This window comes from Phaseolus vulgaris, chromosome 4 (genome assembly GCF_000499845.2).
Source record: "Phaseolus vulgaris cultivar G19833 chromosome 4, P. vulgaris v2.0, whole genome shotgun sequence".
NCBI lineage: Eukaryota > Viridiplantae > Streptophyta > Magnoliopsida > Fabales > Fabaceae > Phaseolus > Phaseolus vulgaris.
The window spans coordinates 13,880,578-13,944,966 of NC_023756.2; the positions used below are offsets into that span (position 1 = coordinate 13,880,578).

A 64,389-nucleotide genomic window follows, 5' to 3' on the forward strand; every position below is an offset into this window, starting at 1 on the left:
ATCATTCAACTATAAAAGAAAGTCTAATAATCTATCATTATTTAATTTATTTGAGAACAATCAAATATTCCCTAAACTATTAACATACAATGACTAAAATAAAAAATTTCTAACCTTTTTTTTTGCCGGAAGAACAGGAGAAACTTGCAGCCCCACAGGTACTAGTCTTGGACTAAAAGAATTCAACCTATTTACTCACCCACCACACACATATTAATACACATATTAGCTACGTAGACATTCAACAAAACAGTTTCATATATAAAGCCTATGAATAAATATAAGACTTCTAAACAAATCCATCTCAACACATAGAAGAAATTAAGTTATCTTGGGCAGTTCTTGTTTAATTTTCAGCTTCATGCAGATGGTAGTGCTAAACAAATCCCATTTTTCAAAAGGATTGATAACAAAGAGGATATCCAATTAAAATCCTAAGTCCAATAAGTAGAAAGGAAACTCATAAAAAATTAGGTTATCCCAAGTCATAAGACGTTCTAATCTTATGACTTTTAATACTCAGTCATTCAATATTATATGTAACAATCCTATAGGTCTGGAACTAGATCAAAAAGTGTGTGCAAGATTATAAGACCAATTTCATACAAATGGATATCTTATTAATGTGTTCAAGATGCATAAATTTAAGAGTGATGGAGACTTTTGTGAATAAATTAATGAATTGATTTGCATTTTATACCACACAGCAGAGAATACTCTATTCAAAAAAACAAAAACTAACACTATTATGTTATAAGGATTCTGTACATAGATTAAAAAAAACTATCAACTAATATAAAACTAACATTATTATCTTATAAGGAACAACTGTGTTATCAGTTTATAGTTGAGAAGTTATAAATTAAGTATTTACGCAATCTGAGAAGATTAAAAAGAATTGCTAAGTTTTGAATTTCTGAAATGGTAATAAAAATGTGAAGGAGGACCATTCTATGGGAAAATCAAATGTTGAAACTCCACATTGGAATATAATTGTTAAATTTGAGACAAGGGAAAACATCATACTCTACTGCAATGACCTAAAATCTATAAGGATGAGCAAGCACAAAAAATAAAAAACAGAGTAAGAATAGAGCACGAAATGAGACAAGGAGAAGCATACTACTCTATTGTCGTCGTGCGTTGCTGTCGCAGAATCGCTGCTGTCGCGCGTTGCGCTGCCGTCGCGCGTTGCTGTCGCACGCTGCTGTTGCGGGATGCGCTGCCGTCGCGCGCTGCTGTCGCGGGATGCGCTGCCGTCGCGCGCTGCTGTCGCGAGTGAGTCGCCGTCGGAGAGCGTCGCCGTCGTGGATGCGTCGCCGCCACCGGTTGGAGAGTGTGTTGTGGAGATTGAAAGATGAGAAGAAAAAGCTACAGAGAAAAAGATAGATTAATTTTACCCTAGATTAATTTTACCCTGCAACCAATTTGCTCAAGTTAAAAAAATTTAAAAAAATAATTAATTTTACCTCCTGCACCCAATTTGCTCAAATTAAAAAAATAATTAATTTTATAAAATTTAATTACTCTAAAATTAGTAACTAAATTTAAATAGTAGTGACTAAAAATTTAAGTATCTAATTATGTGATGATTAGAAACTAAAAAATTAGTTTTTAATTTTTTATTTTTATAAACAAAAAAATTAGTTTCTAAAATAGATCAAAAGTGACTTAAAAATTGGTTTCTAATTACATCTTAACAAAGAGACTAAAAAAATGGTCTCTAATTTTATTTTATTTTTTTATTTATTATTAGCTACCAAAAATGTAGTATCTAATTTTATTATATTTTTTATTAATAATAGATACCATTTTAGTAACTAATAACTTTTAGTTTATAAAATGGTATCTAAATTAGTTACTATAGAAACTATTTTTTTTTGTTTCTAAATTAGTTGCCATTTAATCATTTTCTTGTAGTGATCCCAAAGGGAAGACTTAGCCACTTATATTGACTATTACAAGCATGAAAAGCTAGAAAAAAGATCCAGGGTGTTTCTCCTTAACGACTGTCTCATTTAGGGTTTTCTATCTCTCATTATCCTCACTCTTCTTAGGTTTTGCATCACGCCTTCTATTTAACCTAATTTGATGTAGTTTAAGTGATATCTCGCTCCAATGAAATATTGCTTGCTTAAGCGAGTCTCACGAGAAAAAGCCCAACTTCACTAGAGTGAATTCGCTTAAGAGAGCCTTAGGCAAGTTCCTCTAGAGTGGTCTTGTTTGGGCGAGATTTCAATGTTCCAACTTTTTCTTTTCATCTTGTCTTTGTCCATTCTCCTTTAGCCCTTTTATCTTCATCTTCCCATATGTTCCTGAAATTAGCATAAACGTGAGAATAAATCGTTCTTATTCATCTTATAATCCAAAATGTGTTAAAAGGTTCAAAATTCCTAAATTAGAGGTGGAATTATAACTCTATTAGCATTTAAAGTCCATAAATGCCTATCTTTTTGCATAGAATATTATTGAATTATGATACTTATCAACTTCCCCCAACCTAGAATATTACTTGTCCTCAAGCAAAGTAAATGAATACAAATAAATCATATTTGGGTTAAAATTTTCTCTCATATGTAAGCTTTTCTCTCAATTTCCATTGAATTCTAACAAATTACAGTTGCTTTTTATTTCACCTCATATCACAATCACATTAGAACATGAATATTAAGGTCTTCTTCAGGGTTATAATGAGGCTAGGCTTCCAAAAAAATATTGGTTTTTTAGATAACAAAAGGCACACTTAAAAGAAAAAGAACATACCTATAATCCAATTGCATTACATATGTGTTATCTAATGACCAATTTCTTTGACTTCAAATTTTTTCCCCATTTTCTTTTCTTATTTATGATTTCAACATAAAAAGGATTATTTTCTTTTCTATCAATCAAAATGGAAATAGATTATTCCTATTTCCAACCAAACGAATTATTTAAACTTAAAATAGTGAAAACAACTAAAACAAACCATCCCCTTTTCTTTATATAAATTACATCTATATTCTCCTTCCTTAAATATGCCAATAGGTAGGAAAGTATATCAGTTAAGGTCCAGGGTGCAATAAAAATAATTCTTGGCTTAAAAAGGCTATCACAAAGATATAATCAATTTAAACAAATGTTGGCTTTGAGTTTCTAATTAATAAAAATGCCTTAATAATTTTAATGCTCTTTTATGGTGTAACATAAAATAAAAAATCAAGCAACCATAACTTTCAATTCATTAGCAAAACTCTCGAACTATTTAAGATTCACACACAGTTACTTGGCTTAATTAGTCAAAATTCCTTATTGCTTATCATTCTCTGTTCCAACTACTCATCTTGTTTAATTTTCATGTATCACAATCTCAACTAAATTTGAATATGAATTCAACACATTTTTTTTCAATCGTGTTTATATCATTTCACTATTTTAATCTTAAACGCAAAGTTTGATTAATAATTTCCCCACGATTCAAATTAATATTCTAGTTCTCATAATAACATTTAAGAACAAAATACAACTAAAAAAACTCAACAAATAAAACAAAAAATATAAGCAAATTAAATAACTAAAAAAATAAGCAAATTAAACAAACTGAAAAAATAAAATAACTAGAAAGATAAAACCATGTTTATTCTACGATATGCGTAATCATCTCTTCTTAGCAACTCATCTAACTCTGTGTTGAAATCCTCATCTATAGTTGTAGATGGTCTTGCTTCATCTATTGGACATGCCCTCACAGAAAAATAATACATGACCTAAGTCATGCAACATAAGCTCCAAACCGATCTGGAGGCATATAGGGGTTGGGTTGGCCTTGAAGAAAGTTGTGATAAGCTACTTGATGCAAATACATCATTCCTATATGAGTAGCACTCTGCTGCATTTGCACATGCTCTCATATGGCTATTTCTTCTAATTGCATCTGTTACCATGTGGCTCTTTGTTCTAACTGCATCCGATCCATGGTGGTCCAAAGACTTGTCATTCCCTCTAACATCAGACCCTCCATAGAAGATGATGATGATGAGCTAGGTTGGTGGATTGGTGACTAATGGAATGGAGCATCACCAACTTGTGGAGGTTGTTCTTTTGTATTAGTGCAATTGTGCAGAATAAATTTTTGATCAATAATCGGTCTGATTTTTACTGTTGGGTTCACCTCAACCCCATGAGCTGCACATAGAGTAGTTATTAACATAGGGAACCTTAAGGAACCTTTGGCCTTCTGTTTATTTTGATTTACCTCTAATTTAACAAACTTATAAATATCATAAAAGATAATTTTGGCTACATCAATAGAATAATCTTCTTTTAAAAGAAAATAGAGAAGATGACATCTGGTAGCCACCTCTTCATCATTGAAATCATAGGTTTTGGGCCTCAGTTGGTGATAAGTCCAATCATCATTACCTATTAATTGCAATGGGTTCCCCAAGAAAGCACTATTGGATACCCTATCAAAACACACCCATTTTCCTCTAACTCTAGACCTCATTCCCTAAGTCCATTGGCCTCTAGTCCAAGCGTTAACATAAAATTCACAAACCACTTGTGGATCATATTTACTCAATGGTTCTGCTAGTCCCATCCACTTTTTTTTTTCTCTACAACCCATTTAAAAATACATCATATTCTTTAGGTTGCAATTTCACTTTTTTTTCATTAATGAATATTCAATTCTTAATTTCTTCATATCTTCGTTGCTTTTCCTTATCACTGAACTGATTTCTTGCTGAAGGTTCAGGAGAATTTGAGTTAATCCTAACTCTCTTTACTTTTATAGTTTGTGTCGCAATGCTCTTTGTACAACCCATTCTTTTTCGCAAGACTATAGCTATAAAAGTCTTCAAACATATCAATTTGTCACAAATAATAACAATTAGAAAACAAAATTAAATTCAACTCTAATAGTGTTGCATCAAATAGTATAGAAATGCCAAGGAATTGCTCCAAAATTTTAAAACTAATTCACATGATTTGTAAGAGAACTTTTTATGTAATCCAAGTTCTTGATTTTGGAGTTGAATGGAGTAAGGCAGTGAAAGGATTTGAGGAGAGGAGCATCAAATGGTAATGAAGGTGCTAGGGTTTAGTGGTTTAAAGTGCAATGAAGGGGAAGGAGGTTTGGCCAACCTTCCAAGTTTCACTAGTCCAAAAGAGACTCTCTAGCAAAGAGAGATTTGGGAGAGAATGAACTTCATTTCAGAATACTTCACTCAATTAATTACAAATTTGAATACAAGAGGTTCATGTGAGGTATTTATAGATCAAAAGGGTGAGGGTAGCTTACTCCTTAAGCTACCATAACCCTAGTTAAGCGATTTTAACTATGGTGAGGTTTGGTGGCTTAAGGAGGGGCATGTATGTTCTCTTAAGATGCTCTATAGACCTTTGCTTGTGTGACAGGTGAAGGTTTCTAGAGTGCCTTTGATTCATCTACAAAATACTCTTGAAAGAAAATGAAAATATGAGTCTTATACATGGGTATTCTACTATTTAAACAAATAATTCTTCTGTCTTTATTCTTGTGTATGGTGGCTTAGATGGTCCTCCATCAGGCTCCCTCCCTTGAAAAGGATCTGTCCTTAGATCCAATTGATGGTGCCACCTTATGTGCATAAAAGACACTATCTATGTTCCTCCTGGCTCATGAATCTACCTGAAAAGAACAGGAAACAAAATAAGCATATAGTAGAGAAAACTATAAAAGATGTGGAGCCATAAGATATAATATTTGGCCTGAGGAAGAGTGGTGGAGATAGGGGTAGGAGAAATACAAAAAGAACTTAAAGGAAAAGCACAAGGAAATGTCAATGAAGTAATAAGACACAAAGGTTTTAAAGGTATAGACGAAGAAACATGGGGATTGTGTTCCTGTGTGTCTAAGAATTTTTCCTTTTCTATTTTCTTTTTGAATTGGATAGTATTCTTGCGAACCTCCGCAGGATTAAGGGGATACAAAGTATATTTATGGTTATTTTGGTGAAACGTAATTTTATTAGCATAATCGTCATGTCAAGTATTAGTGTCAAACTGCCAAGGGCGGCCAAGAATAACGTGTCTGATGTCCATAAGAATAACATCACATAAAATCTTATCAACATATTTTCCGATTTGAATGGGCACAAGGACTTAGGTGTTGACAACTATACCATTATTTTGATTACTCCAATCCAAGAGGTATGGAGAAGGATGGAGTTGAGTGGGTAAAGAAAGTTTATTAACCAACCTAGTACTACAAGATTTACAACAAGAACCACTATCAACTATCAAAGAACAGATATGGCCGAGAATTTGACAGCGAGTATGAAAAAGGTTTTCTCGTTACGAGTTGGTGAGTTCTAAAGGTTGGATATCGAGTAGACGTTGTACAATGAAGAGTTCCCCTGCGTAAGGATGACATTCCTCATTTATCATTCACCAAGCAATATATAATTAAAATTTACATTGAAATTTAGATAGTCAATACAAATTCTAAAACCCCCAAACTACCAAAATATGCAATCAAAAATAATAAGCAATAATTTTAAATAGAAATTAAAGCACAAAGTAGGGGCAAGAAAACTTACATGGCAAAGATTGAGCAAGAATATTTGAATTTGGAAGAGAAAAACTTGAGATTTAGCATTGGATAGAGAGAAAAAAATCTCACTTTAGGGTTTTAGAAACTACAAAGGGAATTTGAAATTAAAAAAATGGCCCCTTTTCGCGTTTTTAAAAACTCTAAAAATGAAACTCGCTTGAGCATGTAATTCTCGCTTAGGCAAGGCTGATGTGGCACGTGTATAAGTGACATGGATTTTATGCACAAAATATTCTTAATTTTATGCAATAACATGGATTTTATCAAATAGTATCAAAACTAAAAATAAAAAACAAATCAACAATAAATAAATAAAAAATTATATTGTGTTACCTTCTAGAAAGCGCTTTGTTTAACATCATATAGTTTGACACTTGTTTTAATCAAGGTGGATGAGTCCTTTATTGTAACAATTTCCTGGTTATAACTTTAATTCTTCTAGAGTATGGACTTTCAAGTTCAATAGTTCCATCAATTATGATTTCTTTGACAACCCACAAACTTGACCATTTTGTCTTCAACCTTCTAGGTAGGAATTTTATTTTAAACATAATTGGCTTACCAGGTTTAAATTCATCCTCGCTATAATTGTATCCTAATGAATCTTGTCTTCCTCCTTTATACATGATGTAGATAGCTCATTAGTAGTGAGTTGCTTTTCCACAGATTCGGGTACAAGCTTATTTTTCTTTTCAATTGCTTGTGGAGTACAATGATGTATAACATTTCTAAAATATTTGAAAGGTCCAATTGCTCTTTAGTTTCAGGAAAGGCTTCCTTTGCTATATTTTTTCTTAAACAATCTTTCCCTGTATTAGAATGTTTCAAACCTTCAAAGACATTAAAAGTTACCTCATCATCTTGAGCTCTCACTTTAATCTTTCCCTCATTAACATCAATAATGACCCTATCATTTTTCATGAAAGATCTGCAAAGTATCAAGGGAACCTCTGATAAGTTTCATATTCAAGTAATATTTCATATTAAAATGCAGGAACTTATGGGTATATAAAATAATTTGACCCCGAATTTATGAATTTAAACATTTTTTTACATATTTTGTGATTATAGTATGAATAGGAACAATTTATTCCCAAATTTTGTGTTAATTTCAGGATTCTAGGGGAAAATGGAGATGAAAGGGCTAAAGGAGAATAGACAAGATGAAAAGAGAAGGTTGGAACGTTCAAAACTCACCCAAAAACTCACATAAGTTAGAAGAACTCTAGAGGAACTCGCCCAAGCAAGCCCGATCTCGCCCAGGCGAGACCAGTCCAGAGAAGTTGGGTAAGTGGCAATTAATCTCATCTATTAGAATGTTGGATTTAATCTCATTCGTTAGAGTTTACAATTAAGCTCATCCCTTAGATTGTTGTACTTAATCTCATCTATTAGATTGTGGCAGTTAATGTCATCCATTAGAATGTGGCAGTTTATCTAATTTGTTAGATTGTTCAAGTTAATCTCATTCAGTAGATTGTGGTAGTTAATCTCATGTGTTAGATAGTGACACTTAATCTCATCCGTTAGAATAGAATATTTAATCTTATCTTCTAGATGGGGCAGTTAATCTCATCCATTAATATGTGGCAGTTTATCTAATTTGTTAGATTGTGGGGGTTAATCTCATTCGTTAGACTGTGGTAGTTAATATCATGCGTTAAATAGTAACAGTAAATCTCATTTGTTAGATTGTGGTAATTAATCTCATCCATGAAATTGTTGTAGTTACTCATCTTTAGGATTGTGGCAGTTAATCTCATCCATTAGATTGTTAGATTTAATCTCATATGTTAGATTGTGGCAATTAATCCCATCCATTAGATTGTACTAGTTAGTCTCATCCATTAGATAATGACAATTAATCTCATTTGTTAGATTGTGGCAGTTAATCTCATTCGTTAGGTTGTGGCAGTTAATCTCATATGTTAGATTTGTGCAGTTAATCTAATATGTTATGTTGTGGAAATTAATCTCATCCGTTAGATTATAGTAGTTAATCTCATTCATTAGATAATGTCAGTTAATCTTATCTGTTAGAATGTGGCAGTTAATCTCATCCCTTAGGTTGTAGTAGTTAGTCATATCCATTAGATTGTAGTAGTTAATCACATTTGTTAGATACTAATAACTAATCTCATTTGTTAGATATTGATAGTTAATCTAATCCGTTAGAATGTTGATCTCCTCTGTTAGATTATTAGAGTGAATCTCATCCGTTAGATTGTAGCAACGAATCTCATTTATTAGATTGTTGTAGTTAATCTTTTTCGGTAGATATTGGCAAAGTTGACTAATGCTGAGAAGATGGTTGTTGCAACCCTAGCTTGCATCCTCATTTGTAAATCTTCTTCTTTATTGTTTTGATTTGAATCTATTCTATGGATGACAAAAAAAATTGCAGAAGATTGAAGAATTGTAGAAATTTGGAAGTGATGAAAATTATGACGGTGAATCTAAGTGTGGTTAAGCCAACACTTAGCTTCTAGAGTGAGGTTGGGCCAACACTACTAAGAGGAGTCTACAAAATTGTCTAGCAAGAAAACAACTCTAGAGAGAACTTTGTATTAGAAATAAAGGGCTAAACAAGAGGGGGTGAGTTGTTTTTGAAAGATTTTTGCAAATATTGAAGGTAGAGTGAAAAGCTATGTAGAATCAATCAATTGAAAATTTTGTTCAACCAATAAAAAATTGTTTTAACTTGATGAAAATCAACCAGTTGTTTTCATGAAACAACCGGTTGTATATACCAGCAGAATTGCAAAAACAATGTTAAAACAGTTTATGGGTATATAGATAGAGAGAATCACACAAGATGTTTATACTGCTTCACTCTTAACCAAGAGTTACATCCAGTCCTCAGCTAGCCACTGATAATCCACTAAGTAATCAACCCTATATTACGAAACACACACCAAGAGTGATGATCTTGAACCCTTCAAGAACACACACCACTCTATGGAAAACAACACAATTTCCAGAAAAACCTTCTGAAACTAACTAACACAAGAACACACAGAAATACAATGTTCAAGGAAAAAGGGAATAGAATACACCAAGGTTAATCAAAGATTAAATTTCAGAAGTACAAAACCAATCTTATTCCACACACTTGAGATGATCCAAAGCTTTTGAAATCTTGAAAACTATTTTTGATAAACTTACTTTCTTAGTTAATGTAAAAGAGCGTAAAACAACCTTTATATGACCTCAATCAAGTGGTCAAAGTAGTTAAATCAAAAAACAAAAGTTGTTGGAATCATTTAAAACAAATTAAAACCTCTTAACAAAATTTTGTTAAGATTTTCACTAAAACAACCAGTTGATTTATTAAAACAACCGGTTGATTTTGTTTGACAACAAAGCCAAAACAAAACTAAACTTTTCCAAATCATTTTAAAAATCATTAAGTGCCAAACAACAAGTTGATTCGACATTTCAATGGGTTGAATTTTCACAACCTTTTAGAAAACCCATCTTTTCAAAAAGATAAAGATTCAAATGAACTTGGATCATCTTAAGGAGTGAATTAACAAGTTAAAAACTATAGGACACCACACACACACCCAACAACAAGGTCTTCAAGATTTTCTCATGGATTTGGAGATATCAAAGCATCTTGTTCAACACTTTGAACAAGTAAAAGTGTAAATTGGACAACAGTTCATTACTCAAATCAAAGTTAAAAATCATGTACATAAGACCCCTTTTTATAGGAGAAAGTCTCTCAAAATCTCTCAAATGAGTGTGTGACAAGTGTCACCACCTTATTGGTGCAAATCTTCTTCATTGGGAGAGTGACAAGTGGCATGCCTTTATTGGAATAAAATCCTCTCCATTGAGGACAAGAAACTATGTTTAGAGCATCCACTCTCAAGATACAACTGATTTAATATTCTTTCTCCTTTTGTTTTCACAAAACAAATATAAACAAATAAAGATGGTACCCTTACTTTTTGGGTCTAGATGAGTTACTACCTTTCCTTAGGCAACCATTTGGTTAAACTCCTTGGAATAAGATAAGTTTTTAGCTTGCAAGACCTAAAAGTATGACCACTCTTTATGCAGTAAAAACATGATATGGAAATCATATTTTTAGAACTGTTAAACTAGACATACTTTTTTTAGCTGGTACAAATAAACTAGATAACTTCTTGACATTATTTTTCTTTCCAGGTTTATATCCTAATCCACTTTTACCAAACACAACATTTTGTGATTCTAAAACAGTTTCTAGATTAGTTCTTCCCATGGTAAACTTAGACAAGGTTTTCAAAAGATATTTTATCTTATCCTCCGTAACTTTGCAATTTTTACAGTTCTTTTTCATTTTACTAGATTCAACACATTTACAGGTTGCATGCAAACAAATCAATTCAAGATTAACAAGCTTAGTTTGAAAATCATGCAAATATTTTTCTAATGATTTTACTTTTGATTCAAGAAAGTTATTTGCACTTTTTAACTTGTTTCCTATAACAGAAAGCCTATTTGCCTCCTTGTGTGTTTCATGGAAAGCAAGTAGGAGATGATCATAATTCCCCTTATCAGTAGAGCAAATACTTATTGAATCACCATTGGATGCTCCATATGCCATGAAACAAAGGTTGGCTTCTTCACTTTCTGCAAAGGTATCATTGGATGAAAACATGTCATTATCTTCCTAAGATATGTATGCTTTCTTGCCCTTGCCTTTGTCTGCCTTTCTACCTTGTGACTTATCCTTGTTCTGATAGCTTGGACAATCCATTTTAATATGCCTTAACTTACCACAAAAAAAGCATGTGTAATTAGCAGAACTAGAATCCTTAGGTTTAAAATTTGATTGAAATACATCATCTTTGATTAAAATTTGTCATGGTTTTTCTTCTTCGAAAACCTGCAAAATTTCTTTTTGAGTAGAGTTAAGGTCTCATCTTGATCTGAGTCCTCATCATCTTCAATGGAGACCTTCTTTTGTGTACTAGCTTTGAGAGCTATACTCTTGATTTTCTTTTATGAATTGTCCTGATCATTCAGTCAGTTAAGTTCTATCTCATGTTCTCTCAGTTTTCCAGACAAAGCTGCCATAGGAAGTTTTGACAAATCTTTGGATTCTGAGACTGCTGTAACTTTTGGTTGCCAGCTTCTATCCAAACATTTCAGAACCTTTATATTCAATTCTTCTTTGTCAAAGACTTTTCCCATGCCTGTCATGTGATTCAATATGTGTGTGAACCTTTTCTACACATCAATAATATTTTCCCCTTGCTGCATGAACAATTCATATTCATGAATGAGCGTGTGTTTCCTTGCCCTTTTTAAGTCCCCAGTTCCTTCATGAGTAACCTCAAGAATGTCCCACATCTCCTTAGTCGAGCTGCACTGAGACACTCTGAAAAACTCATCAAGATTCAAAGCAAATGTAATAATTTTTTTAGCTACAAAATCATATTGAGCTTTTTTACTTTCAGCTTCAGACCACCCAAACCATGTTTCCTTAATAGTTTCATCTTTAACAACATGCATAGGAAATAAAGGACCATTCACCACAACTCTTGATACCAATTATTGAAATAAGGGGAAGCTAAGTTCAAGAGGGGTGAATTGTACTTAGAAGATTTTTGCAAATATTTAGTTTACAAAAAATCAAAGAGAATTCTAACAGATTGTTCTGAAAACCAACAGATTAATTTTGTATTCGAAATACACTGATACAAGAAATGAATCTGTTTTATTTAAAAACAATTGAGTAATATTTTCAATACACACATTTTAGAACAAAATCTTATAAAAACAGTTGAAATGATTTAAATCTATTTTAAAGGAAATAAATATCAAGATTAATTTCAACAGGTTATTTTTTAAATTAACAAATTCTTTTTATGATCAAGAAATACTGAAAATAAATTTATACTGATTATATGGTAGGTACAAATTCCAGGAGAATCAATTAGTGCTTTAAGAAAACAATTGATAATATTAGAATCAATGAAATCTTATTAAACTATTTTTTGTTTCAATTAATATTGTTAATCACCAAGTAATACAAATTGCAACAAAATATATCAATATTCAATGTAACAACCACTATCAATTATCACAATAGTTTCAGTTATTACAGAGAATCAATACAAATATGTAGAGAACAGAAAGAACAAATTATTTTTTTAAAACAACAAATTGATTGTATTAGTGCAAATTATTATGCAGACATTTTATAAAGCAGAAATAAAGAACACATAAAAGACACCAAGAATTTTATATTAGTTCACTCATAACAAAGCTATATCGAATTTCACCTCACACCAAGGTGAATTCCACTAAAACAATACAATTTCTTTACAAGAAGTTACAAATTTATTTTTGAACAGTATAAGAACATAAACCCCTTACTGTAACACCCTATCACAATTGAGAAACGTACCAAGAAACTCTATCTTGACCATAATCTAGTATATAAATACAGTATAAAAAGGAACAAATTAACCTGGAAAGTGAATCAAGAAAGACAAATGGATTCCTCAAATTCACAACAACAGTGAATATATTTGACCATAATCTAGATTATGAAATTTTTGCTCGAATAAACCTTAGAGATATTTCAAAAGTTATTTCTCATAAAAACTTGAATCACAAAGGCTCTCTCAGATGTAAAAGTTGTTAAATGTATAAGTTACCTTTTTTTGAAACAATGCATACCCTTTTATAGAGATTTAACAAAAATGGAATTCTTAGAAAAATGTGCATTTAAGTAAAATCAATATGTTGAAAACTCGAAGCAATCAATTGATTTCAATTAAAGAAAAATAATATCCATGAAAACTTATTTTTCTCAAATGGAAAGAACTGAAACTGAAAACATTACTTATGTATTTTCAATCAACTAATTTAAAAGATAATAGATTGAAAAACTGTACCTTTCCAGATATCAATTTAAAAACAAGTTGAATTTTTTTTTAACCAATTAATAATATTTGTTCTTGGATTCATTATCATTGCTAAAGGCATAAGATAAATCAAGACACAAAAAACAAAAATTAAACTACCTAGACACTTAAAGAAGAAAGTCTTCAATATGGCTCCATCAAACATCAAAGTTAGAAGATGTCCAACAAAGATTTCATGGAAAATCCAAGTAATTTTGAGTTGGTTTTGAACATAGGCAATTTTCGTGCAAAGAATCATCAAATTTTGACCAGAGGATTTTTTTTGCAGTAATGATTGGAAACAAGCACAAATGGGTAAAAAATGATGTTGTAAAGGTTTGGTGGAAAATCCAAGTCATTTTGAGCTGGTTTTTCACTTAGGCAATTTTCATGCAAAGAATCATGAAGTTTTGACCTGAAGGATTTTTAGCCCTATTGATGGAAAAAAACCAAAAATGGATAAAAATGATTTTGGAAAGGTTTGGTGGAAAAACAAAGTCATCTTTAGTTGGTTTTGACTGGTTTGCCACTTAGACAATTTTAATGGTTTTGGTGACTAGTCGGGTTTAGTGAGAGGAGTCATGAAATTTTGACCTTAAGCTTTTTTAGTCCTCTTCCCGGGGATTATGTTTAGAAGGTTTGGTTGGAAAGACAAGTGATATCATGAGTTGGTTTGCAAATTAGGTAACTTTCATGCGATAAATCATGAGATTTTGACTAGAAGGGTTTTTTAGCCATATTGATAGGAAACAACCACAAATTTTAAGTTGGTTTTGCATTTAGGTAATTTTCATGCAAAGAAACATGAAAGTTTGACCAAAAGGATTTTGAGCCTCATTAATGGGAAACAATCACAAATGCGTAAAAACTTAGTTTAGGAAGGTTTGGTGAAAAAGAAAGTCATCTTGAGTTGGTTTTGGTTGGTTTGTCATTAAGCCAATTTTAGTGGTTTTGGTTACTAGTCAAGCTTAGTGCAAGGAGTCATAAAATTTCGAGCTCAAGGTTTTAGTCCTCTTCAGGGAAAATATGTTTGAAAGGTTTGGTGGGAAAACAAAGTAATCGTAAGTTTGTTTGCAACTCATGTAATTTTAGTGCGAAAAATCATGAAATTTTGACCAAAAGACATTTTAGCCATTTATAGGAAACAACCACAAATGGGTAAAAAATAATGTTGGAAAGGTTTGGTGGAAACCAAGTCATTTTAAGTTGGTTTTGCACTTAGGTATTTTCCGGGCAAAAAATCATGAATTTTTTACCATAAAAGGTTTTTTCCCGTAATTGTAGAAAACAACCACAAATGGGTAAAAGATGTTGTTGGTAAAGTTTAGTGTCAAGTCATTTTGATTTGGTTTTGCACTTAGGCAATTTTTGTGGAAAGAATCATGAAATTCTAACCGATAGGATTTTTTGCCTTGTTGATGGGAAACAACCACAAATGGATATATAATGATTTTGGGAAGGTTTGGTGAAAAAACAAAATCATCTTGAGTTGGTTTTGCACTTACAGAATTTTCGTGCAAAAAATCATGAAATTTTGACCGGAAAGATTTTGAGCCCTATTGGTGGGAAACAAGCAAAAATGAAAAAAAAAATGAATTTGAGAAGGTTTGATGGAAAAACAAAGTCATCTTGAATTGGTTTTGGTGGGTTTGCCATTTATCCAATTTTAATGGTTGTGGTGACTAAACGAGTTTAGTGCAAGAAGTTATCAAAGTTCGACCTCAAGATTATTTAGCCCTTTTCTTGGGAAATATGTTTGGAAGGTTTGGTGGGAAATCTTTGCGACTTAGGTAGTTTTATTTTGCAAAAAATCATGAAATTTTGACTTGAAGACTTTGTTGGGAAGGTTTGGTGGAAAAACCAAGATACTTTGAGTTTGTTTTGCACTTAGGCAAATTTTATGCAAAGAATCATTAAATTTTGATCAGAAGGATTTTGAGCTTTATTGATGGGAAACAACCATAAATGAATAAAAAATAATTTTGGGATGGTTTGGTGAAAAAACATTTCACCTTGAGTTAGTTTTGGTTGGTTTGCCACTTATCCAATTTGAGTGATTTTGGTAACTAGTCAAGTTTAGTGTGAAGAGTCATGAAATTTCGACCTTAAGCTTTTTTAGCCCTCTTCATAGGAAATATATTTGGAATTTTTGGTGGGAAACCCAAGTAATCATGAGTTGGTTTGAAACTTAGGTAATTTTTGTGCGAAAAATTATGAAATTTTGATTAGAAGGCTTTTTAGCCGTATTGATAGGAAACAACCACAAATGGGTAAAAGTTGATGTTGGGAAGAATTGGTGAAAAACCAAGTCATTTTGAGTTGGTTTTGCATTTGGGCAATTTCCGTGCAACGAATACTGAAATTTTGATCCCTATTGGTGAAAAACAGACACAAATGGATAAAAAATAATGGTAATGGTGAAGATCCCATATTTGATTTGCCACTTATCCAATTTTAATGGTTTTGGTGACCTCCCTTCAACCAAGCTATTACACTTAATGAAGGTGGAACACCAAATAACCTAATAACAAAAAAAATATCTATAAATATATTCAAACAACCTCATTGAGAAAAGACTAAGAAAAATAAAGTAAAAATATACAAGCAAAATACATCATGCAAATAAAACTTTTCTATACTTTGATTTTTGAAGTTTTTTCTACTCTTAGAATTATTTTATTTTTTTGCCCTTGAAGAAGTAATAATTATTTTAAAGTTAAAATGGTTGTTTTGCTACTACTTTTCCCAACATAAGTGTCTTTCTATGTGGGAAAGAGTACAAAAGATAATAATGAAGAAACTTAAAAACAAAACAATATACTAACAAAACTTAACTCTACCCTCCATCCCCCTCTCTCTCCACACATATATATAGCAATAGAATTTTGTAAAATCATAAGAAAAATAATACTTTGACAACCATGAGAGTTGTATATAATTCTTGATGGAATTGATTTATATATAAATATATAATAAGAATAAATTTGTAATTAAATGATATGGAAAAATATTAAATATTAAAATAATAGTATTGAAGATTGTATAAAAAAGTAGGATTGTGAATATATCATTACCCTAATCATAATTCATCAAAAAAACATACAACTAATAAGTGCTTAAATATTTTGTGTACTTTAATTTAATTTAATCTAATCTAATATAATAAATCTGAAAATAAAAATTTAAAATGAATGAATTTGTAGTAATTAGTATTACAAAGTGGACTTTAAGCCTAACTCAACCCCATAAAACCGGCTCATAGGGTTGAGGTTTGCACCCACTTATATACAATGAAAGACTCTAATCTGTAGTCGATGTGGGATCTCCAACACACTCCCTCACGCCGAGACTGCCAACTCGTGCGTGGGACTATATATTATGGGTTGTCCGATAGCGGCCCGATAGCGGGTGGCACGATAGGCCCAACAAATACTCACTAGGATAGGCTCGAAATGACTCTGATACCATATTACGAAGTGGACTTGATTAATTTGAGCGTGAGGGGCAGGATCCTCAAGGTTTTGCTGACGCAAAATGTTGACTAAAGTAAACGAGATAGTTATTTTATTGAAGACTTAACTTAATCAAACTAATTTTTTGTAAATAACTTTATCTTAAATCTAACACACTAACCATTTACAATTTATTTTTCTAACTCAAATATTCATGCGTTAATCTTCAAAATTTAAGTATCATATTTCATTAGTGATTAGATTACTTATCATGATTAATTTATATAATTTTATATTTTTTAGGATGCTACACAAGTTATTAATCAAACATTGACTAAATTTAATGTTTATTTTATTTTTATTTTATCGTGTTCTTTTTTTTATTATCCTATTTTATTTACCATATTATGACTATTAAACAAGATTTCAAAGAATAAAAATACGGAAAAATGTTGACTAAAAATGAAATAGGGTTTGTAGAAATTATATAGTTAAAACTTATTAATAGTGTCAATATATGTTAAAAACACTTTAAATATGTATGTTTAATGACATCCAAAGTTTTTAACAAATGTTAACTTTATTTAAAATTTAACAAAAAGATAAATTGAAAAAGATGGAAATAAATTTGTGAATAAAGATGAATGAACAAAATTAAATTAAGGAACAAATATGCCTAACAACAAATATGAATACCCAAATATTAGGTACCTTTATTATTTGGTATAGACTAGTTGAATAAATAATATTTCGTTGTTTTTCTTACATTTTCTTAGGCATATTAATATTAAAATTAAAATGAACTTCGTACATATTCATAAATAAAAAATGCAAAAGATAAATTTTATGAAATTATTATTGCTAAATGCTACTGGGTATAAGTTGATTAAGTAATTAGACCTTCATTTACACAAACATATTAATTAATATTAAAATTAACAGAACTTCATACCACAACCGAATAAATAAAAATTAAATTTATGAGTTTATTATTATTATACTTATTTATAAAAATTAATAATATGACATTTTTTAACCATTTTTCTTATACAATTTTTGCTATTTATTCTTGTAAAAACGACTAACTTTATTGATTTAATAACATGTAAGAAATTATTCATAATAAATTTCATTGCGTAATTATAAATAAATATCTATACCTATATATAAAGGGGATTCCCTTCTTAACTGCTCTTAATTTTTTTTCCTATTTTATCCTTATATTAATATTTAATTTTATTATTGTATTATGGTCTTTGTGTCATTTCTTATTCTCCTCTTAACTGCTCTTAATTTTGTTCCCTATTTTATCCTTATATTAATATTTAATTTTATTATTGTATTATGGTCATTGTGTCATTTCTTATTCTCCTCTTAACTGCTCTTAATTTGTTTTTCCATTTTATCTTTACTTAATAATTTATTGTATTAATTTATTTTGTTTGTTATTATTTAACTGGAGAGTAGAGAGAGTGGAGAAATTGATTAGTTACTTTTCTGTTTTAAATATCTTCTTCTCTATTAAATAAAAAATTAAATATATTTATAATATTTTGTGTACCACTTTAGCAGGAGAGTGAAGATGATTTGGTACGTTACTTTTTCTGATTTAAACTTATATTCTCCACTACACATGACTCACGTATCCTACTTCCCACTTTCTCTTTCCTATATAGGTACCTACTTCTCACTTTCTCTCTCCACTACACATAACACATTTTTTTTACCATACTTCTCACTTTCTTTTCTCTTTCCTTTTCACTTTCATGGAAAATCATACTTTCATTTCTTTGATTAATCTTGCACTTTTCATTGATTGTTTGTGAGTTTTTGGGATTTTTTTTGCAGTGGCTTTGGATCGGTGATTGAGAAAATCTCGACAAACTATGGTGTTCTAGGAGCATCTCTTCAAGGTTTATTTGTTTTTCAGAAACTATGCAGGTTTTGTTGTATAATGATTATGAAGGTTTTGTTGTGTCTAATGAGGGTCTAGCCTATACTCAAGACTGAAAAAGATATTGATGTAAGTTCTTTAGAAGAAGAATTTGTCGAAGACCTGCTTGAGCAACATAAATGAGATTGAGTTTGCAAATCAATGACATATGATCTTAACAACCTACTTTTGCGTTGTTCCCTTTTTGTTTTCTTCCTTTTCTTCTTCTTTGGGCAATTCATTATCTACCATGAATTTGAATTATATGCATATATATTACGGAATGTAGATGTACAATACATTTCATTTATTTCTTCTGGGGAGAAGAATACTGTGCAACAATTTTGAGAGAAAGTTGGTTGCGAAAGAATCCTATTTCAATGGGTATAAAAAAAGTGCAACAAATCTAATACATATACCTCAAATTTTTATATCTTAATTATAAAGCATTAAAGTTAAATACATATTAATTATTGTTTTTATGATCATTTAATATCTGTTGTGATTTTCTTCTGCCTATCATAATTATGTGGTGTTGTGATTGTCTTTGTAATTTGATAACATAGAACCTATATTTTCTCAATATTGCACTACATTATAATTCAAACCTTTTTAACTTTTTTGCTTTGCTTTATATTAAATTATAAAAAAAGTTGGAAAGTGATAACTTCTCATACTCTAATTTCACATCCGCAATCATAGAATAATGTTTTTTCATTATTACTCTAATTCAAATTTGAACAGCAAAATTAGTATGTAAAATGTTTCAATTTTTTATTTTATGCATTATCTTATTTTGGTTTATATTTTTATTTATGAAGATCTGGTTTTTTTTATGTTGTGGAACATAATTTAATGAGAGGTCTTTTAAAATTATTATGTAAACCATAATAAACATAATTTTACTAAATTTAATGAGTTTTAATAATATTCAATCAATATGCATTTAAAAAAAAGTTTTTATGACATAATTTTCACAATCTATGTTAAAACAAAATGACTATATATATATGATCGTCTATATATTTGATTTAAAAGATTAAATATTACTATAATCACTAAAATAATATAAAATATAAATATATATTAAAAAAAAATAAAAAATCGGATACACGCGCGACCCGCTAGTATTAATAAAATAAATTGCTTTTACAACTCGTTTTTTATATATCTATTTCTAATTCTAATAATTATTTTTTATTTTGATAATTTTATAATAATTAATATTTTAGTTACAAACGTAATAAAAGAAAATAACAAAGTGTACTAGTTATTATTAAATAGTTAATTAATTGTGTTGGATAAATGCACACGCTCAATGACAACAACGACTTTTTTGTGTAAACGAGTGGGTCTCACTGTCTCGGGAAGAAGAAAAAGAGGAAAACACAGGTTCAGAAATGAAAGACAGAGGTTGAACTTACCTAGGCAGAATCGAAAATTTCGAAAGAGATTAGAATTTGAGGCTCGAGTTGGATGAGTTGAATCAGCGGAAATGGGCGCGAGTCGGAAACTCCAGGGCGAGATTGATCGTGTTCTGAAGAAGGTTCAGGAAGGCATCGAAGTCTTCGATAGCATCTGGAACAAGGTTCTTCTCTTATTCATCTTCTTCAATTTCGAGTTTATTCTGTTTCCGAATGACACGTGGCGGTTGGTGAGTTAGGTCTACGACACGGAGAATGCGAACCAGAAGGAGAAGTTCGAGGCTGACCTGAAGAAGGAGATTAAGAAGCTGCAGAGGTACAGGGACCAGATTAAGACATGGATTCAGTCCAGCGAAATCAAAGATAAAAAGGTGAAAATTCTTTCTCTTCTTTTAATCTTCTGTTGCTTATTATAGTTTTTTTTTTCCTTCCCTTCAAACAGGTCCTTACTTTCCACTCAAGCATTTATTTGGAAGAATGAGGTTAATAAGGATTGAATCCTTAATTATGAGTCAATAATAGCTCTAAAACTGTATTATGAATTAAATCTGCCAAATTCTTATGTTTTTGATGGGTTGTTTGCAAATTTTATGTATAAAGTTGTAACTGTTTGACCGTGTAAGTGTAAGAAGAAGACATAGAAGCCATCAAATAAGTTTGATCAAATAAAGATAGACTAATAAATATAGGTGAAGGAAGGCCGAGAAAAAGAACTCTAGGGGGATCCACCAGCGTACAAAGTCCTTTCAGAGAATGGATTCCATTTCAAAGGGTGCATAACTGCATTGATAAACTCACACTAAACTGTCAAATTGGGATCCAATTTGTTATTTTCTTTAGGAGACATTAGGAAGGAATTGGAATGTAATAATTTTTATTTAGTACAGAAGAAAAAAAAGGTTCTCTATTCATTCAAACTCTCTACCAATGAGATAGAGATAGAAAAGAGGAAGAATTGAGGAATTCACATAGTACTTTTGATTGAAAAATTGATATGATTTATTTTGTGCTTTTCGCTCAATGAAGAAATGGGTCAACCACTATAGGATCAAACCTTGTGGGAATTAAATTTTAGATTAAAACGTCCTTTATGATGAATTGGTTTTTAATTGAATTTGAAAATGTGGGTGGACCCATCTAGTATCTAAATGTTTTTCCTGTTGTGTCATACAAGGTGTGAATTGTTGAGGGATTTGGTAGGTCGTGTTAGAATTTGTACACACATGATCCTTATCTTTTGTTATTAAAGAAGCCTACCTCCAAAAAGAAAACGTGATGCTATGGGAATGCACATTTCATTCTAATTCTCAAACACTATATCAATGTTTTTCTCTTGATCTTAATCAATATTGTGTCTGTTGATGCCTGTTTCTTTGAGTCTGCCTCAAATGCTTCTCCAACACCTATTGACATTCCAGTGAGAGACCATCTTCGAAGAGTAATGATATAGTAGAAACTAAGCCTGATTCTTCCTCGACATTATTTCCCATATCGGATCTGGTCCCCTCCTTTGAAAATAATTGACCTATTTCTATTAAAAAATGTTGAAAGAAAAAGATTGAATGTATTTACAAATGTGATTACAATATACATTTATAGACTATTTACAACCTAATTATGGAAAGAAATAATAGGTAATTAAAGCTATACAAGTCAAATCAAATCACCAAAAGATATCAATTCTGTCCTAATAAATAATAAACAAAATCTGCTCTAATTATGAAATAATTATCTCCTAATTACGCAACAAAAAAAGTATACGTTCTACTTGCTACCCTTCCCTCCGCTATACTAACCTCGATTATCATCGACTTTCCACTTATATTATACTTGATTGTCATGATTAATGAAATTCAAAGTAGTGGTACTTGAGAGTTGGTTCCTTTTCTTGCTCAGAAATCAATTATTTGGTGTTGGTTGTTGTAAACTCTTAAAATAGGTCCTGATTGTAATATTAAACACTATAGAGCTTGCTTGATTGCCAAAGGATACACAAAAATCTCTGGAGAAGATTGTATATCCTTGATATTTTCGCTCTTGGTTTCAAAATGAAATCTATTCAACTTCTCTTCTCCATTGTAGCTATTCGTCATTGGACTTTGTTTCATCAATGCATTACTTGTTGTTTTCACAAGTCCCTATATGCTGTTGTTAAAATCATGTGTGAACTAGCATAATTATGGGATCTTGTGTGTACAAGGGATGTTGAAAGGAGATGTTGATGGCAGATTGAGAGAGGCATGGATTGTTGCGAGATCAAGAGGTTGAACGTCAAATCATGGGATCATGCGCCTTGTCGATCCTTTTCGCTTTTTGTAACTAGGGTTCGACGATCCATTTGTTGGCTAAAAAACGAGACCTAACATGAACAAAAAACAAAACCCAACACTTGTATGAACCTTTTGTTTTGCTAGGGTTCCCAACCATGGCGCAAATTAGAAACGAAGGAGACTATAGATGATGCACGCACCTCTTAGTGTTGATGTTGACATTGTTGTCGAATAACCATCACTATTGTTGCCAAAAGCTATCAAAGCAGTCATGCAGCTCCAGTGATGCTAGCTTCACCGTTGTCAGCATCCTAACACTCATGACCATCATTGTTGGTGTTGCCTTCACAGTTGCCGATGCTTGCTCGCTCAATGTTATGCTTTGTCTTTGCTTCTTCTGTTATTGTTGGAGAATGTTCTTTGTTCTTTCTGGAGAGTTCTCCATTCTGTTTAGAATTTGAAGGAGAAAAAAATGGCGTTAATTGAAGATATTACAAAGTTGCTGCACTATCAATACCACTCTTTGGATGAAACATCTTGTCCTCAAGGTGATATTGGAAGCAAAGTTTAGTCCACTTCTCCCATGTTGTGTTCTCAGCAAAAAAAACCATAACCATTGATCCAAAACCATTTGAATAGGTGGGGTTGTGGAAGTGTCCAATTTGGAATCAAGAATAGACAGGGGTTTCACGAGTGGGTGACGGTCCAAAGTTGTAAGTGAGCCTGAGTGGTTGCTTGGGGATCATGAAGCAATTTGAGCATAGAACAATGGGAAACAAGATGATGTGAGAAGTCTTAGGTAGCTAAGGTTGATGTAAGCAATTGCACCAATTTTCTATAGAATAGAAAAAGGATTGTAAAAGTGCTTGGACAACTTATGATAGTAAGCGTTGGTAATTGAAGATTAATGAAAAGATCTCATTTTAAGATAAACCCAATCCCTCGTTGTTGTGAGTTGATTTTAAGATTGTACATTTTATGGGTTGCACTTTGTTTATGAGTTTTTGTTTTAAGTAAAATATGGTGAGAAATTCAAAGAAGATTCCCACTGGACACGAACTTAACCAAGTGGTTAAGTAAGCGTGAAGGTTCACTTCTAGAGGACAAAGAGAAACAATTGTATGGTGAAGATGATGATGAGGTGCGAAATTAAGACAAGGAGCAAGATAAAGAAAAACAATGTAAAAGCTGAAATTAAAGAGTAGAGAAAGACATAAAATGGAATGGAAAGTGGTGCAAAGAAGAATGAAAAGGATGAAGGGATGAATAAAGCTTATGGAGTAAGGCAATGAATCATGCCACTTGGAATGGTGGAAGACTCCAAGATGAGTTGTGAAGCCGCCACTTGAAGTGCATGAACATTCAAGATAAGACAAAAAAAGGAGAGCACTCAAGTCTCGCTAAACACTCCTGCAGAGTTTATTTTCTATTTCCAAATTCAATGTGTTAATACATGGGGCAAGACATCCTTTATATAGGAAGGAGTGACTTGGAGAGCAAGATGAGAGAGAGGTAGAAAGGGAAGGGATGAGGGCAGCTCCAAGGGTTGACTATAGTCAATGCCACCCCTAGGCCTAGTTTCTAGAAACTAGGTTTAAAAACCCTAATCCTAGGTGCATTGTCATGAAAAGTGGGCTTTGGCACAAACCCAAATTATACCCTACTCTAGCTTATTCTTCTATTTGGAGCCCCAGTGTGATCCCAATTTATTTATATAAACTTGTCTTGTGAAAAGACTAGAAGGAAGAACATATGATATTTTGTTTTATATTTGGTTCTTCTTCTACTGAGGCTCTCTCGAGGTTTGGTGGGACCTGGTCTTGTATGCTGAGATGACTGACCTAATTGTGAAGTATTTGTTGTATCCTTAGTCATCTGCTTGTCGAGATGGTTTGTATCACTTGTAGAAGAGTGAACACCTCAACACTAGCATCTACGAAACACTTCATTGCTTATTGAGCCTTTTGTAAATGTTTGACAAGAAGTGAATTGAAAAATAAAGAATTACTTTATTGATATCAATTATACAAATTACATCCTCATAATCTTTATCTGTAATAACCAAAACCTTTTAAAAAAGGAAATAAAAATATGCCTTAATAAATAGGAAGATTTTGAAGATTCTTTTTCCGAATTACTATGGAGATATTGAGAATATGTTTTATTCTAATAATTTGTTGTATACAACGCTCCCTCTCAAGTTGGTAATTGACTATCAATCATTCCTAACTTTCTTATAAGATCATGGAATTGGCTATGAGGAAGCCCTTTAGTGAGAATGTGTGAGAATGTCTGCTCTATGAAATCCTATAGGAACATGAGTTGTAAGCACTAGGCCTCTGTCAAGGTTATCTTTGATAAAGTGCTTGTCAATTTCAATTTGTTTGGTCCTATCATGTTAGACTGGATTATGGGCAATGCTTATGGCTAACTTGTTATCACATCACAATTGCATAGGGATGTCAACCTTAATTTTGAGGTCATCAAGTATGGTTTTCATCTAGAATTCTTCACACACACCTTGAGCTATTAGGAAATGAGTTTTAAACCTAAGTTAACCCTGCAAAACTAGCTTGTAGGGGGAGGATGCCCTCATTCATATATTATAAGTTATCTTATCTTTAGACGTGGGATTCCTCTTCACGCTGAGGCTTTTATATCTTGAGCATTGAACTAAATATTTGTGGGTGGTCTAACGAGAGCCCAATAACGAATGCGTAATAGCTCCAAAGAACTTGACTGTAAGGTGAGGAATGCTTTCATTTATATACTAAAAATTGGTTTTATCTCTAGTTGATGTGAAATATCAAACATGAACAAATTTAGCTTCTACACTAGAACGAGATATTTTATCCTAATTTTTTATTATCCATGTCACTAGACTTTATCCAAGAAAATTACAGTGTCTAGATGTAGATTTTCTATCAATAACGAAACCCACATAGTTTGTATCAGTATATATCTTCAGGGTCAAAGTGTCTCCTTTCCTGAATAATTACTCTTTTCCTAGGCTTGACTTTAAGTACTAAAGAATTTTGTCAATTGCTTGCATGCGTTTTTCTCTATGATCATGCATAAATTGACTTATCAGACTAGTTGTATAAGCAATGTCTAGTCTCGTTTGTGATAAAGAAATAATTTTTCTTACAAATCTTTAATATTGTTTTTTTTTCTAAGGAGAACTCTCTTCAATGCCAATTCTATTATTCTATTCAATAGGGATTATGAGGTTCTACATCCTAGCTTACTTGTTTCGACCCAGTTCATATTTTCTTTGAGACGAAAATCTCTTTTTTTGAATAAGTAACCTCTTTCTATTCCAAGGAAATACTTAAGTTTTTCCAAGTCTTTCATTTCAAATTGGGCAGCCAATTTCTCTACTTTATCATCTGTTGCAATAATAATGTCATCCACATAGACTAACAATAGTATAAGTTTACATGTAATGAAGTGTTTTATGAATAAAGTATTTTCTCCTTGACTTTGCTTATATCCTGAGGAAACTATTGCTTTAGTAAATCTCCGAAACCATGCTCTTGGTGATTCTTTAAAACTATATAAGACATTCTTTAGGAGGAATACCTTATTCTTTCCGTCATGATTTTTCAAATCCGTGAGAAATCTCCATGTACACTTCTTCTAAATCTCCATGAAGAAAGACATTTTTCACATTCATATATATATATATATATAGATAGATATATGTATTAAAATAAAGGAAAAAGAAAAATAGGATAAACCCCTTGTGTAAAAATGCACACATAGGGTTGTTTATTTATAGATGAAAATAATAAGAGAAATTATGGGCTAAGTCCATTACATTAAACACTCCCCCTCAAGTTGATGCATATAAATCGTATGTAACAAGCTTGTGACAAATATAATCAATTTTGGGTCCCAAGTGAAGATTTAGTGAAAATATCCGTTAATTGATCATTTGAATTAACAAACTTAGTTTTTATGTCTCCAGACACAATCTTTTCTCGAAAGAAATGACAATCAATCTCAATATGTTTGGTCATTTCGTGAAAGACGACATTTGAGCTAGTATGAAGAGCAACTCGATTATCACATGAGTGTCATTTGAGTGACCTCTCCAAATTGCAATTCTTTGAGTAATTGTTTTAAGCTAAGTAAGCTCACGAGATCTTGCCAACACCTCCACCCCTCTTACTTCGAAAGTTGAACCTGATCTTCTCATTGCCATTCGTAAAGGTATACATTTTACCCATAATCCCTTTCCACATTATACTAATTTGAGCATAGACTATCTCAACCTTTTTATACCTGTCTTTTGTCTATTTCTTCTGTATCTATTCCAAAATTTGTAGGTAATACCTTAGCCCATCCTGGTTGACTCAGGCCATGCTTGATGAAATGAGTGCGCTTCAGAATAATGGAACTTGAGAACTCGTTCCTTTATAGTTTGGAAAATCTGTTGTTGGTTGCAGGTGAATTTTTGCTATCAAAGTTGATCTTGATAGTACTATTGATCGTCTCAAAGCTCGTCTTGTGGTTAAGGGTTATACCCAAATTTTTGGTTTACTATGGTGATACTTTTTCTTGACCTTTATCAATTGGATGTCAAAAATGTCTTTCTTAGAGGGGATTTGCAAGAAGAAATTTATACAGAGCAACCTCTCAGTTTTGTTGCTCAGGGGAGTCTTTTGGATCAGTATGTCGTCTCCGCAAATTTTTATATAGCTTCAAGTCATCAAGGGTTTGGTTTGAAAAATTTAGCAATGTTGTCGAACAGTTTGGTATGACTAGTAGTGAAGCAAATCATTCTGTTTTTTACTGTCAATCGAGTGTTGGGTGTATGCATCTTATAGTATATGTTGATGACATTGTTCTTATAGGCACTAATCACCATGACATATCATAGTTAAAACAACACCTTTGTCAATACTTTCAAACCAAAGATCTTGTAAAACTCAAATATTTCTTAGGGATTGAAGTAGCACAATCCAATACTGGTATTCTTATCTCAAAGAAAATATGCAATTGGATATTTTGGAGGAAATTGAGTTGATGAATTCGAAATTTGTTGATACACCCATGGATTCCAATGTCAAATTTCTACCAAATCAGGGAGAGCCTCTCTTAGATCCTGGAAAGTTGAACTGTCTGACTGTTATTCATACTGATATTTTCTTTTGCAGTCAATATGGTATCTAGAGCACAAGTTTGGGGTTCAATTTTCTCTGGTGAACCCACCCACTGTTCACCGGTGTTTTCCAGCCGCCACCCCACCACGTCCTCGCTGTCGGAGCCTTGCCGAAAGCTCTAATCCCATATTAAGAATTGAACTTTGAGCCTAACTTAACCTTACAAAAATAATTCATAAGATGAGGTTTACATCCAATTATATACTATGAATTGACCCTATCTTTCTAGTCAATGTGAGATCTCGAACAATATGTATGTATATATATATATATATATATATATATATAAGGAGAAAAGTATAATATAAGGAAAAGTTATATTATGTGACACTCAACTCTTAGGCTAGGTACATACACCCAAAAAGCAGTTTTATGAAAGTTGTATGATACAATAACAACCAAAATTTTTACAGAACAGCAATGAAAGCTAAGAAACTACACGAAGTCTTATCCTATGTCTTGATGTTGTGTTTCTAGTTAATATGTAGAAGATTGGTTTTTATTCTTTGATTGAATGGCAAGTAATGGATAATCAAAGCGCATTTTAGTATGGAACAGTTAAGTCATGTTTGCTACTATGCTATGTTTTGTCTATTCATCGGTTCTATATTGCACTTTTTCTTTCTGGTTGTGCTTAGATGGTGGTATTGCTAGTTTGACTTGTTTGATCGTGTGTGGTATGAAATGTTCTTGTAGTAAATTTTGGATTTTTAACTTGATTTTGAATTTGACATTTGTTTTTCTTTTAACTTGATGTGTGATAGGTTAGTGCCTCGTATGAGCAAGCTCTAGTGGATTCACGCAAGCTTATTGAGCGTGAAATGGAAAGATTCAAGATCTGTGAGAAGGAGACAAAGACAAAAGCATTCTCTAAAGAAGGCTTAGGTCAACAGCCCAAAACTGTGAGTTTTTAGCTTGGGGAAATATTCTTTTTTATTTTATAGCATTTTGGACCTCTGTAATTGTATTTATGACAAAGTTTTTCATTCTCAATCCTTCGTGATAGGATCCTAGAGGGAAGGCTAAATCAGAGACAAGGGATTGGTTGAACAATGTGGTACGAAATTGATTGAAATGAATAACTATCATTTTTACTATTTTTCGTGAATTTGATTTGAAACGTAACTCAACCCAAAAGTTAGCTCCTGGTGTCATTCAGGTGAGAATAAGCCAAGCCTTCATTAAACACACACACACATCTCGTGCCTGGAACAGGGCATATAGAGTGTGGAGATTGTTTTAAAAAAGGGAAAATCATACTGTCAATTTGATTGTGTGGTAATCCATGGGGCCAAGTTTATTTTTTGGATACTGGAAGATGTATCAATTTAAAATCTACTGTGGGATCTGATACTATTTTGGGGCTAACTGAATTCCAAAACCTATCCCTTTAGATGAGTATTGCCCAAGCCTCTTTATAAATTGTATGGTGGCCATATTTGTAGTTGATATGGGATCTTAACAGTTATGATCGAAGTTTGGATATTACTCATTACTTTAATAGCTTGTATGCTTAATGTAACTTCATAGTACTAGGAAAATGATTAGTCATGTTTTCTTTCTCCCTAATGGTTCTTGCAAGTAGCCACATGGAAAATAGTGCAGGTTCACTGTTGACTGTTCAGATACCTATTCACTGATGAAATTTCACTTTTGAATTTGGTTCTCAACATTTTCTTTCCATAATTATGTTTATACAAGTCTTCTGTCTACTTCACATCATATGATTAACATTGGAGTTCTCTGTTTATACAAATTTATTGCCTTCTTACTTCATGATTAACATTGGAGTGTCTCTGTGTACTGCCGAATATCTAGAAGACGCTATACTTATTTGGAACTTTGAATAGCTTACTTATATTTCTTCCTCTGGAAAATATTACTTTAAATATTTGAGTAGGTTGCGGAATTAGAATCTCACATCGATAACTTTGAAGCTGAGCTTGAAGGACTTTCAGTAAAAAAAGGAAAGAGCAAGCCACCCAGATTGGTATGTGTAGTAAAGGAAATACAATTTATGGGATCGATGATTTATCTATATCAGTATCCCTGCTGCAGTTAGTATTTCCTTGTACAGCTTTAATTACATAATTAGGAGATTTAATTACATTTGATAATTAGGAGGATTAATAGGATGACAACATATTTTATATTTATTGTGTACAGGGATAGATTATATCCATCATTAATTAGGATTTTATATTATTAAGTCTTTGTATTGTATTTAAGAGCAATTGCTCTTCTACAAATAATATCAGAAACAATTTTCCTGACAATCTAAGTCATGACTATTAAAATGTTTCTGTGTTGTTGGTCAGATACATCTAGAAACATCAATTACTCGGCACAAGGCTCACGTAAAGAAATGTGAGTTTATCTTGAGGCTACTAGATAATGATGAACTAAGTCCAGAGCAGGTGAATGATGTCAAAGATTTCTTGGATGACTATATAGAGCGTAATCAGGTTTGTCTTGCATAGCTTAAACACTTTTTATTCTGTTTTTAAACACTAGAATTGAGGAAATTAATTTATGTATCCTTTATATAGTCCTTGATGAGAGTCTTGAGTTAGTTAGTGTGAGAAAATAACTCCTTTTACTAAATAGTTAGTTAGTGTGGGTGTGTAACTTTTATCAGACTGTTAGTTAGTTATAGTTATCATTATTTGTTGCATTTTGTAAGAGTAGTTTGTTACATTGGTCACTGTGAGGTCTTATTCAATCCTTCAAAGCCAGATTTAATGTAAGGTTTGTATGTTATTTATATACTCTATTTTAGCCATATCTCTAAACAATATGGTATATTCAACAAGTTGTAACTGGCCTAGTCAGTTAGATGAACTTCTGGAGTCTATATATAACTTTTGTCAATAGAAGTTCATGACTTATACAAACTTAGAATAATAAACGCAAAGTTTCTTTTCTTTTTTGTTTTCAATGGATACCATGCGAAATTTATGAATTGGTATTAAGTTTTTGGCTTCCCTATTTTTCTTTTTTTATAGGAGGACTTTGAAGAATTTAATGATGTTGATGAGTTATATAGTTCATTACCCCTAGATAAGGTGGACTCACCGGAAGATATTGTAACAATTCCCCCTGGTCTTGCTAAGGTATTTGTTTAACGATTATGGCTATGTTGCAAATACTTGAGAGGTGCACAACCGCACACATTAACACATATTGATGCATCTGTAGTTGAATGTTTTCCAGCTTCTATTTAGATACCTTTTTCTTCCTTTCTTTATTTCAAAGTTGTCATAAACTACAAATTGAAGAATTGCTTCTTGAAAATAAGTTAATGTTATGCACATTAGATTGAGATTTTTCCGCAACTAGTACGGATCTAGGAATTAATTCCCTCAATAAACCCTTTGCACACATTATTTCCCCCAACTAGAACTAAACTTTTCATGGTGAGAATTCGACTCCCAGGAAAGCGAATTCTGACCTATGTTTCTCACTTCCACAATAAAAATGTTCCCAAAATTTGGTTTCCGGGGAGGGTCGAATTCTAGGGGTCTTTACAAATGGTCGGATAATAGAAAATGACGGCGTCCACTTTAATTGTCCGTCTCCTAAATTTTTTTCGCATCCCTCATAGTTGTATCTTTTCCCATTTAAAGTAGAATGTTTTTGGTGCTTTAGGACTACAAGATCAAACATTGTTGATGAGGTTGTACTATCGCCAACCTCAACTAACCACACAAGGGAAAATTAGGTATGATGTTGTTCAGATAATAACTGATGAAAATGTTTCTGAATTGTTAACTTAGAAGTCTCAATTTTAATTTCCATTTTCTCAACGCATTGACTGCATCCAACTCTACAACAAATCTAGAACCATTCAATTTAACTAAAGCAATAATCTACTATGAAGGACTATTCCAACGGGCCACCATAGTAGAAAGTTCAAATGGTTATGGTCTAATCTACACATGTGTCAACCCTAAAAGAATGTCAATCCCACATAACTACTCTTTTAATAAACTATTTTACAACATATCGAAAATACTACAATATGGAGACCAAAAACAGGTTATAGAAATAAACTATTGTTGTCCAGCTAGAGTTGTCAATAAAACACAACACAATACAAATACAAAGTAATGTTGACGTCCAACAAATGATTAATTGTTGGAAAAGCACTCAACTTCTTAACCCAAGTGTGCAACGTGAAGATTCATCTACAAAAATGGAACAATTTGTCCAAACTAAAAATTTACACAATGCAACACCTTAAGAATTGGCTCAGGACTTACAAAATAGTACCTACATCAACCATCTAGGCAAATCAACATCCACACTTTTCTAAACTAGTAGTGCTTTCATTGTTGTCATATTTATGTTATATAAATCTCATGTATTGTCTTTCATCCACCTTTAACTAATAAATAAATTGTATTTTAATTAGTTGCTAACACATATTTCATTTCACTTTATGTTTTCTTATATATATTTATAACTAAATATTATTACATAATATTTGTTATTATACTTTATAATATATATTTATATATAACTCATTCTTTATTTATATCATACTTTATAATTTACTTTTCATTTTAAATTTTAAAATCATAATTTATGAACTTATTTTTTTATTAAACCGAATGATACACTTATTCACTTAATTTTTTTTATCATTACATACCTATAAACAATGAATAACTCATCTTTTGTTTATAACTTTTTAAACCATACAATTAATATTTTTTTTATAAAATACGCCAACAATTTTATTTAAATTTTGCTATAATTTATTTTGATATCCTTTAAAAAAATACCAAGATTTAATTCTGGTACCAATATTATAATTTACTATAATTTTTTCATCGAATTTGAAGTTTATTATAAAAATATAGTTACAAATTTATTATAATTATTCTTCGCAATTTATTATACAAATACAAAAACAAAAAATATTTATTTATTTTTCCCATAATATTTAGTTACTTTAAAATACTTATAAAATATTTAATTTCATTCTCGTTGTATTGGTATTATACTTTATAAATTTTAATATTTTAAATTTTCCAATTTTATATTTCCTTCTATTTCAATTTTGACACCCACTGACTGACCTTCCGCTCGTGTTCATTGTGGGATAAAAAATACCCCCAGAATTCGGTTTCTTGGGAACCAAATCCTGGGAAGATTTTTGTTGCAGAAATGAGAAACAGGTGCGAATTCGCTTTCTTAGGAGCCAAACTCTCACCATTCATTTTTTTTTTGATCAGCAGCCAAATTCTCACCATGATCTACTTGGGGAAATAATGTGTGAATCTATTGAGGGAATTAATTCCCAAATCCGTACCAGTTGCAGAAAAATCTCCATTAGATTTGTGTTACTGGATTGGGACACTCTTTTCTTAATGCGCTAGGACACTTTTTATGGAAAAAACTGTGATGGTAGCATTGAGCTTCAAAACAGAAAATAGTGATGGATTCTAATGATGTCATTTTAGTGGACTTGAGTTGGAACATTGATGTTATATGTGGGGACAAAAAAGGAGAGCTCCAAGTCACTCCTATCCCTTCCCTTAACATGAGAGTTGTTTTAGTACGTCCAAAAGTCCCTTATATCCAAAGTGAACCTTGGATATACCCTACTTGCTTGACCCACCGAGACATCTTCCTTTATGTTTATATATTATAATTTTTCTATATATGGATCTCCTAATTTATTTACTATTTTGGCAGGTGGCACCTGTGCTTAGCTTGAAGCCTTTGGCAACATCAGCTTCAGCATCACAAACATCTGTGTGTATTCTGCTATTCTTGCTTCTATGAGCTGAAAAAAATTGAGTCATTATTATTGAATTATAGGGATCTTTTTTTCAGAAATATTCAGTGAGAATATTTTTGCAGTTTATAAAAAACATGTTCCTGTTAGAGACACAAGGCTCACTTTGCCTTTCTAATTGTTTTTTAGTTATGGTTTTCAATGATATATAAACAATATTGGATAGGTTTGATGAGTTTTGGTTAAAACCCATGTTTATGGGAATTTTTATTTTTAATTGTCAAATGTTGTAACTTATTATAGTTGAATCAGTTTATGAGATGTCTTCACAAATTGATTAGTAGATTTAAAAGTCACGCAAGAAATGAAGAAAGTACTCAAATAGTTGTTCTAGCCCATGTTAACAATATTTATGTTACACAATGTTTACATTTTTTATAATGATATTTTTCTAATGGAACCTTTTAAGAATAGTACATGATGGTCAATCATGATTGTATTTGCACCAAGTGCTTGTGGCTGAACTACCAGTTAACAAAGAAAAACCTATAGCTTATGGGCAACTCCATTAATTGTTGGTTTGTCCTTATATGGGCAACTCCGATTTCTAATCATCAAATGCTTCTTTCCAGGAGCAAGCCGATGATACAGCTTCTCAGGATAGCAATTCTGATGTTGGTGCAAGAACTCCACCTCCTAAAAGTAGTACAGTTAGTTCTACTGCTACAACACCAGCAGGGAGTTTTGCTACTCCTGTTTCTATAAATGTTCCAGTGCCTAACTTGTCAAGTCCACCAGCCATTTCTTCAGTGACACCTGGTTCAAATTCTGTTCGGAGTTCCTTGGAAATTAGTAGTGCCGTCACTGCTTCACCTTTTGTAAATCAGTCTAGCACTATGAAAGAGGAAGAGATTAATAGTTTCCCTGGCCGAAGACCATCTCCATCACTTTCAGATGTTGCACTCATAAGGAATATCAGCAGAAACAGTCTATCAAATCAAACAACAAATAGCATACCTCTTGTTTCTGGAAACATGGTTTCCAGCAATGGGCCTCTTGGTTCAGTTTCTTCAGCTTCTGAAATAACCAAGAGAAACATATTGGTTGCTGATGATAGACTCGGAAGCAATGGGATGGTGTCGGCTCTTGTATCCCCTTTAAGTAATAGAATGATTATGCCTCAGGTTGCAAGGGCTAGTGATGGAACTTCCTCAGTTGACTCTAGTAATGCCGGCGAAGGTGCAACTGTGTCTGGGAGAGTTTTCTCCCCTTCTGCTATTCCTGGCATGCAATGGAGACCTGGAAGTCCCTTCCAGAATCAGAATGATGTGGTACACTATTGCTCTTGAATTTTCTTTTGCTATTCCAACTGTCATATTGCCTTTTGCTTATTTGTTGTACTCAAAGTGTGAGCTGTTAGTTACTTTTCTTCTCGAATTATAAGTACATCATTCATTAATGATCTAACTTGGAATTTTGCTTGTATTGCTATATTGGTTGAGCTTGCAACTTGTATATAGTTCCAAACTGAAGATAGATGTCTAACGTTATTAATAGACAATAAAAAACTAACCTACCCTAGCATGCAACCTTACCCTTGCATATCAAAAGAGACTGTTTCTGGATTTGAATCCATGACCAACCGGTCACATAGGCTTAACTTTACTGTTGTGCCAGGCTTGCCTTCAATGTTATTAATAGGCAATATCGGATAAAATAATAATGTGCAATTAGATTGTTATACTACTGGTTGTTGTTCATTTAGTTACTTAGAGGTACAGGACATCAAATCATCTAGCTAAATATTTAAGCTGTGTATGCATTTGATATCTAAAATCCATTATTTTATTAGACCGAGTCATACACATAGTTACTTAAATTTCATGCCACCCTCAGTTTTATCGTATCTTATTTCTTGTACTTATTATCTGATACAAACTGGATCAGAAGAGATGAAAAGAAAGAATGATGGAACACTTAATAAAAAAAAAGAATGATCAAATCCCCAGGTAATTTGGGAGCAGTAGCAGCATGCAACTTCACCCTTCTGTCCCTTCCCTTAGTATTTATACTCTTCCCACTTCTATTCTTTAACTAACATAACAGTGTTTCAGTTATTCTGGTACAAAGCCCAAGGTTTTGATCCTAACATAGTCCCATCTCTTTATAGAGGATCTCCTGTCACTATCATATAAGTACAATCATGTTTTATGATAAATTTTCACCTAGTAGACAAGACAAGCTAAACCATTTATACGTAAAATGTGTTTGTAGCAAATCCAATGATATGTACGGAGATCTCTGGAAGACTAGAACAAGTATATACTCTTCCAAATGAATTATGTATTCAATAATTGTTTGGCTGATAATTTCATTAATCATATAGTTGTACGGAGTTCATCACAGGTGATGATTGTAGTTTGAACTTGATTTTTTCATAAGTTTTATGATGAATACCTTTAACTAAGATTTTTCATACCTTCTCTTGTCTTTCCTTTTTCTCTTGGCACATTTCTTGAGGATTTCTTGTTCTCTTGCTTTTCTCTTTTCTATCTTATTGAATGATTTAATTATCAAAGATTAGAAAAATCTTTTATGCTTGTTTTAGTGACTTTGGTGATCTTCCATTCATTTGAGGTCAGCTGCTAATTTACATGTGAAAGTATTTTGTGGATGAGTATGTATATAGGCCTATTCACATGAAAAATGTTACTTGGGTGCACATACAGACCCATGCTAGGGAGATGGTAGTTTTTAGCATCAGTTTTGAGTCTTGTACGACTACAAATAGATCACGTAATATAGCTAAGTTTTTTTCTTGTTCACGTAAGAAGTTATATATCTTTAGTTACATAGAAGTGCATTGTTCTGGCAGGCAAAGTTGGAGTAGAATCATAACATAACATACTTAATAGTACATGTAATAATGATCTCGGACTAAGGATTTTATGGGATGGGATGGGACTTATATTTTTTTTATTCCTTTGAAGGGACTTATTTATTTTATACTTCAGGGTCATGTTCGTGCAAGAACTGAAATAGTTCCTGATCAAAGGGAAAGATATTTACAGAAGTTCCAGCAAGTGCAACAACAAGGCCAAAGTGCCCTTCTTAATATGCCATCTTTTCCAGGAGGGAATCCCAAGCAGTTTTCTTCTCAGCAGCAAAATCCTCTCTTCCAGCAGGTATCATTTTTCTGCATTTTTTTTCTCTTTTTTACACTGAATTTAAATAATGAAGATTCATTAAGGGCCAAAATATTGATGATTCATTGTGTAGTTAGAAAATTAAAGATTTTATCTACACTTTAACACCTGACTTCAAAGGTAGATTTGCTGAGCCTTTTGCATTTGCTGGAATCCTTGAGTTATCTAACCTAAATATGCAAGTCCGTGCATTTCTTCTGATATATTCGTCATTGTTTTTGCTTGGGCTCTATACTGTATGCATACACTTGGTTGCAAATACATTTGGGAGTTGAATCTATTGCTTTTGTTTTTTCAGGAATCATAAAGAAATTTAGGAGAAAACAGTAGTCCCATTATTTTCTTTCAATTAGTTTAATTATACAACTCATTCTGATTGAATTGAAGCATTTATGAAAACAGTTTAAATTGCTAAGACCTCTTATACATGCTTTAACAATTGTTAAATTAGAGGAAATAGAGCGATATTGAGTTGAAATCGTGTGTTTCTGAGACAATAGGAATTCTTTATTTATGTTGAGAAAACAAAATAAATATGTACAGTGGAGATTTGATATTCTATAATAATAAATATGATGAGAATAAATAAAAACTTTCCTAATAATACATATATACTCAACTTGCTACAAATATGATTGATCCTTGGTCCTCTTAGAGACTTGGTGAAAATGTTGGCGAACTGCTCACTAAAGTTGACAAATCTAGTGGTGATGTCTCGTGACTTCCACTTTTCTCTTATGAAATGACAATCTACCTCTATGTTAGAATGAGTCATCTTAGATAGAATTTATTGAGAAGTTGTGTGCTCTGTTGTACCTAGTTTCTAGATATGATCGTTCTTATTCTCTTCTCTTCCCTCTCGTTGTATCTGTTAGATATAATTAGCTATTATTAGTTATTATGAGATATTATAGATATTGTTAAATATTTCTATTTATGTAATGGGCCCAACCCATATGTTTCTTTTCTTATATAAACATAACCCTATGCGTTCAATATACACAAGGGATTTACCCTATTCTTTCCTTTTAATATGGTATCTAAAGCATAGGGCTAGGGTTCAATTTTTATTGGTGAACCCACTGTTCACTAGAATTTTTTAGCCATCTTCTCACCAGAGTCGCCACTGCCTCGTTGGAGTCAACACCGAACTTTCGTCGGCCATTGGACTCTTGCCGAAGTCGTCGCCTGACTCTTGTCAGAGCCGTCGCCGGACTCTTGCCAGACTCGCTGCAAAAGCTGCCACCGGAGCCTTCATCATTGTTGCTGCCGCTAATTGACCGGTGTTTGGATTTTTCCTTATCATCTATGGCATCTTTCGTTCCCTCTTCCGCTTTCGCTGCCACTGTGGCTTCTTCCGTTGTCATTATGTTGGATCCGTCTATTTATACTAATTATGTCAATATTCATCTCTCCATTGACAAATTTGATGGAATCAATTATGAAACTTGGACCTCAGATTTTAAATTATGGCTTAAGAGTCAAGGTTATGTTCATCATCTTACCCATCCCAATGTTGCTGAAAATGAGGTTTCTCGTTGGTTGAAAATTGATGCACAATTATGCATTCTTATCAAATTTACCATTTGCTCGTCTTTAAAACAATTTTTTCGTACGTATGAGATATTTTCAAAAGTTTGGGAACAAGCAAAATTATTATGCACCAATGATACTTAAAGTCTTTATGGTGTGTGTCAAAATCTCCTCATAGTTGTTGCTCCCAAACGTCTTGATGGTACAATGGCGGAATAGACATCTTGTTGAAACAACTCGTACTATTTTAATTCATGGTGATGTAACTCTGCGTTTTTGAGCTGATGTTGTTCTTAGTGCATGTTATCTCATTAATTGCATGTCATCTTCAGTTTTAGATGACAAAATTCCTCATTCTATTTTATTTCCACATGACCCTCTCCACTCCTTACCTCCCAAAGTTTTTTGGGTCCACATGCTTTGTTCATATTTTAGTCCTGGTCTTGATAAAGTATCTCTTAGGTCACACAAATGTGTCTTTTTAGGGTTCACTAGATCACAAAAAGGGATATAAATGTTTCTCACCTTCTCTTAACCGTTTTATTTCAGTAGATGTCACCTTCAGTGAGTCTTCCCTTTACTTTAATTCGTGTCTTGCTCCTTATGTGTCTTCATCTAATCAAGTTAATATTCCTATTGTAAGATTTTATTTCTCTTCTCTATAATTGACTATATCAAATACTTGAATATTTTGTTGCAAGACAAATTGCACATTCATAACCTAACTTGATTTTTTTCTACAGTGGAAAGATATATTTTAGATGACATATAGTGCTATTTGTGAGCTTTAAATGTTTTTCTGTGATTTTTCTGAATCTGGTTTGGACTTTCTTTCCATTATAACATCCCACTATATGTGCAGTTCAATTCTCAGTCTGGTGTGGGACTTGGACTCCAGTCATCAGGTCTTAGTGGTATTTCTTCCACCTCATTACCCCAGCCATCCATTTCTATCCATTCCCCATCTAGCCAACAATCATTGCTGTCAGTTGTTTCTAAAGATCCAGGTATATTTTGAAATTTTAACTTAACAATTCATATTTTTGGTAGAATTGATTCATAATATGTTATTAGAATCTAATGTTATCTTCTTGTTGGCCAACCTATAAATGTTGAACAAGCAATTTATGGCATGAGCACCCCGGATGTGTTATTAGAATAAGATAGAGTTTTAAAACTGTGAGAAGAATTTTATTCAACTTACTGAAAAGATACAGCTGGCATCAATGTATACAAAACAAGGGTTCAACTAATCTAACTAACTTACAAGTAACAAAAAGTTTTTGTATGAATATATTGTAGAAAGAGTAGTTAGGTATAAGTCAGTATGTACAAGTTTCACTAGAACGGCTCTCTTTTGTACCTCTGTCATCAGAACAACTCTCTTATAAAAAGCTTTCTGTACTATCATTAAGAAATAACAATTCAGTTCATCACTTCTTGTCCTTTGTTCTGCTTTTCAGTTTTCAATATGGTATCAAGAGCTTAGGGTTCCATACCATTTCTGAAAAACACTGAATCAAATTTTCTTCCGTGGCAACAAGTGGAACATGTAATCAAGGCTCACCAATTGCAACATTTTTTAGTATGTTTGAACATTCCTCTTTAATTCTTGATTACCAAGAGTTGTTGTGTCTTCAATCCCTGAAAACAACTTCAATATTCTCTTGGGTTGTAGACAGTCATCATTCCTATCATGTTTTGTACAAGGTTCATGATCATTTTCAAAATCAAGCTCGCACATAAGCTAGGAAACTGCGGTTTGCTTGATGATTGTATGGTTGAGGAGTAAGTTTTTTTGCATCAAAGCTCTCATTGAAGCGTCATGTTTTGTTGGTGAATATGTTTCTCTTCAAGATCACAAATCTTGGAAGGTTTACCACGGGATTTTAATTCAATTATCTGAAGGATGAGTTGAAACTCCTTCCCTTAAGGAAATAGAAGTGTTGCTCTTGCGAATGAGATATTGTCAACAAATTTCATAGGAAACTGATTGCTGATTCTGTCTCTCAATCTCACTCAGTCATAGTGTTTCTTTTACTTTGCAACAAAGTTATGATGTTACACTACAGGCTTATCTCATGTCGCAAAATTTTGATGGCAACAACTTTAATGATTTTGCTTGTGGTTTTTATCATGGTGGTTGTGATGGCTGACTGGTTCGTTGTGGCGGCCAACAGGGTGAACATGGGGGATGATTCTCCAACATCCATTATCAAGTGTGTTTCAGACACTTTGCTTTTTGTTACCATTGGTTTGATAAGAATTTTCAGCCTCCTCTTCCTAGGCCAAATGAAGAATCACATAGTATTTGGGGTTCAATGTCGAAAATAACAATATAAACTTTAGTTACTATATCTGGTTTTGCTTTTCAAACTGCTTAGATTCCGTAGTACCGAAATAAATTAGCTGGAGCTTTTCCTTGTCAATGGAACTCAAGCTATGGTCAGGTTAGATCTAATTCTAATTTGGCAAATACAACACCTACTGCTATGACTGATATTCAAGTCCTTGGATCTGACTTTAAATGGATTTTTTCTCTTCATATTAAACCAGTTATTATCCAACTTATTTTGAATTTAACTTACACCAATAGGTAGGTTTTACATCAACTTGACATCAACAATGTTTTTTTGATTAGTTTACTTGATGAGATTGTATACGCATCAGGTTTTGAGTCCTCCAACACTTCTCTAGTTTGCATATAAACAAAGCATATATAGTCTACGTCAATGGTTTGACAGATACAAAGCGCTCTTCCTCAATTTGATTTCAAAGCTAGAAAATGTGATCCCTCCTTATTTGTTTTCACTTTTTTAGTGATATACTAATGTATACTCTTGTGTACATGAATGATATCTGATTGCATAATCAGGAGAATTACTCTCTAATTAAGTGCAGATTTCATTCTCTATTTATTAGGACAAATTTGTTAGTGATTTGATTTGTACAACTTTAATCACCCATTATTTCTTGCTTTGATTGTGTTGCATAATCAGGAGAATTATGCTGTAATTAAGTGCAGATTCCATTCTATAACAGATTGCCTATTATTTCTTTCCTTAATTAGGTTGTAAACAGTTTATAAATTAAAATTTAATCACATTTATAAAACATATCAGAAATACATTCCATCTATTTCTTTCAACTTGGTATTAGAGCTCCTGATCTGGGAGACTCTGCTTCTGCAATCTTTTTTTTAGCAGCCTTCATTGCTGCAATTATTTTTCTGGGCAGCCTTCATTGCTGTAACTTTTTTTTCCTTATCTTTTCTCCATTGACCACCACCTTGCACCATTGACCGCTGCCACCTCCATTGACCGCTACTGCCACCTCCATTGACCGTCGACACCTTAAATACTGCTTTTGAACCTAACCTAAATGATTTACCTATTGCCTTGAGAAAAGAAAAAATATCTTGTGTCAAATATCCTATATCCCAATTTGTGTCTACAGTAAAACTTCTTATCCAACACCAAAGTTTTCTTTTAGCTATTGATTCTATCAGAATCCCTACATCAGTACAAGTCTGACACTAGATCGGTATAAAGCAAGGAGTTGAAAGAAATAGATGGAATGTATTTCTGATATGTTCTACAAATGTGATTACAGTCTCAATTTATAGACTGTTTACAACCTAATTAAGGAAAGAAATAATAGGTAATGAAAGGAAGAAATAATGGGGTGATTAAAGCTGTATAAATCAAATCAGTAACAAATTTGTCCTAATAAATAGAGAATGAAATCTGCACTTAATTATGGAATAATTCTCCTGATTATGCAACACTCCCCCTCAAGTTGGTGAATGTATATCTATCATTCAAGTAAGATCTTGCAAGTTGCAAGTAAGATCTTTGAATTGTTTTGTAGGAAGTCCCTTAGTAAACATATCTGCCAATTGGAGTCTTGAAGGGTTGTACTCGCTGGCTATAAGACCATTATTCAACTTCTCCTTAATGAAATGTTGGTATATCTCTAAGTGCTTTGTTCGGTCATGTTGAACTGGATTGTGTGCAATACTAATGGCGGACTTATTATCACACACCAAACCCATAGGAGCTTCATATTTTATTTTGAGATCATCGAGTATGATCTTCATCAATAATAGTTCACAAACCCCTTGAGCCATGACTCTAAATTCTGCTTCTGCACTTGCAACTACATTTTGTTTCTTGCCACTCCATGTCAGCAGATTTCCACCCAGGAACGTGCAATAGCCTGTGGTGGATCTCCTATCAACAATTGATCCTGCATAGTCAGCATTAGTATATATTTTCATGGATAAGTTTTCCCCTTTTTTAAATAGCAATCCTTTCCGTGGAGAGGCTTTTAAGTACTGAATAATTCTATTTATTGCTTGCAAGTGCCTTTCTCTTGGATCATGCATGAATTGGCTAACCACACTAACTGCATAAGCTATGTCTGGCCTAGTGTGTGATAGATAAATGAGTTCTCGCACAAGTCTTTGATATTGTGTCTTCTCCACCTTTGGATTTTCCTCATCATTCCCAATCCTATGATTTTTCTCTACTGGCACTTCAGTGGTCTTGCAACCCAGCTTACCAGTCTCTTTGAGGAGATCAAGGATGTATTTTCTTTGAGAAATAAAGATGCCTTGTCTAGAGTAAGCAACGTCTATCCCAAGGAAGTACTTCAGCTTCCCAAGATCCTTCATCTCAAATTGAGCAACCAGTCTCTCTTTCAAAGTTTGTTTTTCAAACTCATCATCACCTGTAATAATCATATCATCTACATAGACCAAAAGTAGAGTGAGTTTACCATTTTGAGAATTTTTTATAAACAGAGTATCTCCTAACCAAAATTGAAAACTGAAATGACAGAAGCAAAGTCTTTGTTATCTCCAATGACTTCCTCTTGCAAGCTATCTAAGACTAGTTCTGGCTTGTTGGAAGATCCATCCTTTTTATAGATCAATAGTCGCTGGACATGAATTAAATTTTGCTATTGACAAGTGTTACAATTCATGGATATTGCTATATGTGAGAGTCCCTTGATTTATGTTGTAGATAATATTTCCTTGTACAGTTTTAATTACATAATTAGAAGATTTAAATACATTTCATAATTAGGAGGATAATTAAGAGGATTACTAAACTAACAGTATATTTGTTGGAGATCCCACATCGACTAGAGATTAGAGCCTTTCATTGTATATAAGTGGGTGCAAACCTCAATCTCATGAGCCGGTTTTATGGGGTTGAGTTAGGCTTAAAGTCCACTTTGTAATATGGTATCAGAGCCATTTTTCGAGCCTATCCTAGCAAGTGTTTGTTTTGGGCCTATCGGGCCGCTATCGGACCACCCATAATATATAGTCTCACGCACGAGTTGGCAGTCTCGGCGTGAGGGGGTGTGTTGGAGATCCCACATCAACTAGAGATTAGAGCCTTTCATTGTATATAAGTGGGTGCAAACCTCAATCTCATGAGCCGGTTTTATGGGGTTAAGTTAGGCTTAAAGTCCACTTCGTAATAATATTTTATATTTAATGTACAGGATCATTGATCCTGAATTATAGGGCTAGATTGTGTCTATCATAAATTAGGATTTTCCATTATTAAGTTTTTGGTATTCTATTTAAGAGAAATTGCTCTTCTATGAATATTATTAGAAAGAGTTTTTCTAAGATGTGCAACCTGCATTGCTGCAACACCACAACCCTTTCTTTCTTCCACGGTATTCCTTCTATGCTTGTATTCCTTCCACAATCCTAAAAAATGTTCAATTCTCAGAAAACCCTTAACCAACCAAACATTTTGGGTAATGTTGAACTATAAAATATTCAACCAAGCCCTAGGCTTAATTCGAAAAATTTCCAAAAATGGTCTTACTTTGTCCACACCTTCTGTAAAAGGGAAGGGAAAATAAGGTCTTCTCACTAATAACCCCCCAGAGTGTTTAGACCCCAAATTTGTAGCGTGCACGAGGTAAATGTTGTTGTATTATCATGGTTGTGCAATGCCATGACACCAAAGGTGAGTGATTATGGCATGTTTCTGATGACAACTAAGGAGGTATGAGATAACTGTAAAGAAAATTATTTCAAAGTTGCTGAGGCTGCCAAAATCTATGAATTTAAGATGAGAATTTCCAATGAAAAAACAAGGGAAATTTGTGGTGAGTTAAACCATTATGAGAAGCAAAATGTAATGAAGATGTTGACCTACTCAAACACTACAAGGAAAAGGACAAGATCTACAAGTTTTTGACATGATTAAATAATAAGTTTGACCATGATAGAATTCAAGTTCTAGGGAAGGACCTTTCTTACTGTCTTACTTAATGAGACAATGAGTGTGTTTTGGGCCGAAGAAGACCTGTAGAGGGGTCATGTTAGAACCCCAATCAATTGAAAGTTCAGCCTTGCTTGTACAAAACAAGGGAAGAACTACTTCAGTTTGAACATTTGTTTGTGGATGATAGGCGGTATTCCCATACCCATCCCTTATTGTTCCAAATGTCAACTAAATTAAAAATCACAACAAAGGAAACATGATATTATCAAAAATTCAATGTTTAAATAATACTCATTTTCTTTTCTCCAATGTCAAATATCAGGAGAAAATTATAATTTCTTAAATCTCAAATCAGAGTATCAAATAACAATTAGATAAAGGTCAAAAATTATAAAAAAGAGTAACAATGATAAAATGTTTGTCGTAGAAATAAGTTATAAAACTAAGGATCAAAGAAAATTTAATATAAGTTATTTAGATTACTTAATAAACTAAAGGTGTTTTATTAATTTAAAATAGCAACAGGTATGCAGATAGACATAGGGGGAGTATATGTACATACACTTCCTTGTCCCCATACCCAATTTAAAATATCGTGTATTATCCATACTCAGTCAATGCGGGGATTCCCCATCATAATCGGGATGAGTTTAGACAATATTTAACGGGGACGGGTTCATTTGACATCCCTATCAGTGTTTTTAAGTTCAAAACTTGGATTGGATTGATGGACTTGCCATATATATGTAATGCTCTTCCTTCTTGTGTTGACATTGTTGAATCTTGGAAAATTGTAGGTACTAACACCTAGGGCTTAATCTCTAACTCTTCTAATATTATCTCGTTGCAGTTCAATAGCATCAATAATATTATCAGTTTCAGTTTCTTATTCTGCCCCAGAATTAATTTGCTCAGCTTTATGTTCATTTTTAGAGGCTTTAGTTGGAGCATAAGACAAAACATAGGGTTCAAGATGATCATCACAATTTTTTGGGGAACTTCTTAGAAGCCAAAATTGGAGAAATAAAATAGTTTCAATGATGGTGACATCAACAGAGATATACAATTCTTTGGTTGTGAACCTCTATTGCTAATGGGAAAGTATACATGGGTATGTTTAGTCACAAGCCTCACAATGCAGTTTTGAGGTATCTAGATTTTCAAATAAATAGGGAAACATAATTTTTTAGAAGAGAAAATGATGAATGTTTTAAGTGACAGTGCTCCAACCAAAGAATGTCTTTATTTTATACATTGAGTATAGACGTGGATTGGTCAACTTTGAATTCTTGAGATGGTTTTAGGTAGTAGAGTCTTTTTCTTTCCTTAGCAAGTCCAATCCTCCTCCCCAGGTCAGGGAAAACATTGATAAAATGGCCACGAAGGTTGAAAGTGGTAAAAAGAGACCAAGACTGGAGGGAAAAAACTTGAGCTCTGATACCATGTGAAAAAATGTGTAGGTTGTAGGCAAGCATTATGGAATTACTTTTCTTGATATAAAAATGAAACAATGCATTGGTATATAAGGAGAAACGAAATCCTAATTGTACCATCCCGGGTATTGGACGACTGGGCCGAGTGATATGACTGATTGGGATCGTCTTTTAAATGACTTACATGTCAAGCTATGATCATCGCTCCTCCATTCTAAGTGGAAGATGGGTGAATTAAGAGTGAATTTGCCCATGAGAGAACTGGTGATTGGTATGATTCGGCTCCTAGAAGACCTCACTCAATCTATGCTATATTTGCGAAAATAACAACCCACTACTATTGTACACTTCGAGATTCTAATGATCGGTCATTAGACGCAATCCAAATCACCTTCACTGTTTATGAGCAAAGTATCCAATAGACAATTTAATCGGCCACTAGATGATTTCAGATCGACTCCTGGATCACCAGTTTGTCGGGAACGAATCAACCTCCAAGACCCCTCGACTATATTCACGGCATAATGACCTATTACTGATATTCTTAGCTATTCATTTGTACTGTTGCGCAGATTTTTCTGGTGATTTCAGACTTTCTTACAAAGAAATCTATATTTATTATTCAATAAATCTATACTTATACAGTAAGTGTGCAATATGTACATTCATATCATATTTCACCAGTACATAGAAAGAATAGTAAATTTTGTGAAAGATCAAAAAACATCAAAGTTTTTTATATTCTGCAGATGTTGGCAATTCTAAGGTTGACGAGTCACAGCAACAGATTTTTCCTGATGATTCGGGGACTGAATCTACTGCTAGTACTGGAATTAGCAAGAATTTTATGAATGAAGATGAACTGAAATCCACGTATGCTGTAGACTCTCCGGTATATCGACCAACTCAGACCTTTATATATGCTTTAAGACACATTATCTTATATACTGTTCAACTTGCTGAAGCATATACTTTACACATGCACACACATACCTACGTGCTATGTTTTCTGCACAAAATGTTGCCATGCATCTGATTTATATCAATAAACCCTGGATCATATAAAGGTAGAGCCAGTGAGTCTGCCATCCTAGTTTGACTATGAAGATTAGGTGAGAAAAGGAATGGACGTAAAATACAATAAGTCCAAAATACCCTCACTTAATGGTCATTTGTGAGGGTATTCTGGGCTTTTCCGGTCTTTTCAAATGTATTTTTTATATTATATATTATATATTATATATTAAGCGTTACAATGTATTATGTGGAACATAAACGAAAACAACCCGCGAACGTATTCTTCTTCATCACGTTACGTTATCTCCTCTCCTCACACGGTAAGCCTTCTTCTCCTCGGACCACCCCTTACCGGCGACCTTCATCCTCCGGCGACCAACATCTCCGGCAACAGTAAGTAAGAATTTTCTTCAACTCTTTTCTTTTTCTTCATTTTCTTTCCGTTTTCTTTTCTATTTCTGGTTTTTTCAGAACTGATATATCTTTTTTCTTATTTAGTCCTTCGGTTTTAATATTTTCTTAAAATAGTTTAATTCGGTTTGCGTTCTGCTGCTGCCAACAAGTTTTGATTATTTTTTTCAGTGTCTTATTATTTAAAAAATAATAACTCGTTTGGCATTCTGCGCTGCTCACAAGTTTTGATTCTTTTCTTCAGTCTTTATCTCGGTATCTTTTTAAATTTGTTTAATCCTTTTGTGCTCATATTCAATTTTTATTAAGTTTTATGTTCTGCTTCTCTTTATTTCAATCTTTTATTGAGTAATTTTAAAAAAGAATTTAATTCTTTTGCGTTCTTATTCAGTTTTGTTATTGTTCTCTGCTTACCTTTCTCTCGGTTTCTGATATTTTTAATATCATTTTTTTGTGTTCAGCTGCCATTTATTTTATGTTTTCTATTCAGTTTCTTATCCAACTTTTGTTTTTCAGCAGCCATGAAACTTTTAATCAGAACCATCGCTTCTGATTCGAAGCCAATGCTGTCCCAAAAATCAATGTCTTCATCAACTGACATGTTCAAGCCCACTGGTGAGAAGGTTGATGTCTTATTGGAAATGGAACAGCTTAAAGACCAGAAACAATAGGAAGAGTGAAGTGATTTTTTCCTAAAAGCATATTACTAGAGCCAAAAAACATCAACTCGAAATAAGAGATGTGGGTGCTTTTAGGAAGATATCACAGGATGTTAAATTGGAAATGAAGGCAGTATTTGATCAGAAAAAGGCTGAAAACGATACATATACATATACATATATATATACATATACATATACATATATATATATATGTGTGTGTGTGTGTGTATGTATATATATACATATATATATATATACATATATATATATATATACATATATACATACATACATACGTGCAAGACTTAGCAGTGGAAAAAGGCCCATGCATCAGCTGAAGCCAAGCCACTTCAACTACTGCCAAGAAGAACTTAAATTTTAAAAGTCCAATTGATTTTCTCTTTTCCAAGAGACCTGAAGAAAAGATCAATTTGGGAAAAGCAATGGCGGCACAAACGAGTATAAATTATACTTGGAAGGAGGCAAGAGCAAGGGCAGTTCAGTACATTGCTTGTTTCTGTTTTAGGAATGTAATTCTATTCAATCTTGCATGCTCAAAGAGTTTCAAATTGATGATTGATGTGATAGCACTTATGGTCCTTATTTAAAGCCTTCAATTGATCATGCATTGAGAATTCCACTCCTTAAAAAAGAGTTGGAATACAAGGACATGCTACGAGAAATGAAATATGGATGCTAAATTATGTTAGATTGTTGGACGGATAAGAAGAATAGGACTTCAATTAACATTTTGGTAAAGTGTTCATTGGGAACAATGTGTGTCAAAAAGTGTTGATGCTTCTGAATATGTGAAGACTGGTGAAAAGATTTGAGGTTTTGAATAGCTTTGTTGAGGAAATTGGAGAAAAGAATGTTATTCAAATGGTGATAGACAATGGAAGTAATTATTTCATGGTGGGTAAAAGTACTCACCTCAATGAATAATGCTGGTAGTTATATTTACAGCTTTTAATTTGTTGGTTTTGGTAACCTAAAGTTATTTTGAACTCCATGTGCTGTACACTGTCTTGACTTGATGCTTGAAGATATTGGACAAATCCCTAAAGTTAAACGGGCCATAGAAAGGGGCATGAGGCTTGTAGGTTACATTTGTAACCATTCAGTGGTGCTAAACACCATGAGGAAGTTTACAAACAAGACCGAGTTAAGTCAGGCATGGAGTTACAAGATTTGCTACCATGTTCCTTACCTTACAAAATTTGCACAAACAAAAGGCTAATTTTATAAGGATGTCCACGGTGGATGAATGGTTGAAGTCTAAGGGAACTAAAGAAACTATGGGAAAGAAAGGAATGGATGTTGTTCTTATGACATCATTTTGGACTGATGTGCTCTAAGTTTAAAGGTTTGGGCCTCTTGTGTGTGAGTTGAGATTGGTGAATAATGAAAATGCAAAACCGCCATGGGGCTGGAGAACCTTTGAAATACACTAGGAGACAAAATACTAATGTGGGAGGAAGCAGCTGCATCTAATTCTAGGAAGGAAAAAGGAAAAGGAGTGGTGGAAGAGGAGGAAGAGTACAGTTATAATGCTATGATGAAGGAGATGAAGATTCTGATTATTATTATTGAGAACTGGAGTATTAGAAGCTGATAATTTAGGCTTTATGTATGGTTTTACTTGATTGACTTTATAATCTATATTTGTTTAAGTACCATGACGTTTTACTATTAATTATGACTAGTATGAATTTTGAGTTTTCTTTTCTGTTTTTAAGCTTATATATTTTGTATACTAATTATTTAATATATATATATAATATATATATAAAATATTACAATAGTAGTCCCACTATCCCAGTTTTGGGGTCTACGACTTCGCTATTGACTAATATCTCTCACTGCAAAGGAAGTATTAGGTCTAATGATTGTCAAATAGATGAGTTTTGCAATCAATCTCTTGTACCTTTCAGGATATAAATTTGGTTCATGTTGCTTTGCCATTAACTTCTGATTTGTGTCCATGGGATGGGCCTACGATCAATCATCCTTGTTTCTTCCATCCTTGTTTCTTCCATAATATCCTGTACATACTTTCTATGTGAAATAGCAATGCCTTCCTTGAATTGAGCCACCTCTATATCAAGGAAGTATTTTAGGCAGCTTATATTTGTTAGTATGAAAGTTACTGAATAAATGTTGTTTCAACTCTAGAAAAATCATTTCATATGATTACTACATCATGTGACAACTAGGTAAACCAATTTTCTATGAGAAATGTTGCAATAAATAACAAAATGATATGCTTCACTTCGTGTCATCCCAAAATTTTGCCCCTGACTAAATTTTCCAAACCAAAGTCTTGTAGATTATTTTAACCCAAGAGATTGCTTCATGTGAATCTCCTCTTCCAACTAACGATGAAGAAAGGCTTTTTTAATGTCTAATTTATGGAGAATTTTTATTATTTTACCAAATGGGTTTTTTATTTAGTTGAAGAAAATAGACAAAAGTTTGAACCCAAGTACATTGTGCATATTCATCAACAAAGCTGACCAAATATCCAAAACCAAAAGATGTTACATGGCTAGGACAATCAATTGGTTTTTATCTCATTGAATAAAGACACGAAAATAAACTAGAGTTATTATCAATCTTTTATTAAATATATTCAGGTATACCAAGACTATTCATCTATAAAGCTAACAAAATATATAAAATTGAAATATATGGCTTGGAGCCCAATATCAGATTGAATAGTAAAAAAATCCGTGTTATCTTTTTTGAGTTTGCTTGGAAAAGATGATTGAACATGTTTCCCTAGTTAACATGATACACTCTAAAATCTAGAGTTGTTGGAGATCAAGAACTATTATTTTCAATTTCCATACTTGCGTTACCCAAATATGGTCATCAAAAACCTTTAGAGGTAAAGAAGAAAAATAAGGCATTGAGGGGTTAGTTTTCATATGGGAAAGGCCTTGTAATTCATGTTCTACGTCAATCAAACAACTTGCACCAAGTTCTTTTATGACAAAGGAATCAAAATTAAATGTTAAGGAGTGAGTCAATTGACTTATAGAGATCATACTATAAGGTCAATAGTGAAATAAAGAGCAAAATTTAAATTTAAAGAAGAATAGGGAGGAACATGACAAACTCAACAAGATGCAATTTTGGACTCATTAGCCAAGGTAACAATGTCAGGGAATTTAGGCGAAGAAATAGGAATTATTACCAAAAATATGGTTAGAAACACTTGAATCAGTAGTGCATGGAATACAAGTTGCTGAGGCACTTGGCATCAAAGATGATTAAGACTTGGCTATTGGATTTTAGCCTGAGAACTTTTGGCTCAAATTTTAGATTTAGATATATGTGCTGGCATTTTAAGAAACTCATACAAGGAATAACATGTTCCTTGAGTATATGTCCCATCCTTTTACAGTATGATCCTTGGGGTGACCACTTCTGCTTCATATCCTCCATGGATCCCATGCATCATTTTTCCTGGGTAGATACCATGACTGAAGTTTCAACAAATTCAGATCAAGTCCCACCATTTTTCTGGGTTAGAATATAAAGAAGACATGCCGTAAGGTTTTACATTGAAGAAACTTTTTGACGTGTCAAAATTTAATCAAAAAAATTTGGGTTCATGGCATGCAAGACCAATACCATGAACAACCTATGAAGTTTCTTTTTCATTTCATCTACCAAATCGGCTTCCAAAACCATTTTTTGTTCAACTGCAGATTGGACTTGAGCAATAAAAGAGATCATGTAATGATTTAATTGTTTGATAGATGCCAACTTCTGAGGTAAATCATATAGACATTGAATTGGCAAGGATATTTTAGGACCTACTCCAAAAGGAATTATAGGTTTTGAAAGTCCTCAAGGTTCCTAAAATGTTGGGCTCTACAGATTGTCACAACAAAACTCAGTTGGAAATCAAACTTCACTACTCTTAACTTGTCTTTTAATCTAGGTATGCGAAGACATCATCACTATAGAACTTAAATATCTCTAACTGATCGTGATGTCAAGGATCCATAGTTCCACAAAAGGTGACCAAGATAGATAGTTTTTGTCATTGAGTTTCTTTGAAGTTGTGGTTGGAAGATGGACAAAAAAAATCCAGAATTAGCAAAGGGAGGAGGATAACAACCCACTTTCCTAACAGATAAAAGAAGGAAGGGGGACCTTGAAATGGAGCTAGAAGGTGCTGACGAGGTTATTGGTGGTAGCGCAACTATTTTCTAAAATGAGAACAGTGTGTGGACTACACGTGACTAGTGGAGCAATCTAAGTACTGACTGATTCACCTGCCCAAACTGTCACTGCACGAAAAAGATAAAGAGAAACAGACCATTGCAAGACAAAAGAATTTAACACACACACACATATATATTTAACAGTTTCCTTGCATTTTATCATTATATGAAAATGAATTAGTTAGCTAAACTGATTTTAAACATGAAAGCTAGAAGACTAACTGTATGTTTGGATTTCAGTTAGGAAATTAAGTCAAGTTGAACTCAACTAGAGGTAAAAAAAAGTAACTCATTGTAACTTTTAAGTCAAGTGAAGTTTGAGTTAAATTTTGCTTCTAACTGAATCTAAAAGAATGTTAAACATATTGGGACAGTATTCTGTGGAACTGAAAGTTGGTTTGGGTGTTTCAACTGAAATACAAACATACTTAGATAGTAATAATAGTTCTTTAAGCAATAAGATGGGTTGGGTCCAACAGAAAACTTATTCTGCTTTGTACACAGCAAATATTGTGTGTGTTGTGTAAAATATATTCACGGGTGATTCAAACTGACTGTTTGACGTTTATGCTGCAGGCAGGAGGAGTACCTACCTCTCTTCCAGAGCCTGTTCAGACTTCTAGAGATATTGATTTGTCTCCCAGCCAACCATTACAATTAAATCAGCGTACTGGTAACCTTGGTGTTATAGGAAGAAATTCTACTGACCTTGGACCTGTTGGTGACAACTTTAGTGCATTAACTGCTAATTCTGGTGGAGTTCGTGATCAGTTATATAATTTGCAGATGCTTGAGGCAGCTCACCTCAAACTTCCGCAACCTAAGGACTCAGAACATCCCAGGACCTATACTCCTGTATACTTTTTTAGTTTTAATAATCCTCATTTTAATTGAATACTATATTATGTATTAATAGATTATAAGACAAAATTTTCCCTTTTTTTCGGTTATGCAGAAACATCCTACAATAACTCCTCCTAGTTTTCCTCAAGTACAGGCACCTATTGTTAATAATCCTGCCTTTTGGGAGAGAGTGGGTCTAGAACCATATGGTACTGATACCCTGTTCTTTTCATTTTACTATCAACAGGTACACGGACTTTTTGGGTGATGATTAGTATTACTCTCATTCAGTCATGTTAGCTTACATTCATTATTTTCTGTAGAACACTTACCAACAATATATGGCTGCAAAAGAGCTAAAGAAGCAGTCTTGGAGATATCACCGCAAGTATAACACATGGTTTCAACGGCATGAAGAGCCAAAAGTTGCAACAGATGAATATGAGCAAGGAACATATGTGTACTTTGATTTCCATATAGAAAATGATGACATGCAACATGGGTGGTAAGCATAGTGAACTTATAATTTCATCTATTTGCACTCATAGTAATGTTTCACTTTTGATTGGAGATGGCTATCTTTTAAAACATTGCGCAAATATCCATTTTCTTTTGTTTAGTTTAATGTCAATTTATGTAATCAGATCGGAGGTTAAAGGGGGAACAACTTGGTTCCTTAAAGGACTATAGCAATGGGCATTTAGTGTCTACTCAAACCCTACCAGCCTTGTTATCCTTGCATAAAATATGATTAGTTAATGTTTGGCACTGTGCTTTTGGTTACTATCAATTTAATTCAAAAAAATAATTTATGGATTGTATTTTCTTGTTTTCCCTTCTGGTTCAGAAATCCATTAAATGGTTGTTATGTTGGTTATTTGGCACTGCACTTCTGATTGTCCTGATTTGATTATTCTCAGGTGTCAAAGAATCAAGACTGACTTCACTTTTGAATATAATTACCTTGAAGATGAGCCTATTGTCTAGAAGATGCCCGCTGGTAAATATGTGACCTCATGTTCTTATTAGTGTTTGTACATCGATAAATTACATTTGCCTTCCAAGGAAGGAAAAATGTCTTGTGTAAAAGAGAATACCGCAGAATGTTGAATAACATTACATGCACAACCTTTGTTTTCGCATAGTTTTCTTACGGATGATGCAAAGAAATTTCTAAAGTTCGATTTTAAAGCTTGTATTGTGGATCATTACAGCTTTTAAACTATCCCTACACACTTCCATGAGGTGTGAGAAATATAAATATTATTTCTGCATGCACCTTTGTCTAAAAGACTTTGAATTGTACAATCCTGAACTTAAAAATTTAAGTGTTAGTATTCTAAGATTTTTTAATTCAGAATTTTTTTTCAATATTATTCAACATTCCTGTTCTAACAATCTTCAAATATAAGTTTGAAATTAATTTTTTTTATTTTGGATTAGTTAATCTAGAATTTATGAATTTATTCTTTTCACTTATGGATTGACTAATATGAAATTCATTAGAAAGTTTGGTTTTTATCACTAGAACAAGATGCATGTAGTGTAAGAATAATTTGTCACGCCTTTATACCAGCCATTTGCTTGCTTTCAGTTGTCAAAGAAAAATTCTTTCTACATGGAGTGGTGAGAATACCTTTTGACCCTTAATGAAAAAAAATAAAAATAAAACCCTTTCTTCATCTCTCCCACACTTCATCTCCTGTTCTTCTCCATAGCAGCACACTCTTATCATCTGCTCGTCCTAGTGTTTTTGGTTGGAGAGCACTTCTGGACCCCTTTGCCTTGGACAATCATTGTCCTGTTGTGTCGATTGGAGAAGTTGGTAAACCTTAGCCTTTGACATTTTCGCTTATGTATCCTTCTTTATGGATTAGGAAAATTTGGGAAGTTTTTTTATTACACAATCTAAAATATATTAAGTGTTTTAAATTTGGATTGTGTAATTTGAAAAATATTTTTTATCTGGATATACATCTTGGATTATACAATCTGAAATGTATATATGAATCTAGAAATATCTTTTAAATTGTATAATTTGGAATGTTATTTTTTCAAATATATTTTAGACTGCGTGATTTGGATGTATTTCTGGATGTGGAAATATCTTGTGGATTGTGCAATTGAGAATATACTTAAAAATATAAAGTATTTTGGATTATGCAATTCGGAAGGTGTTAAGTTTTGAAATATATTTTGGATTATAAAATCGGTAAGATATTTAAGGATTTTCAAATATATTCTATATTGTGCAATTCGGAATGTATTTCTTATTATAAATATTATTTGTATTAGCAATATAAGTTTATTATATTTTGTTTAGTTCAAAATTCAATGTCATTTATAAGAGAGGAGAGGAGAGGAAGAGAGAAAGGGTAGGGGTGTAAATGACTACAAGCTTCTAAAAACTAGGTCAAATGTGAGCACATTAGAGCGTCTTCTAGAATTTAGGTCAAAGGTGAGCACATGGAGTGTGTTTCTAGAAGTTAGGTTAAGGTGAGCTTTGGCACAAGCCATATTTATGCTAAGTACACCCTAATCTATTGACACCAAAAACAGGGAAAATAGTTGGTGCTCAGTCCAATTATGTGGGTAGTGGATTCTCTATCACTCAGGGTTTCATCATGCTCCTTGTGTTGGAGAGAATTCGTCCACAAATTTGAAACAACTACAAAGAAAGGAGTTGGATCGTTAACATTAAATGAATTACTTCCTAAATATGTGTTAGGCAAATCTAACTCTTTAGCATTATTATTGATTCTTTTAATGATTTGAAAGGGACCGTCACCACGAGAAAGAGTTTAGATTTCCTTTGAGTTGGGAAATGATCCTTTCTCAAGTGAAACCATACCCAGTCTCCAGATTCAAAGATCATTTCTTTGCGTCTTTATTTTCATGTTGAGCATACTTTCCTACCTTCCTTTCAATTTTTCGCTTGGCGTGTTGGTGCAAGTTTTTAATAAATGTAGCTTTTTCAAAACCATCTTTGCACAACACTTCATCAAGTACAGGGATTGGAAGTAGGTCAAGAGGTGTAAGGGGATTGAACCCATACACAACCTCAAAAGGGGTGTGAGAAGTAGTAGAAAACTCAATGTGAGGATGTAAGTCCTCCCATACCCTAGGATTCCCAAAAATAAGGCATCTTAACATTTGGGACAAAATTTTGTTGACCACTTATGTTTGTCTGTTTGTTTAGGGGTGACAAGTAGTAGAAAACACCAGTTTAGTGTCGAGTTTACCCCCACAACGTTTTCCAAAATTGACTTAAGAACTTAGAGTCTCTATCAGATAGTGTACTTCTAGGAAGCCCATGCAATCTAACAACTTCCTTAAAAAAGAAATTGGAAATATTACAAACATCATCCACTTTGTGGCATGGAATGAAATAGGCCATTTTGAAAAAATGGTGCTCTACCACAAAGCTAGAATCCATTCCGTCTTGGGAAGCCCTATAATGAAATCCATAAAATGTATACCCAAGGCATGTTAAGGATGGGCAGAGGGGTATACAAACCATGGGGTTGAACCTTAGACTTAGTTTTCCTACACGCTATGCATTTATCACAAAAGTTGTGTACAGATTTTCGCATGTTGGGCCAAAAAAATTGTTCATGTAAGGTATCTAAGGTTTTTGCTACCTCAAAATATCCCATTAAACCACCCTCATGTGCCTCCTTCACAAAATATTGTCTCAAAGATCCTTGAGGCACCCAAAGTCTTTTTCCTTTAAAGAGAAAACCTTCATGGATGAAAAAGTCTTTGTGGGCTCTTTTTTATCACTCTTGCAATATATGAGAAAAATGAATGTCTTGTAAATTTCCTTGATGTGATCGAAACCTAAGTATTGAGTGTTTAAGAAATTGAGCAAGGTGTGTTTTCTAGAAAGAGCATCAACAACCACATTTGACTTGCCTTGCTTATGTTTGATCACATAGGGAAATTGCTCAATAAACTCTACCCATTTGCTATGTCTCTTGTTAAGTTTGCTCTGGCTTTTCAAATATTTAAGAGATTCGTGATCACTGTGTATCACAAAATCTTTTGGAAAATGGTAATGTTGTTAGTTTTGAAAAGCCCTAACAAGAACATAAAGCTATTTGTCATAGGTGGAGTAGTTGAGGTGACTTCCTTTTAGTTTCTCACTAAAATAAGCTATGGGATAGCCCTCGTGAAGGAGGACAACCCTAATGCCTATATTAGAGGCATCACACTCAACTCAAATGACTTAGTAAAGTTTGGTAGTGTTAAGATGGGGGAGCTTTGGTCAAGTTGTCTTTCAAAGTTTTAAAAGCTTTAGCTTGTTCTTGGTTCCATTTAAACACTACATCTTTTTTTACTATCTCATTTAGAGTTACAACAATAGTATTAAAATTGTTCACAAATCTTCTATAGAAACTAGCTAACCCATGAAAAATTCTCACTTTGCTAACATTTGTGGGTGTAGGCCAATTCCTTATTGTTGCTACCTTTTGTTCATCAACATGTACTCCTTTAAAGCTATCTACAAACCTTAAGAACTCAACATGGTCTATGGAAAGACACATTTTCCAGGATTAGCATACAATAAATCTTTTCTAAGGGTTTCTAGTACCTTTCTAACATACACTTTATGGTCTTCTATGTTCAAGTTGGTATATAAGAATATCATCAAAATAGATCAGTACAAACTTGCCTATAGAAGGTCTTAAAATATCATGCAAAATTCACATAAAGGTGTTCAGAGCATTGGTTAAGCCAAAGGGCGTGATTAACCACTCACACAATCCAAATTTGGTCTTAAAGGCGGTTTTCCATTCATCTTCCAGTTTAATCCGAATTTGATTATACCCACTTTTAAGATCAATTTTAGTGAAAACTTGAGACCCATGTAACTCATCTAACAAGTCATCTAATCTAGGGATGGAATGCCTATACTCAATGGTTATGTTATTAATGGTGCGACAGTCTATACATTCTCAAACTTTCATCCCTTTTAGGGACAAGAATGTCTGGCATAGCACAAGGACTCATGTTATCTTTGACCCAACCCTTTTCTAATAACCCCTCGATGATTGGGAATTATAGTATTACAACTCCCCATTTTACCATCATGGTTCTTTTTATAGGACAATCGGCAACTATGTGCCCAAAACCTAGACATTTGAAACATTTTCTAGTTGAGGTTTTGGTGGGTGATTTAGAAGTAGAAGTAGAAGGGCGATCTTTAGAAACTCTAGTTTGTGAAGTGGTTTATTTTGAGAAATTGGAAAGAAAGGTTTTGGTTTGAAATTTGTTTTTGTCCTTCCAAGAAGAGTTATACAAGCCATCATTATGAGTATTTTTTAAAGAGGTTTTCTTTAAAACTTGTGGTTCCACCTTGATGGTTAGGTAAACCAATTTTTCCAATGAAGTATACTCATATAATTCTACAATATCTTGTATTTCTCACCTTAAACCACTTACAAACCTAGCAATCTTTGACTCTTCACTTTCATGCACATTAATTTTAGTCAAATGATGATGTGAATTGATTTTAGAATTGCACACATTTTTAGGATTTTCAATGAAGTTATGATTGTGATTAACAATTATGGTGAGACTTAATGAAGATTGTCACTGGACACAAACTTAACCAAGTGGTTAAGTAAGTATGAAGGTTATCTTCAATAGAACAAAGAGAAAAACATAATATTAAAGTGAGGGTGATGATTGCAAAATTGAAAACAACAGAAGATCACAATGAGCAAGTAATGACTGAATTAAAAGGAAGAGAAGATAAGCAATAAAAGTGAAAGAGAATTGGTGAAATGGAAAACAGAATAAAGGAAATGATTGAGAGAAAGAAAGCTTACAGAGGAGATGGCAATGGTGATAGCATCACACCACTTGGAATGGTGGAGAGTTCTAAGATGAGTGGTGAGAAGTAGCCACTTGAAGAATACTCTAATCAAGATAAAACCTAAAGAAAGCTTGGAAAAGCAGTCAAGGATTCACTCTGATAGAGTTTTCTTACTATTCAAATTCGATGTGTTTACAATGAGGCAAGGAACCTATTTATAGGAGAGGGTGCCTTAGATAGCAAAAGTGAGGGTAAGGGGCGATAATGACAGAAACCTTCTAGAAGGTAGGTTAAAGTAAGGTGTCACCCAAGCTAGCCTTAATCTTTTAAAAACTAGGTTAAATGAAAGTAAAGAGCGGTTTTATGAGGTGTTTCTAGAAGTTAGGTTTAAGTGGGTTTGGTACAAGCCCATATTATACTAAGTACACCCTAATCTAGCTTATTCTTCTATTTGGGGCCAATGTGAGCTCAATTTATTTACTTGATCTTGTCTTGTAAAAAGACCAGAAGAAATAACAGTTGATATTTTGGTCCATGTCTAGTTCTTCTTCTGCTGAGGCTCTTCTGAGGTTTTGTGGGGTCTTGTCTTGCATGCTGGGATGACTGTGTGTTTTGTTCTTTGATCATCTGTTTGTCGAGTTGATTTGTATCATGCCCCCCGAGTTGAAAAGAATTTGACCTCAAATTTAGAACTCCTGCAGATAACATAGTTAGTTTGTTCATTTGAAATATAGAAATGTTTATATTTGTGCATGGTGAAGAAAACTTATGTTCATTTAGCTTTAGGAGTTTGGGTGGAATGGTTCTAGCTACATGTAATGTTTGTAGAGAATTTTTAAGGTCAAAGGGAATTTGTTGTGAAAAGCTTCTTATAAGGTATAAACCTTTAGAAGGATTTTGAAAAAATTCTCACATTTCTCTAACAAATGTTTCATGTAATTAGAGCTATGAGTAGATAAACAAGATAAGGAAAGATAGTATCGAAGTGAGACGACAATATTTATTTTCGGACGAACCAACATTACTGTTTTCGGCACGTGTGGTGAGATGAGGAGACCCGTTTTGTCATTTTCCTTACCTTTTTCAGATTGAATTTTTGTTTTCATTTTTATTTGATCCTTATTAACTTCTTTGGGGGAGAAATGTTTAAATATAAACTTGTGCCCTTGGAAGTTGAAACAAAATTTATTTATATGGCCATCATGTAAAATCTTTCTATCATATTGTTGAGGCCTTCTCGAAAGCACATGTATGACTTCCATTAGCACAACATTACATAAAACTTCATCTTTATATTTTCTAATGAAAAATGTTAGGAGGACTTGTTTATTGACCATAATTTCACCCTCTTCACTAAGCCATTGTAATTTATAGGGCTTTTTATGAGAGATAGTGGGTAATCCAAGTTTCTTCACTACTCTTGTACTTGCCACGTTAGCACAACTACCCCCATCTATGATTATGGAACACAACTTGTTGTTGATAAGGCAGCAGGTGTGAAAAATATTTTTTCTTTGGGTTTCATCAAAAGGTTTTTGAATTGTTCCCAACATTCACCTTGCCACCAATAAGTCACCCTCACAAGGTATTTCACCTTCATCTTCACAAGGGTTTTGGAGGGGTAGGGGAGTTAGATATAGAATATTGATCACTATGGTCACTTACTACTCCCTTTTGCCATCATGGTTCTTTTATTAGGGAAATTTGTAGCTATGTGTTCAAAACCTAAACATTTAAAACATTTTTTATTTGAGGTTTTGGACGACGATTTAAGTCTAGAAGGAGAAAGATTGTCTTTAGAAGGTTGATGTTGTGAGATGGATTCTCTAGATAAATTGGAAGGAGAATCTTGATTTTGAAATTTATTTTTTTCCTTCCAAGAGGATTTGTAAAAGTCATCATTATGAGTATTTTTAAAAGTGTTTTTCTTTAAAATTTGTGATTCAACCTTGATAGCTAGGTGAACCAATTTTTCCAAAGATGTATACTCATATAATTCTACAACATTTTGAATTTCTCGCCTTAATCCACTCACAAATCTAGTTATCTTTGACTCTTCACTTTCATGCATATTAATTTTAGTCAAAGTAACTTCTAAATCTTTAAAATATTCATCCATCATCCTAGATCCTTGATGAAGTCGTGAGAGCTTCAACAAGAGCAAACATTTAAATCGTTCCAAAAGACTACGATTGATCTCTTATTTAGCCCAATGTCCATTACAAGTTGATGCCACCATTACATGGCATAATCTTCAAACTCTAGGGAAGCTAACTTAACTCGTTGGTCCTCATCTACATCATATATATTAAATATTTGTTCTAGCTTAGCTTCCCATCCTAGGTACAAATTTTTGTCATTATCCCTATTGAAACTAGGTAACTTTACAAAAGGAATTTTCTTCTTGTGTAGTTGATGATGGTGGTGCATATCTTCATAAATATGCCCTCACCATTCTTCATTATCTTCCTTTTGACTTCCATAATGCCTTTGGTATCTTGTGGCTCTTTTAAGCTCCCATCTTCTGTGTCGGGTTTTCCTTTCTTGGGATTCTTCTAGCATTTGAAGCCTCTCCATCATTTTTTACATATCTTCCTCTCTTTGGACCAAGCTCCTATTGGTTTCCTCAAGCTCCAACATAAGGTTTTCCCTTTGAGGAGAAGGTGGCTAGGAGGATTCCCCTGAGTGAGCCATAATTGTGTACAAACAAAATCAAACAATTAGTTTTAAACAACAATTAAGTCACTCTCTCACGTGTATCACTCGGTTTTTTGAGAAAAAAAAATTAAGGATGGTTAAGTTCAATCAAACAAGAAGGTTACAAAATCGCAGAGTCCAAACTTGCGAGAAAAACTTCAAGTGAAAGACGTCAAAACTCTTATCACTCATTCAAAAAAAGAACTCCACAAAACTTAAGAAAATTTAAAGACAAACAAGAAAATATTAAAGTAGAAAAGCTAAACCAAAGTTGAATCAATATGAAAACAAAAGTTTTAACAAAACAAACAATAAAAGCACCTTTAAGGCCCAAAGACACTTACTTAGACTTTAACTATGAAGTTTTATATTTTAGAAATTGTCAAAGAAGGATAAATTTCAGTTATGAAAAATAATTTTCCATACAAATAGAATCACTAATTTTAGCTAAAATATGAATGCACTTAACTTTTCTTTGTTTTTAAGGATTCAAAATTTTCATATTCTTTTTTCACGCATATTTTTAATTCATTTTCCAATTTTTGAAAATGATCTTGGATTGGGATTCAATTCATATGAATACTTGGATTCTATGTTTGGAATTAAATCAACCACTACTCAAACAACTTCTAATTTTTTTTTTAGTTTTTTACAATTAAAATTAAATAAGCATAATGGAATTAAATCTCCTAGAACACTAAGAACATTATGACTCAAGCAAAATGCAAAAGTAAAATTTAAATAACACAAGGAATTCAAAAGCAAAATCTAAATTCCTTAATGAATAAAAAGTGGAATTATAAATGATAAGGATTTAAAGGCTGAATTGAAATGACAAAGAATGTAAAGTGCTATAAAAGAAAGACATAATTGAAATGTGCTGAAATTGTAAAGGAGAAATCAATTCAGAAAAAATTTAAGCATAAAATAATCATGCTCTGAATACCACATGATGTGAGTTGATTTTAGAATTGCACATTTTAAATGGTTATACTTAGAATTATGATTTTGATTAGCAATGATAGGTGAAACTCAGTGAAGATTGTCATTGGACACAAACTTAACCAAGTGTTTAAGTACGTGTGAAGGTTCTCTTCAAAAGGGCAAAGGCAAAAAACAATTACTAAGAGGGGAAAGGGAGAGAGAAAGGGTAGGGGCGTAAATGACTACAAGCTTCTAAAAACTTGGTGAAATGTGAGCACATGAGGGAGTTTTCAAGAATTTAGGTCAAAGGTGAGCATATTGAGTGTGTTTCTAGAAGTTAGGTTAAGGTGGGCTTTGGTACATGCCTAATTTATGCTAAGTACACTCTAATCTATTGAAATCAAAAGTATGGAAAATAGTCGGTGCTCAAGTCCAATTATGCGGGCTTTACTCCTGGTAATTTTTTGAGGTATAAGAGAGGCTCTGTGGCAATAGCAATGGGCTAAGCCTGACCTAGCCCTGGGTCCTATGTCATGCTCCTAGTCATCCTTCTAGAAGGTTGGGCTAGCTCAATGGGTTCTCTATCATTAAGAGTTTCATTAAAAATTATATTTCATCTTCTTTAGAAAGCAAGCAGGTGACATTTTGCTTACTTTATCCAAGAGATCAATTTCATAAAGATTATTCTTTTGTTTGATTTTGAACGCAGTCTATCTGTCAAACGATGAAACTACACATATATCCTTATTAAAGGAAATTATATATCCATTATAACATAATTGACTTATGCTCAAAAGATTATATTTTAAACTTTCAATGTACAAAACATTTTTTATGCAAACTAAAGCAGATGTTCCTACAAAAAAAATTACAGTAATCTTACGTTTGTTGACTCCATTAAGGGCTACCTTGACACTTCCATGTCCTTAGAGGTATAAAAATGTAAACTTTGTGTCTGACATGTGTCGCGAGCATCCACTATCCAAGAACCAACTTTGTTCATGAATCATTTCCTTATATTCTATTTGTAATAGAGATTAAAAGTTCTTTTGGTACACAAACCTTCTTGGGTCATTTCCTATTAGTTTTTTAGGTTCTCCATTTGAGTATGCATTTGGCACTAATATGTCGAAGCTTGCAGCAGTAGTCATAAAACCTTTGTTTTCTTTTAAAGATAGATTTATTTTTCTATTTCTTCCCTTGAAGATCATACCCTAAACCAAACTTATCAAACTCATGTTTGGAGGTTGTTAAAAGAAGATTTAGAACTCTAGAGTTTTATAAAAACTTTGAAAATCATGCTTGTAAAATGTTAGTTTTTCTTTTATATCATTGATTTTTGTTAAGTTTTGTTCTCACCGGCTGACTTCGGTCAATCTCTAAGGTGAGCTTCGCTTTGATTTTGTCTCCACATGCTGCTCCGAGATGCTGATCCTTTGGGACAAATGGGGCTCTACCTATTGATCACACTCCGATGATCAAGTCATTGAGAGTATTCAAACTATCAATTTGTATCACTGTAGGTTTCAACAAAAAAACTTACCTTTACTCGGGGTGTTAAACCCCTTTTATAGACATGCCTTAAACGATTTTCATCAATCAAAATATTATTTCAACAACCAGAATATAATCTCAACAACAAGAATATAATTTCAACAGTAAGAACATTCCGTTAATGTGCACCTTTATTTTCGGGTACAATGTCACATCATCCCTAACAACTTTTATTTGCATTTAAAATACATATACACTTTAACTAATTCAGTTATTCCTTCTGTTGTTTTTACTTTAATTTTCTTTTCTATATAGACTACCAAACATCCCAGCCGACCTCGTAACGTGTCATTGGGCCCATATCTGCCCCAAGCCGAG

At 33.0% G+C, this 64,389-nt stretch overlaps 2 protein-coding genes across 4 annotated transcripts in view; one reads left to right on the forward strand and one right to left on the reverse strand.

The window, feature by feature from the left end:
- The window catches only part of LOC137837332 (uncharacterized), a 3,806-nt gene extending 3,610 nt beyond the window's left edge, over nucleotides 1–196 (reverse strand). For both annotated transcript variants that reach the window (XR_011085427.1, XM_068646313.1), the window contains exon 1: nucleotides 1–196. This exon is cut by the window's left edge and continues 2,304 nt beyond it. Coding sequence is in view for 1 of the 2 variants with exons in the window: in XM_068646313.1 (XP_068502414.1) it covers nucleotides 1–5 (5 nt within the window). In the remaining variant the exon portion in view is untranslated.
- A 19,943-nt stretch (nucleotides 197–20,139) lies between these two features.
- Nucleotides 20,140–54,353, forward strand: LOC137837333 (uncharacterized). Of its 2 annotated transcripts, XR_011085428.1 has the most exons (17): nucleotides 20,140–20,455; nucleotides 20,531–20,662; nucleotides 28,494–28,631; nucleotides 28,736–28,786; nucleotides 29,630–29,719; nucleotides 30,048–30,194; nucleotides 30,735–30,842; nucleotides 33,433–33,492; nucleotides 34,108–34,806; nucleotides 36,490–36,660; nucleotides 39,077–39,221; nucleotides 46,654–46,796; nucleotides 52,809–52,905; nucleotides 53,019–53,087; nucleotides 53,188–53,322; nucleotides 53,399–53,580; nucleotides 53,996–54,353. XR_011085428.1 is itself a non-coding variant. In XM_068646314.1 (16 exons), exons 1-16 carry the CDS (start codon nucleotides 20,363–20,365, stop codon nucleotides 54,060–54,062), a joined length of 2,640 nt encoding a protein of 879 aa, XP_068502415.1. In that variant the 5' UTR covers nucleotides 20,140–20,362; the 3' UTR covers nucleotides 54,063–54,353. The 2 variants fall into 2 exon arrangements, 1 of the variants encoding a protein (XP_068502415.1); XM_068646314.1 differs by having other exon boundaries at nucleotides 52,809–53,087.
- The last annotated feature ends 10,036 nt before the right edge of the window (nucleotides 54,354–64,389 follow it).

Coding starts and splice junctions, on each gene's coding strand:
- LOC137837333 (XM_068646314.1), top strand. CDS start 20,363: ATGGGCGCGAGTCGGAAACTCCAGGGCGAGATTGATCGTGTTCTGAAG. Junction 39,222..46,653: donor AGTTGTTTCTAAAGATCCAG/GTATATTTTGAA, acceptor TATATTCTGCAG/ATGTTGGCAATTCTAAGGTT. Junction 53,088..53,187: donor ATCCCAGGACCTATACTCCT/GTATACTTTTTT, acceptor TCGGTTATGCAG/AAACATCCTACAATAACTCC.